This window comes from Mesocricetus auratus, unplaced genomic scaffold (genome assembly GCF_017639785.1).
Source record: "Mesocricetus auratus isolate SY011 unplaced genomic scaffold, BCM_Maur_2.0 Super-Scaffold_100676, whole genome shotgun sequence".
Classification (NCBI taxonomy): domain Eukaryota; kingdom Metazoa; phylum Chordata; class Mammalia; order Rodentia; family Cricetidae; genus Mesocricetus; species Mesocricetus auratus.
In genome coordinates, this window is record NW_024429266.1 from 132,299,204 (window position 1) to 132,370,684 (window position 71,481).

The window sequence follows — 71,481 nt, forward strand, 5'->3', positions numbered from 1 at the left end:
CTCTTCTGCATCAAAATCATGACTCTTGGATTCACCTGAGTGGGGTCTATGAAAAGAGCTTGTCAGGCAGGGGTCTGGGAAGAGCAGAGTGACAAAGAGGGCACAGCAAGTGAACCCATCAGTTGTGACATGCCAGGGACATTAAATGTGAGTTTCTGGGTAGGGGGTGTGACACGGTGCTTACCTAGCAAGTGCAAGGTCTGGGTTCAATCTCCCACAAGCCTCTGCCTCTCTCCACAATGCCTAATGTTGCTTCTGCAGCACTTCTGAGAGGCTGTAGGAAGTACCAAGTCCCTAATCACTCTCTAGCAAACTAACTTCCTACCCAGAGGGTTCCAGCTTCGGTAAGAGGTAGACAAACTGTTAGTGGGCGTGTGCTGGTCTCTACCTTTGTGTTGTTTTTGACTAAATCTCAACCATTCGATTTTTACCAGTAAAGACTCAGGAGCCGGATGCTGGGGTGAAAATCTGCCAGATCAGAGAGGCAGAAGAAGTACCCAGCTGCCCTTCCTCTTCAGCCATGGTCTCCTACACTGTCTCAAACAAGACTCCTCAAACAGCATGTCCCTCCCTTCTACTTCCTGTGCGTCCCTCTGTCCATCCTTCTGAGTCCCTCTTACTCTCTATGGCTTTTCCCCTGTGTTCACTTCCTGTCAGCTGCTGCTTGCTCTGCCTCTTGACCTGTAGCTGACTTTATTTAACCCTGTTTATAATATTCAAGCAGGAAGCTCTTAGATTAAAGGTGTGTGTTAAGGCTGAGCCACATCACAACTAGAAACAGGTTTTTTTCCAGTAAAAAAATGACATCTTGGGGGTTCACAGTGTAGTCAAGAACCCTGCAACACCTTTGCACAGGCCATCTCTGTCACATCCCATCACAAGATGAAAACTCTTAGCAAGCAGCTGCATAGTTTATTTGGTCACATCTGCACTCCCATTGCTTCTTAGAGCTTCTCGGACGGCATAGTGTTGAGATTCCCATTTTCTTAAAGACGAAACACAGCAGTAGGGGTGGCATTCGAACTCCTGCCTCCTTAATGACAATAGCAGTGTCTAAGAGTCTCTAAAGGGGAATTCTATGGTACTATTATTGTTCGATAAAGGCCATTACAAGATTCCTCCAAGAGATCTCTTCTAGGGAATGTAGGTTTTGACAGCCTGGGTTTCAGTTTTCCAGCTATGGGTCCACTAAGTCAACCAACTTCTCCAAAGTGAGGGTCACTATTGGAGGCTGTAACTATAAATCAAGGTAGCAACCATGGCTGCTTTATGTGGAGAGAAAGTGCTGGGGTGGTCTAACTTGGTAAATACAATGAATAGTATTTCATTAGTTCATAATGAAAAGGTGTTTATGGGCTGAGGATACAGTTCAGTGATAGAGTACTTGTCAAGCATATGCTAGGTCCTGGGGCTTGATCCTCAGCACTGAACTAACGCTAACTAACAACAGTTACCTTGTAGGAATAGGGTAGGGCAAATCACAGCACGACTCCAGGTAGTGAAAAGCCTGGGGATGACACTAGCCCACAGGTGCCAGCCAGAGTCTCCAGCTCCCCCTGGGCTGAGAATGGTTGACTCTCAGAGGAAACATGGATGATCGGAGGAGGAGTCCTCGTGATAGGCATCCCTGGGGGAACTTCAGCATTTCTTCTGAGGCTCCCCTCTGCCTATCCATGCACTTCCAGCCACCAAAGTGCCTCTCTTTGGGTCAAGTCTCACAGGATGAATGATACAAACTGTTAGAAATCCCTCTGCAGAGAAAGTCAGGTCAGCCTCTTGGGACCTTATACCTTTGGTCTTGTTCTAGTCATCAGCTAAGTCCAGGCCAATAAATAGCCCTCTAGGTATTTGCACACAAATGCTGGAGTCCAGCCAGAGAAATCTCATATTTGTTTGCAGTTCACGGCCCTGGCACCCATCACCACCACCCCCCACCTTAGACTATGCTGGCAGGATCTAAAAATTAAAGTTAATTAAATCATGAAGGGAATTTCATAACCCCAGTCATACTTAAATACCTAAGATGTAATACCAACCCCTATTCCCCTACCTGCATAGAATTTCACATTCTTCAACACGTTCTCTTGTTGTATAGTTCATGTGTTCTCCAAACACTCAGAGAAGTAGCCCACAAGGGACCATTATTCTCATGGTGCAGATGGGGAAACAGGCTGGAAAGGACAGATGACTTGTCCAAAGTCACCTGCAAGTGACCTGTTGGGCTTGTTAACTCAGGGACTCCTGAGTTTGCAGTCCATCTTCTTTCTCATTATCAGAATCAACACCAGGCTTTTCTCTTAAAAGAAAAAAATGGCAGGGGTCATCTGTTAAGAGTGTTTGCCTCGTATACACAAATCCCTGGGTTCAATTCCCAGTACCGCACAGTGACTCATGCCTGTAATCCCCAGCACTCAGTAAAGGCAGGAGGATCAGAAGTTCACGGTTATTCCCAACATAGCAAGTTAGAGGCTAGATTGTGCTACACAAGACACTGTCTTAAGCAAACAAACAAACAAATCCATTTATGAGATTGTATGCTGTGGAATATTTATAAAAGAATATATAACAGTTTTGTGCATAGGGCAAGTGTCACACCATTGCTTGTGCCTATATGGCTTGCCAATGGTTCCTTAGATTTGACAGTCCGTCAATGGAGAATTGGTTAAAATGATGGACCAGCACTAATAGGATTCTGCAGAGCTTTGAAAACAAGGTAGGTGGTTCCACGTGACCTCACAGGAGAAGTGTGCATGCTCTCTGGCTCATCCATGCAAAGTGGTGGAAGGATCTACTCCCTGGCTCCTGCGGTGGCTGGCAGCACTCTGTTCCTGGCAGGGTGTCAGACAAAGGGCTTTATTTTTTGGCTGTCTGTCCTCTCAAGCTGCGTTCAGTCTCTTGCCACCTGGGCCTCTTCCCAGGCCAGCTTGCAACACAGTGGCTGGCTTTGTCAATGCTGCAAAAAGACAATTATCAAAATAGAAATTGCAATCCTATATAAAGTAGTCACAAGAGTAAATATTGTTCACTGAATTCTACAGGTCAGAAATCACAGTTTTTTTGTTTTGCTTTGTTTTGTTTTTGGTTTCGGTTTTTTGAGACAGGGTTTCTCTGTATTGTTTTGCATTATATACACAGTGCTCTGCATGCCTGCATGCCTGCAGGCCAGAAGAGGGCACCAGATTTCATTACAGATGGTTGTGAGCTATCGAGTGGTTGCTGGGAATTGCACTCAGGACTTCTGTGAAAACAGCCAGTGCTCTTAACTGCTCAGCCATCTCTCCAGCTCCTAGGAATCACAGTTTTCCCCACTCAAGGATGGGGATGAATATCAGGGATCATGGTGGTCATCTTGAGTTTGTCCCTGGAGCTCAGTCAGCTTTTTCCATAAAAGACTAGAGATTACACAGTGGGGGCTTACAGATCCAATTGTGTTTGTTGGAATCATTCGGCTCTGCTTTTATAGTGCAAAAACAGCTGTGAACAGAATGTTAAAACTAACAAACAAATAAACAGTATGGTTCTGTGTAAACCATGGTGAGCCCTGGGGCAGGAAGGGTTAGGTAGATAACAACATTTGAAATTGGTTCTCTTCTACCATGTAAGCCTGGGCATCAAACTCAGGTCTCCAGGCTTGACTGCATGTGTCTTTATCCACGGATCCATTTCATTGGCCCTTGGTCTTTTTCTTTTCACTTTTAAACTAACCATTTAAAACCACAAGCATGATTTTTAGCTGGCAGGCCATACAGAAAAGCCATATAGAGCCAGCCATATCTGGGTCACAGCAAAAGTTTGCCAGCCCCTACTCAGTTTCAATTATTTTTGCATGTTGGGGGTTCTTAATTGTAGTTACTGCAAAATCAGAGGACTTGGGGAGCACTGCTCTCTATGGTCGTCTTCTGCTGGTTGTGATTGTCCAGTTGACAGACACCATGTCTGCATTAAAGGAGATAGATTTCCTTTGAGTTTGACAAGCCTCATGTCTCTCCTGGTGTTCAACATGGTGGGCAGAACATGAAGAAGGATGTGTCCTTAACTAACTTGTCCTGGGCTAAAAGGTGACTTCCGGGAGGCTGGGAAGTCAGTAAAGTGCTTGCCATGTAGGCACAGGGACCTGAGTGCAATCCCAGAACATGCCAAGAAAAAGAAGGAGGAGATGGAGGAGGAGCAGGAGGAAGAGGAGGAGGAGGAGGAGGAAGAGGAGGAGGAGGAGCAGGAGGAAGAGGAGGAGGAGGAGGAGGAAGAGGAGGAGGAGGAGGGAGAGGAGGAGGAGGAAGAGGAGGAGCAGGAGGAAGAGGAGGAGGAGGAGGAGGAAGAAGAAGAGGAGGAGGAGGAGAAGCAGAAGCAGGAAGAGTGGGTCATGCCTATAGTCATGGCACTGGGGAGCAGAGACAGGTCCAGCCAGGCTGACTGAATCAGAGTCCCAGGTCTGTCTCAAAAAACAAGGTGAGGCGAGTGAGATGGTTTAGTGAATAAAGGCATTTGTCTGCAAACATATAGCCTGAGGTCTATTCCGGGGACCCACATGGACGAAGGAGAGAACTAACTCCCAAGTTGCCACAAATATTGCTTAAAGTGCCCATAAATGGTTATTTCTGTTTTATAAAAAAACCCTCTCTTTTCCTTTGTTTTGTGTATGTGTGCATGTCTGTGGGTGTGGTGTTATATGTGTGGTGTATGCACATGTGTGTGTGCCTATGCACACATAGAGGCCAAAGGAGGACACCCAACTTTTCTCTGCTTTTTTTCCATTGAGACACAGTCTCTCACCAAACCTGCAGCTTGCCATATTTTAGCTAGGCCAGTAAACCCATGAGTTATCCTGTCTCCCTGTTCCTCAGAAACGGATTATAGGTACATGTGACCACACCTGCAGCATGATAAATAAAAGATCCAGATCCCGATATTGGGGTTCATGTTTCAAGTTGAAGATCAGAAAAGCAAAGCAGCCGGTCACTAGCTCTTACCTCTACCTCAGACTGAAAGGCAGTCCTGGCTCCTAAAACTGCAATCCCAGACTGTTATGCTCTCTTCAATGTGACTGGAGAATCCTGAGACTGAATGTCCTCCTATCCTCAATGTGGCTAGAGAAAGATTGCCAGCTCTGAGACCCTGTTCCTGTCTTAAATACCTCTCATAGGTCCGGGATTAAAAGGCATGAGTTCTTAGATTCAAAGATCCATATACCTCTTAATCCTGAGTCCTGGGATTAAAGCTGTATGCCTGACTTCTAGAGCTTGTGGCCGACTTTGCTTTCTGAAACGTTGGGCAAGCTTTAATAAATCCTAAATAATATATTACTACACACACCCTGCTTTTCACCTGGGTGTTAGGAATCCAAATTCAGGTCTGCATGCATTTATAGTGGCGCAGAGCATTGAGTGTTATGGGACACAGACGCTGGGCACTCATAGTCATCAAAAACTGACCCCATACAGAGGCTCCACTTCATTGTCTCATGACAAGGGGAATTAATGACAGACTCTTCTGGGAGTTTTCAAAGCAGAACAGGTTCCACTAAAAATTATAGAAGAGTGTGAAATCGTGGAAAAGTGTAAAATGAGGAAAGGTGAAACTCTCATGAGTGGGAGTGGTTTCCAAGGGCGGAAAAAAAAAAGCTGTTGAATTTCCCTTGTCTAGAGTTTTATAGGGCCAAGGTAGACACCGGACACAGGCTGACTCATCTCTGTTAATTCTCTGGCTGAGCCATTGCAGGACCCAAGCATTCTGTCCTATCCCCTCAGCCCAACCACACACATTGTTCAAGAGTTAGGGGGTGGTTGAAGGCCCCCTTTGCTCATCTCTGACTCTGGTTCGTTAGCTACTAGCTAGTGTTGTCACCTTCACCCTTGCAAGGGTCCCATGTGCTATTAGTTACATTAATCTCTTTTTGTTTTCACAGCTACCAAATATCCACAGGATAGTCTGGGGTTGCTTTCCTAAGACGAAGGCGGCTTGTTAGAAATCATCCTCACATACAACTTAGTCTATTATAATTAGCTACATTAGAGACAATACATCGCAAGCAAGAACATATAACAACCAGTAGTGCCTAGTACGTGTTTTCCTAAGGGTGAAAGCTGTCATGGAAGCTAGCTAGTCACCCTGCTGTCACTGTTGTCTCTTCTCCAGTCTGCTTGGCTATCTCATACCTGCTGGCTACCAGAGTCTTTGTTTACTATCCTTAGAGCTCCTGGCTTCCATGTTTGGATCGCACAATGTCCTTTTACGTTGCCATCCGTTCCCATTGTAGTGCACAGGGAAACATGTAGCTTTACCACGAGGTCTTTTCCCTTACTGCCCACCTAGGGCTGACTTATCTCCTGCCTCAACTGTAGCTCCTCGTGTCCACTAAACCTTCAACCTCTCCAGATCCCTTTTTTCTTTTCTGTTCTTTTCAGCAAGGTCTCATGTAGCTCAGGCTGGCATCCAATTCACTTTGTATCTGAGGATGACTTTTATGTACTATTAGGGAGTCAATCAGATCTTAGTGCACGCTAGGAAACACTCTACCTACTGAGCCCCAGCCCCAGCCCTGAATTAGTTTTCTTTTATAAAAGAATAATTGCGACCTAAGTGTCCCACAGTGAGTCAATGGAGAAATCAACTGTGCTGCCTCCACTCCGTCAACACTGCTCAACAGTGACAGGGTACACATTTTGATACACGGTGGCAGGAAATCTCAAAGAAATGAAGCTCAGTGGGAAACACACCCCAAAGCTTACACATTATGTGTCTATTTATGTAACGGTCTTGTTGCCAGGGGTCATGGATGGTGCCCTGGACCTTGACTGCTGCACAGCGACACATGTGTTCAAATTGCATGGTTCTATGTACACAGATGGGTGCTTGTCACACGTGAAAGCTGAGTGCACCCTGTGGGCTGTGTCAAAGTTCGTGCCTTTTTTAAAATTTATTTATTTTTATTTTATGTGCATTGGTGTTATGCTATGGGTGTCAGGTCCCCTGGAAATGTCATGTGTCCTGACTCCTCTGGGCTGCAGACTCTTGTGGCCATACCAAGGCTTTTTAACATTGGTGCTAGGATTTGAACTCGCTTGCACAAGGAAGCACTCTTACCCACTAAGCATCTCTCCATTCTGCCCCCCCTTTCTGTTTCATCATTTTTCATTAGGAGCCCAAAAGACTAAGAGAAAAGTTTTTATTAGTTTTTTGTGCCCTTTCTCTTTCCCTTTTTTGTTCTGATGCCTGGGTCCTACAATAAAGTATTAAGTAAAAACCCCTGAGGTTAGACATCATTGCCTTGTTCCATACAACCAAAGTACCAGAGTTTTTGATGTGGATTTTTTTCTTGCTTCTTTTCTTCCAAAGCTACTTCTAATATTACAGCTATTTTTAAAGGCAGTATTGTTGTTGCCACTGTGATGTAAAGCATATCCGGTTCATTTTAAAGCCCTGTTCAAAAACAACTGGACAGGGTATGGAGCACATTCTGATAACCCCGGCTCTGGGAGGCTGGTGCAGGGGAGTTCAATACTGAGACGGAGGGGACTGGGCTCAGAGTTAAAGAGTCCTTGCTGTTCTGGCAGAGGACCTAGGTTCAGTTCCCAGCACCCACATCAGGCGGCTCACTAACACCTGCAACCGCAGCTCCAGGGCGTCCAGACACCGTCTACAGGCCTCCAAGGAAAGCTACACTTGGTGCCCGTGGAGCAACACATACACACCCAGGCACACACGCGGGCATGCGCACACGTGCACACATACACACAAATAAGTAAACAAACAAACGAACATTTTTAAAAATTGAAAGATTGAGACTAGCCTATGTTACATAGCAAAATTCAGTGTCAAGAAACAGAACAATAAAAGCAAGCAAACAAGCAAAACTCCCTCGAGTAATGCAGTTTGCCTCTAATATCGATGAACTGTCCCTTAGTCTTATTTTGCAACAGATCTTTCTCCCTGAGTAGTCTCTGGCACGGACAGTGCTTTATAGATTATGCAGGTTGCCACAGGCATCTTTTCCTGGGAGACCAAGGCAGCGCTCAGCTTTGACGCGAGGTTAGCTTGGTAGAGCACGAATGGTTTCCTGGTTCCGAATCCCTCACCTTCTCCTTTTGCACCAATGCCACACGCTGGGGTCGTTGTTTAGAAATCCTAAATTAAGTTAAACGTACCTCCACGTTCAGATCTGAGTCCCTCACACATTCTCCTGGTGCTGGAGGACCCAGCCAGCCCTGAGACTAATTAGCACCGCTTTGAAAAAACTCAAGGTGGTCTAAGAGAGAAAAGAGGTTCTGTTGGTTGTTGCTCATTTGCGGATGTTTTTCCTGCGAAACCACATCAAAGCAGGGAAGCCCACCATGGACTTGGCTGGAAACCAAAGCTCGCTGGCCAATCTGAGCAGCAGCAAGTCCCATCAGGCAGGAAACTATGTTATCTTCTGGGCCCAGATTTCCCGTGAAACGCTGGTGGAGGGACAGCATCCTCCAAGCAGCATAGCTCTTCCTGAGAGGCCCCTCTCCCAACCCGGGCTGCTCAGGAGGGCTCACTCCAGGACTCACTTCCTCACTTCCGGGAGAGGCCTGGTTCCGGTGAAAGTGGAGACCCAGAGAGTCATTGAGACCCCGTAGGGGCGGGACATGGTGACGGTGACTTTAGGGGATTAACCCATCATATACAGTCCAGAAAACATTAAAATGTGTTCCCATCTTGTCAAAAGGTGTCCGTCCTGGTTTACTTCTCTGTTACTGTGAAGAAACACAGTAGAGGCCTTGGAGGAACACTGCTTACTGGCTTTCTCAGCTTGCTTTCTTATACCACCCAGGACCACCTGCCAAGGAGTGGTACTTACTACAGGAGGCAGTCCCCCTCCCCATCGTGTCAGTCATCGTGGGATTGTCTATAGCTCCAATGTGATGGAACTGTTTTCTCAATAGAGGTTCTCTCTTTCCCGATGACCCTGGCTTGTAGTGCCACCAAACGTGCTTTAAGAGAAATCAGAAGGGCATCCCATTTAGTGCACAGCAGGGCTCCAGAGCAGACAAAATGCTGGAGTCACCATGTCCCTTTCTTCCCTTGCAGTGTCTTAGGGGATTCCAACACTGGGTCACAGAAATAAATACCTGATTTCTCCCCATCCAGGGTTCTAAATTATGTTTAAACGAAACATAAGACACAGGCAAGGAAGTGGGGAGGGGGTTGCCGAGCAAAGGGGAGCTCTTCAACAAGAGGGACCACAAACACCCAGCTACACCTGTTGACTCTAGATGTAATTGTGGTCATGGCTATCATACCCAGAGTCCCATGGAGGTAAGGCCCATGGCTTCTTTCTTTCTTTCTTTCTTTCTTTCTTTCTTTCTTTCTTTCTCTCTTTCTTTCTTCCTGTCTTCTTTCCTTCCTTTCTAAAAAAGATTTATTTATTTATTATGCACACAGTATTCTGCCTGTATGTATGCTTGCATGCCAGAAGAGGGCACTAGATCTCATTATAGATGGTTGTGAATGAGTTACCATGTGGTTGCTGGGAATTGAACTCAGGGCCTCTGGAAGAGCAGCCAATGCTCTTAACCTCTGAGCCATCCCTCCATCCCCAGGGTTGTTTCTTTATGACCTCAGTGCCCGGCTCTTAACCTGGCATGTAATAGACAACAACACACTTAGCGTGAGTGAACAAATGAATAATTGGGATGACGGCTTGTTCTGATGGTAATGGAGACTTCTTGGTGACTTCTGAACTATGGAGGTGGCATAATATTATATCCTGTAGAAATGCCATCTTGGCTACTTTGAGTAAATCTCTGTAGCAGGATGTGTCTGGGGTTTCTTTCAGCTGTGCCTTCTAAATCTCAAAGGTAAGGTAAGACCTGCCAATCCTTCCCCACACCCCAAACAGACCCCAGTCCTGTAAGTACAGAACCCACTTATTACGGAGTGAGGGCCTTGTTTCTCACACCACTACACCCAATTTTATGTGATGCCAAGGATCAAACCTTGGTCTTTGTGCTAGGAAATCACTGTACCAACTGAGTTACATCCTCAGTCCCCGTTCTGGATGTAAATTTTAAAAATTACTTTCATGTATTTATGCTATATGCATGCACATGCACGCCACAGGTCTTGTGTGGGAGTCATAGGATAATTTGGAGGAGTCAGCTCTCATTTTTCCCTGGATCCCAGTGACCAAACTCAGGACATCAGATTTGGCAACACCCGTGCCTTCACCAGCTAAGCCATCTCGATGGCCCCCGATGGACTTTAATGAGTCACCGATTACACCACTCTGCACCTCAGCCATGAATTTCCTATAGGGCAAGAGACATCCAGGCAAGAAATGGATGAGAAAGGAAGAAGCTAGTGGCACCCAAGCCGGCACTCTGTAGGTCCCAGGACTCCTTCCTCTAGTACGGGATTTGAGTATGACACTGCCTTTCTCAGTCCATGCATGACTAGGGTCCCAAGGGTGCCAGGTATTCAACTGTCACCAAAGGTCAGTCTGAGACAGTGGCTTCAAGCTCAATGTCTCACATAGATGAAACCTAGAGGTGCAGACCTCCCTAGGAGTGTGCAAAGCAGAACTAATCACGCTTCAGTGAAAAAGGGTTACAGTGAAGGAAAAGTGAGAGAAACTCCCAAGAGTGGGAGGGATTTCCAAGACAGGAAGAAGCTGTGGAACTCTTTGGTCTGCAGTTTTGTCTGCAGAAAAGGGACAAAGGCTGAGACAATTTCTGTAGCGATTGGTTAATTCTCTGGGCTGCCATGGGCCAAGCCAGTGGAGTCCCATCCCCACTCTCTGCATGCATTTCTGATCCCACCAGCCCAACCATGGCAAACATGGCCTGCAAGGCCTTGCCCTTCTCCTCCATTCCCTCTACCTTGCTGAAAACCATCAGCTTGCATTTCTAAAGCTAGGCACCGAGTCTATTCCCTTATTTGCCCACTTCTTCCTCCTGAGGCAGATTACCAAGGCCCAGCTATCAAAGTATTGAAGTCCAGCAATCAAAAACCCCTTTTGTGTTACCTAACTAACATGCACAATTAAAATTAAACACCTGATCCCAACATGGGTTTCCCCTTTACCTTTATAAAGCACTACTTTCTTATGGGTCATGTCTATGTCCTCTCAATCTAGAGGCAGTCCTTTGTCCCTCTTCTGGACAAACATCCCTACTGCCTCTTCCTGGTTCCCTTCCCCTTCTCCCTTGTCCTCCATCTCTCTTATTCCCTGTCCTTTGCCACCCTGGGGCAAATAAATCTCCTTTGTGCTGAGAACTTGGTCTTGGGGTTCCTGAGCCAACACCAGGCCTTCCACCGTTCATGTGCTGACTACCCAGTTAGGGGTGGTCAAAGCTCACTCTGTCCAGCTCTCTCTCTCTCGCTCTGACTTTGTTACTTACAGTCCCTGTGTCTGCAGCTGTCAATCATTTGGCTAGTGCTGCTTTCCCCTGCCCTCTCAAGTGTCTCAAGTGCTCTGAATTACACTAAGCTATCTTCTTTCTCACACTTCTACGACAACTTGTAGCTTTACCATGGCAGTATTTTAACTATTACAGCCATCAAGACATAGCTGCCATCTTCCTTGGTTACCTTGTCCGTGGGGCTGTCTGAGAAAGAAGCTTCCTGTGTGAAGCCATCCTTACTTACAATTTAATCTGCTACAATTAGCCGCATTCCAAGTACGACTATAAGGAAGGACAGCAATGCCTTTTGTTCGTCCTGCAGGAGCTTTGTGTGTGTGTGTGTGGTGGAGGCAGGGAGGTGGTTGGTTAGAGTCCTGTCGCTCCTGCTCTATGTCTAGCCTGGTTATTTCATATACAATTGCCCTCTTATTCATCTTCCCTAGTGTTCCAGACCTTGTTGTGTTAACCGTAACCTCCTTTTAACACCGGCCTGTTTTAACCACGTGAGCAACTTGCAGTTTTTATCTCCGGCCTTTCCCCCTTACTACTTAGAGTGAGCTAGCTCTGTATCTGTAGGTCAGAGTAGCCACAGCTTTGCCCAACCCTGAGACATGCCTCCTTAAAGGAGAAGCAGAGGCAGAGCCTTTGACTGAAGCACATGCCTTGATTCAGATTTCTGGCTCCCGAGAATGCTAGAGAATAGTGGGGAGCCTATGCTCTTCCCCTTTGCCGGTTTTCTCTGACGATCTCATCCGCTCTTTGGGGGCAGTTTCAGCTAAGATAAGAGGTTAAAAGTCGTAACTCAGAAGCTAGAAATAGGAACTGCAGAATCTGACAAGCCAGGTCCGTTTTGGTTTGAAAATCCACTAAGCTGTGTGACTTTGGCACCTGACACAGAGTGAAATCAGTTCACAGCAGCCGCTAGTGTTGCCTACAGCCAGAAGACTGCGTGGGAAATAGAGATTGGAAAAGAGTAGTGGGGACAGGCTCACTTGAGAGGCGCCTCTTGCCTGCTGAGCTGGCCAGATATGGTGAAGGGACTCAGTTTAACTCACAGGGCCCTTGGGGGCAGAGGAACACGCAATGGAAGCTTGAAGGTAACACGTTTGGCCTCATCTGAGACTTTCGAATAATAATCTGAAGGCATGCCAGGGTTGCTCAGCAGAGAATAAATCACCCATAAAGGAGGTTATAAGCCAAGGCTGGAGAAATGCATGGTGAACTGTTAGAGGCAGGGTTAGACAGATTTAAATGTAAACAGCGAAGCCTCCTCTTCATATGAAATACTGTCAACTCCCTGCCAGTGTCGAGATGCCCCAAAGGCATGCTACACACATGCTCAGAAAACCAGCAAAACGAAGAGCAAGAGAGTACACGGTAATAACTGCCTGGAGGGAAAGAGAACACACCATGAATAAATAAATGCCTGGGACAGTTTTCCATCCTAAACCTGGAAAGTCATTTAACAGAACTCAAGCATTTAAGAGAACTCAAGCACAAAGTGAAGAAGACAGCCAGCAGACAAAAATGATGAAGGGTTTTATCACATACAGATATGAGGGCGCAGTGCCCTCCCCAAGCAAAGAAAGGGCAAGGAATTTATTAGGGAGGCCTAGACATATTATCTGTAGGAGGCACTTTGGGATGGGTACGTTCCTACGCATGCTCAGTTTAGATGCATCCTTTTGATGCTCAGTTAGGGTCATGTTGTGGTTTGAGTGAGAACTGCCCTAATAGACTCATATTTTAAATGTTTAACTCCAAGTTGGTGGACTGATTAGTCATCCATCTTGGTACCTACTAGCCATTTCCCTGGAACTCTGACCCAGTGACCCCCACCCAGAAATGTACAGCTGTGACAATCTACTTGTTACTATATGACTAACTGCTTTTTGGGCTATGTAACTTGCTTAAGCAGATACCCAATGACTGTTTTGAGTTGGCTTCACCACTGAACTTAGCAGAAAAGATCCATTTTTGCTTGCTTGCATAGAAGCTCTTCTTGTGCTTTTCACCTTTAAAAGACCTTCCCTGTACCTCCCTTCCCAACATGCCTGAGATTTGGCTTTAAAGCTGTCATCCTGCTAACAGCTAATCAATAAATCTTTTAATGTAATTGGATCCAGTCTATGGTCTTTTTCCAGGGGTCACAAACAGGAGAGCATGGGGTGAATAGGAAGAGGGCTCAGGATATAAAACATCAACACCTGTCTCCCACTGACCCATAGCTTCTGGGTAGGCCTCATCTCTGAGGGGCTTCACAACATCCCCAAACAGCAGCACTATCTAGAGACCAAGTGTTCAAATACGTCCACATTCTCATCCAAGCTGCAACACCTGTGCAATTTAGACACTAGCTATATGTGCACATTTGCCCTCCTTGTGCTGTGCAATGGCACAGGATAGAACAGCCTTGTGTTAGAGATGGAAGCCATGCATGGTCCCAACAGCTAGCACTCCACCATGCTGCACCATATTTTCCTTAAACAACGATGCGATCTAAGTCTGATGTAAGCATCTGGAACCAAATACTAATCGGCAGAGAATACAAAGAAGAAAGGAGGAAAAAAAACCACCTTAAATTATCCTAGAAGAAGCCATTCGTGATTGCACGCTCCTGTAGTCCCATGACTGGAGGATCAAGAGTTCGTGGTGACAGCAGTGGTGGTGTCACGTGCCTTTACTCCCAGCACTCAGGAGGCAGACCTGGTCTTTTTGAGTTCTCATGTGAGTTTCATTATGTAAGCATGTGCATCTTGAATGGTCCTTGAAGGCCCATGTGGTGAAGGTTTGGTCTCCAGTCTGTGACACTTTGGGGGAGGTAACAAACCCTTCTGGATGTGGCTCTTAACATAAGAAGGTACCTTATGTTAAAGGCTGTGGGGACACACTCTTGCAGGGGTTATTGGGACTTCGGCCCCCATTCTTCCTCCACTGTTGCTTCCTGGCCACCATGAGATGAGCAGCTGGCCCGTGACATGTTCCCGCCACGACACGCTGCCCTACCACAGGCCCAAGGACAATGGAGCCAAGCGCCTATGGATTGAGACTTTCAGCTAAAATTAACCTATCTCCCATGTAAGCTGATCTGCTCAGGTAGTCATTATAGTATCAGCCGACTAAATATGTCTATGAGATGGGTGTGTTACCTGCTGCACAATGAGACACCTCAGCGTTATCAGTCATATCATAGGTCATTGGCGATCAACCCAACCTTCAGTCCCTCTCCTTCTCTCAGACTTTGGAGAGGAGGAGAGGACTGAAAATCATCTATCTAGTGACCAACCCTCACTCTGAAGCCACTGGAGCTGGAGAGATGACTCAGTCAATAAAGTCTGTGCTGTGCAACCATGAGGACCTGGTCACCAGAGCACATGTAAAAACACTGGGCCTTGTGGCACACACTCGTAATCTCAGTGCTGGAGTGACAGTGACAGGAGGAGCCCTGGGGCTTGCTGGGCAGCCGGCTGAGCCTCCTTGGTGAGTCTCAAGCAAGTGAGAGCCCCTGTTTAAAGCTAAGGTGGATGGCACAAAAGAGGGTTCCCCGGGTGGTTCTCTGACCTCCACACGCACGTATCTGTGCACCACTCTCCACACAAACTTGCCAAAGACAACATCGTGGAAAAGGAACAGAAATAACTTAAGAGCCAGAGGCTGGGAAGGAGAACCTTGAGTTGCTGCCATTGAGGTATGAGATGCCCATTGCAGTGATGATGAACACACAGCAGCCATGGACACCTGCCAAGACTGAGCCTCCAACATTCCTTCATGAGCAGAAGAGACTCTCAGGAGGCCTCTTCCTTCCGGGGGGCTATATTAACTGTTAAGGGTTTCAGGAAGAGGTGGTGTCAGTTTTTAAAAACTGCTGTAGCTGTTGGGAGACTAATTGGGAAGGACAAAAGGCTCAGAGGAAAGGAAGGGGGAAAACAGAGCAATGAGGTAAATATAATCACAATATTGAATATATGTATATGATGAGGTAAGGATAACCACACTATTATGCATATGCATATCTATGAAATTTTAAAAAGACAGTTTATTACTCCATATTTTGAAAGTTTTAGGAGTTTGTATGCTAGCTATGAAGGACAGAGAACCACTATATCCCCATATGACACAGGTGTCCCCTGGGAGATACCCTCACTGCTGCCCTCCAAGGCCAACCTCAGAGGCCATAGGGAGGCTGCAACCCATTTTAATCTCGCATCTATCAGCTGACAGATCCACACTCTAAGATCAGACTCCATTGTCTCTACATCCACAGATCGTACACAGCACTTCCTCTTCGTAAAGAGACCCTCATGTGACCTGGGAAAGCTTCTGAGTGAGTGATCAGCCTGACTTCCACCACCCCCAACCCACTAAACCCCAGATCCTAATGTGCCACCTTCATATTTATAACAGAGGCCTATCCCTGCTCCCCACACTTGTGGCAGATCTAGCAGGACCCAGTGCCGTGAGGCCCAGAGCATAGTAACACATCCAAATCCAGCTTTGGACCAATGGCTGTACTTCTTTGTGGGCAAGTGTATAACCTGCTGTGACTCTTGCATGGGACTCTCCAGAAACTTGATGGCAGCCTTCTACACAGTTATGCCTGATGGCACGTGATCTAGGCTGTTGGCTGAACCTGATGCAGGACCTGGTTTTGTTCTGGGTCCTGCTGATTGCCAGCAGCCTTCCCTACCATATGGATGAGTTCTAAAACTCCATTCCAAAGCTTAAAGATGACCCAGTATAACGTTTCCTAGGCCTTATAAGGTTTTGGGTTTTTGTCTGTTCTTTTGGATACAGTTTCTTATGTGGCCAAGGCTGACTTCAAACTCCTTATGTAGCTGAGCATGATCATGAACTCCTGACCTTCCTGCTGCCATCTCCATGCGCTGGGATTACAGGCGTGAGCTACCATGCCTGTTTCATGCTGCGCCAGGGGTCAAACCCGGGGCTTCCTGCATGCTAGGCAAGCACTTCTATCAACTGAACTATGTCTCCATCCCCATGGTTTTAAGGTAAAGTTATTTTTCAGATATTGTATACATGTCCCCAAAGCAGTAGACCAGTGATTGACAACCTTCCAAATGCCTTAATACAGTTCTTCATGTTGTGGTGACCCCCCAACCATAAAATTATTCATTGCTACTTCATAACTGTAATTTTGCTAATGCTATGAATCATAATGTAAATATCTGATAAATGACTCCAAGGGGGTTGTGACCCACATGTTGAGAACCATTGCAGGAGATCCTTAAAACTTATCACTGTAGCATGTATAAGCGTTTCGGGATGGGTGGGGACAGGATGGAACAGGAGTGGGTCGGGTATTCTGGCACTCGGGAGTCACAGAATACTGAGTGTTACACAGCTCAGGTGGAAAGGTATCCTGGAACTCGGGAGCCAAGGACCACCACAGGTTGCAGTAAGCTTGGCAGCTTACAGTCTTGCCTCAGAGAAAGGCTTCTCCTGTGTATCAGCTCCACTCCGGCAGGACAGGGTCTTCCAGCTGGGGATGTTCGCCTAGTGTAGCCATTTTGCCTGGCAGGAGGTTTCTTAGGAGAAGTTGCTACAGTTCAGCTCTGCTCCTGGAGAGTGGTGAGCGGGGAGCAGAGTGTAACAGAGGAAGGTTTCAGGGGCAAGTGTTACAGCCCTGCTCCCTCTGCTCGCTCTGCTCTGCCCAGGGTCGCCTCTGCTTTGTCCCCGCAGCAAAAGAAGATCTTCACCCAAAGCTCATCCAAAGGGGTTTATTGGAAGGCAACTGGACCAGCCAAGCTGAACGTACACAGGGTTTATATAGGGATTCTTGGGGGCGGGGAAGTTTTTCCAGAGTAAGGATTGGTCCGATTTCAGTGCTGAGCTCAGATTGGCTAGAGCTCTGCTCCGGGATTGGTAACGTTTTTACACAGGATTAGGGTCAGATTTGGCTCTGGTTTCAGGGCCAAAGTGTGTTTCTTTCTCTGGTCCTTTTTAGCCTTTTGGCTCCAATTTTAGGGCCAGGGTACATTTCTTTCACTAACTCTGATTCCAGGGACAAAGTGTGTTCCTTTGGCACTGGTTTTAGGGTCAGGGTACATTTCTTTGGTTCTGGTTGCAGGGCCAAAGTGTGTTTCTTTGGCTCTGCTCAGGGTATGTTTCTTTGACTGGTCCCTTTTCCCTACAGCATGTCCTTGAATGACTTATGGGTTTTCCTCCTGGTCTCTAAATGGTATATTTTTGTTTTTCAGACTCATTTTATTTTGAAGTATGTACATGAGAGGTATGTGTATGATCGTGTATGTGCCCAAAGAGGCAAGAAGCATCAGATTCCCCCCTGAGTTAGAGGTACAGGCAGCTGTGAGTTACCTGACACAGGTACTGAGAATGAAATTGGGTTCTCTGCAAGAGTAGTAGGTGCTCTTAACCGCTGAGCTATCACTCCAGCCTTTTGATTTTTAAGCAAGGTATCCAAATTTTTTGCTACATTTCTGCATGTCAGGTCAAATTGTAATTCTACCAGTTTATCCTGAAGGCTAAATGTAAGCTCCTCAAGGAATGGGAGTGGCCAGGCGCTGTCCCTGAGACCCTCCAACCACCAGGCTCTGCCCATAAAACACAATAAGGGCCAAGCTCTGCCCTACAGAGTAAAAAGCCCTAGCCGAGTTCTAGGGTTTGAAATCCCACCAATCCCTACCCACTGGAAACCCCCACCCCAGAAAGCGCCATCCCAAAGAAACCCTATATAAAGCCTAGCTCCAGCTCAATTATCTGCCACTTCTCTCCTGGGCGGAGGCAGCCACCTTTTTGTGTCTTTCCCAATAAAACTCTTGTGTGAGTTTTGTTGTGTAGTGTGACGTTGTGATATTCCTTGGCTCCTGACTACCAGAATACTTTCCACCTCAGAGGTGTGAAACTTACACTAAGGTGGTTCTATAGTGTGATAATAACCCTCCCCATCTCTTGGCTATATTAGACAAACTTCCAATCTTAAATTATCTTACTAAAATTTTTGGCGTGTACAGATCAGGGGTCAACTTGTTGAGTTGTTTCCTTCCATGCAGAGCTTGCCCAGCATATGTGAAGCCCTGGGTTCAGTTTCCAAAGTCACATAAATAAGGAATGGTGGTGAATGCCTGTAAACCACATTCGGTAAGTGGAGGCAAAGGATGAGAAATTTAAAGTGACCCTCAGCTACATTGGGGCTTGATGCTGGCTTGAGTGTTGTGTGACAAAACTTTCCCCAGGGAGATGCAATACTTGTCTACTCTCCCCAGATAAGAATCCCACAATAGACCCAAGAATGGATACCACCAAAGTTCAACCTGGTGAACCAATGTTTTATTGTGGTTATTGACTCAAACACAGCTGCATTACAAAGGCCCACTGCACGCAGGAAGCTCAGTATGTTGGAGAGTGTCCTTTCCAAGTGACTCTGGTCTAAACCTCTTGCAGGCTGGTTTCTGTTCTCCCAGGCATCTAGTCGTCTCAGAGTTGTCTTTGCATCTTAGCTGATCTGGGAGTATTCTCAGCAGCTTCACTTCTTCTGAGAGAGACTCTCAGCTTTTATTGTTTACTCTCAGAGGGAGGGGCCTAGTGAATCTGGTCGGTTTCAGGGACTTCCTGAAGATATTTTGAGTTGTTTGCCTTATGGAGTTCCCCTACTGAATGGATGTTTCAATATTTGATGAAACTGATACACAACACTGGATACATAAGATTCTATCTCAAAACAAAACAGTGGGAAGAAGGGGTTAGGAATGTAGGCTGTGGTAGAAGGCTCACCTGGAAAGTTCAAGTCTTTGTCTGGCTCCAGTACCAATAAATATATTCAGAGAAAGGAAGGAAAGAAAGAAGGAAGGAAGAAAGGGAGAAAGAAAGCAAGGAAGGAAGGAAGGAAGGGAGAGAGAAAGAAAGAAAGAAAGAAAGAAAGGAAGGAAGGAAGGAAGGGAGAGAGAAAGAAAGAAAGAAAGAAAGAAAGAAAGAAAGAAAGAAAGAAAGAAAGAAAGAAAGACTAACTGCCCATGGTGAAATAAGCACAAATGCTGCAAAACAGTGGCTGCTCTTCCTTTGCTACAGTGTATCAGAGACAGAAATACAATATAAAAATAGACTTGATGTTGAACCTGACAACAAAGATTAAACCTTCATCCTATTAGACAAAGAGATAGACTTAAAATAGTGTTGAAATAATTACTTCTAAGAACTGGGGAGATGACTTAGTCAATATAGCACTTACCCCCCACAAAGATGAGGGCTGGAGTTCAAGTCGCAGCATCCATGTCAAAAAGTCAGGTGTTGGCAGCAGGTGCCTGTAATACCAGAGCAGAGCAGAGAAAGTGGAGAAAGGGGATTTTCTGGAACTGATGGCCAGTTGATCTTGCTGAATTGGCAAATGATAGGTCAAAGACTATCTCAGAAAAGAATGTGTACAGGGTTTCAACCCTAGACAGAGAACTATTGGGAGTGAGGGATTTCTGAGAACAGAAGAAATTATCTTTCCCTGGGAAGAGCTCCCCAGCACCAAATGATTGGCCATGGCATCATATGTATACAGGCAACACTATATAAACTGAACAGATTGTATTTATATATCTATAATACATGTATACACATATAGATACATGTATATGTAATAACAAATTAAAGAAAAAGAGGCCATAAATTTGAAGGAGAGCAAGGGCAAGGGCTAGAAGAGGAAAGGGAAGGGGAGGTATGATGTAATTATATTACAATTTCAAAAAACAAAATTATTATTAAAATATGGTATAGGTATGCATGAGATTAAAAAGTTCACACCATGAAAACATAACGTAGAGGGGATAAGGAGATGGCTCAGTGGTTAAGAGTACTGACTTCTCATACAGAGGAACCAGGTTTGATTCCCAGAACCGACATGGCAGCTCAGAATCATCTGTAACTCCAGTTCTAGGGGGTCCAACACCTTTTCTGGCCTCTTCACGCACAAGACACACATATACACAGACATACATGCAGGGAAAATATTCAAGCACATAAAACAAAATAAAAATTAAAAATGGTAATATAGGGAACCACTGAAGAAGAGACCTAATGCTGACCTCCACTTGCAGGAACACACGCATATGTACACACACACACACACACACATACACACACACACACAAAACCCCAAAATATAAAAATTAAATTTTAATGAAAACGATTTATTGTTGGCAGGAAGCATATGTAGAGGTCGGAAGACTAAATTAATTTTTTTTCAAAATTACTTCAAGTTGAGCACATCCCTGTAATCCCAACACTAAGGAGGCTAAAGCAGTTTGGTTTTTGAGGCTAATATGGGGTGCACAGCAAGAGTTTGTCTTTATATAATGACTTTCCTTATGATTTGAGTGTGGAGTGGCTCTCTGTGTTCTATGGTTAGAGCACAGATCCCCAAGTATTGGACATTTTAGGTTGTAGAGTCTAGTTAGGGGACATGGGTCACTGGGGCTGGTCCTTGGCCATATCATCCCCTGGTCCATTCTAATCTTGATTTTCTATGTTCTTGGTCGACACTATAAACTGCTCTTGTGCAGAGACAAAATGCACAACAAAATAAAATCCGTCCTTCTTCCAGATGTTATTTCATGCATTGGACCACAGCAACAGAACAGGTAGCTGATACAACAGCGGTACAGGCCCGTTATGCCATTTCTCAGCAGTCTGAGGCAGGAGATAGCAGGTTCGAGGCAGTATGGGAGACATGTGAGTTCAAAGACAGCCTGAGTGACTCAAATCAAAGAGTAAAAAGAGGGCTGGGGGTTTAAGGAAAATGGATCAGTATGTGATGATTTGAAAATGGTCCCCAGACATCCATAGGGAGTGGTACTATTAGGAGGTGTTGCCTTGTGGAAATAGGTGTCAGTGCATCACTGAGGATGTGTGTGTGGGGGGCTTTGCAGTTTCAGAAGATCAAGCCAGGCCTCACTGTCTCTTCCTGCTGCCTGTGGATCAGGTGTGGAACTCTCAGCTACTTCTTCAGCACCATGCATGCTGCCATGATAATAAACCTCTGAACTGTAAGCCAGTCCCAGTTAAACGCTTTCCTTTATAAGAGATGCCATGGTCATAGTGTCTATTTACAGAAATAAAACCCTAACTAAGACACAATATTTACCTTGCTTGAGGCCCTAGGTTCAATTCCCAGTACTACACATGCTCGCTCAGGACTAAGGCCACAGACCCTTCTCACTCATCCCTTCTTGAAAATTGCCTCGCTGAACACTATCAGCTCACCAGGGTCCCTTGGCTGGGGTCAGCAAGCATCCCCAAAATAATGACCTCCTTCTTCCCACTCCTTCCAGTGGGCCCAGGTATAGTCAGTCTCCCTTTCCGGCCCACCCGGACACGCGCGCACACACACACACACACCCCAGGAGTCTTCCTCTGAGCACCTCCTTCAGGCCACTCTTCAGCAACACTGCATCGCTACTCAGATCTTTGTGTTTTGTTTTGTTCTCCCCCAACTGTGGTAAAAGAAGAGGCTCCCTGAAGAGAGAAGGGAAAGTTGAGAGGGGTGAAAATAATAAAACTGAGTGGGTGCATGTATGCATGAGTGCGTGTGTGTGTGTGTGTGTGTGTGTGTGTGTGTGTGTGTGTGCATGCGTGCATAGCCCTATCCAGCTTGCAAAGAGATTTTAGCCACACAACCCAGGAAAGAGGCAGAGATCCTTCTACCATCAACCCCCAAACCACAAGCGATCTTTGTTTTCTTGTTATTTTGCTGTTGTGTGTTTTCAGAATTTAATTTTTAAAACTGGTGTGTGTGTGTGTGTGTGTGAGCACATACATGCACTTGACTGCACACGCATGGAGGTCAGAGGACAGCTCACAGACAATTGCTGTTTCTCACTACCTCATGGGTTCCAAGGATAGAACTCAAGCCATCGGGTTTGGTGGCAAGCACCTTGCCCACTGAGTCGTCTCACTGGCCTGTGCATATGTTGGGTTGTCTTCTTTGTTTATTTACATTTATTTATCCCGCACATATGCATTTTTAGGACGTTGAAGTTTAAATAGTTCATTGCAAAAATACAAATAATGAGCAGGAAAGATAAAGTTATTTTTAAAAAGGAAGTGAGCCCCCAGGGCCAGAGAGCTCACCTGTGTTCCTAACCTGCATAGTCTCCCACCCTTCAATCAGGAGTGCCACCCCCAGGCCCAGCAGCCAGGTCCCAGGGTAGCTGTAGGCAGAGGAAGTGAAGCTGGGGAGCTCTAAGGGAGCTCAAAGCCGGGATTTCTGGCCAAACAGATCCTCCCATTCTTTTCTTCCAGCCCCAAATCCCACGCTTACTCACTTCACAGCCCCTACTTTTAACCTGCCGAATGCCGCTAAATCTGCAAATTAAACCTCTGATTGCAGAATTCCTTTTGATGTTTAAAAAAAAAGTGGGGATTTTTAAAACGTAATTATTCATACACTAAGATTTTAATTGTACTGCTTTCTCCCTCTCTCACCTAGTTCTTTTCAGGGCAAGGTGATTCCCCTCTGCAGGGCTTGCCCAGGCAGCGCTGGCCCTGGCTGCAGGAAGGAGCCTGCAGGAGTCTGCTGCTACAGGTCTAGATGCTGCATCCTGGGAGGAGGCAAGGGTCTGGACAGACGCTGGCGGCCTGCAGCTCTCCCAGCAACAAGTGACTGGGTACAAGACCATGGAGCTGTGCTGGCAGACAGAGATCTTTGATGTGGGCCAGCCAGATGTAACAGAACAGCTGGAAACACAGCCCAGCTGCCTACTCTGCCAGTCCACTCCTCCCAAGGCACACCGAGACTGGGACTTTTGGTTTTTAAGTTGTGGTAAGATATACATAATATAAGATGTGGGGCTGGGGATATGGCTGAGTTGATGGAGTGCATCTTAGTCACTGTCCTATTGCTGTGAAGAGACACCATGACCCTGGTAACTCTTATAAAGGGAAGTATTTAACTGGGGCTTTGCTTACAGTTTCAGAGGCTTAGTCCATTATCGTGGCAGCGAGCACGACTGCAGACACAGTGCTGGAGAAGAAGTTGAGAGCTACATCCTGATCTGACTTGCAAGAAGGGGGGGAGGGAGAGAGGGAGGGAGGGAGGGAGGGAGGGAGGGAGGGAGGGAGGGAGGGAGGGAAGGAGAGAGACTGGGCCTACTATGGACTTTTGAAATTCTAAAGCCCACTCCAGTGACACATTTCCTCCAACCAGGCCACACCTCCTAATCCTAATCCTATCAAAGAGTTCCATTCCTTGGGAACTAGGCATTCCAATATTAACTTATGGAGGAGCCATTCTTATTCAAATCACCATAGAGTATTTGGTAGAGAGAAGGCCCTGGGTTCCATCCCAGCCCTGAACAAAACTGAGTGAGATGGAACATGACTGTAACCCTCATAGACCTGATTGTCTTAAATGAGTACATAAAAAGTGGTGCTGTCTATGTTATTGTTTGAGACAAGGTCTCTCATTGTATATTTCTGCTGACCAGGATCTCTATATGTAGCCTCGAACTCATCATTGTGCTGAGATTACACTCATGTACCATCACACTCAGATAAAATGTACTTTCGTATTTTTTTTAAAGATATGGTTGCATAGTCCAGACTATACTCAACTCCCTATGTAGCAGATAATGACCTTGAACTCTCTTTTAAATTTTTCTTCTTTTGACTTTTTGAGACAGGGTTTCTTTGTGTAGCCCTAGCTGTCCTGGAACTATCTCTGCCTCGAGCCACAGAGAGCGGAATGGCCTCGAACTCGCAGAAATCCTCCTGCCTCTGCCTTCTGAGTGCCGGGATTACAGGTCTGTGCCACTGTCCCGGATTTCTGTGGAGTTTCTCCACCAGGGAGGGAAGCAGAGAGCACGGGGTCTCCCCGCCATTTCAGACAAGTGCACCGCAGTGCTGAGAGGGGGTGGGGTGTGCAGGAAAGTGCCCAGAGAGATGGAGATAGAATCGGGAGTGGGAATGGGGCTTCCTGACCTTCAGAACATGCCCGCCGTAGGTCCCATCTGTATCCTCAGAATAGGCCTCTATTTCTAGAGTTTTCTGCCAGTGCCCAGACTGAAGACAGCACAGACCGAAGAGCCACAGAACAGCAAGCTTTCATTCTTTGTTTCTTTTTAGAAAAGATCTGCTTGCCGGGTGGTGGTGGCACACGCCTTTAATCCCAGCACTCAGGAGGCAGAGGCAAACAGATCTCTGTGAGTTCGAGGCCAGGCTGGACCGACAGTCTCAAAAACAATACAGAGAAACCCTGTCTCGTAAAACCAAAAAAAAAAATCTGCTTATTTATTTTATGCATATGTATGCATGCCTGAGTGTATACCTGTGTACCATGTGTGCAGGTACCTAAAGAGGCCAAAAGAGGGTGCTGGGTCCCCTGGAACTAGAATTACAGGTGGTTGTGAGCCACCTAATGTAGGTGCTAAGAACTGCATCTGGGTCTTCCGCTAGAGCAACAAGTGCTCTTAACTACTTTTCTCCACCCCAGAAAGCTTTCTGTATCTTGGGGGAAAAATAGGGTTATGCTTTAAATTTTTTATTATTGCATTTATTTTTTTGCACCAGGGAGGGGTGTGGGCGTATATGTCTGTAATTACAAATGATCATACAGGAGCTGTAGCTCCCATGAGGAAGGAAGTCAGAGTACAACTTTGTAGAGTTGATTTCCTCCTTTCCTTCTACCTTGTGGATGTTGGGACTTGAACTCTGGTCACCAGTCTTGGTAGTGAGCACCTTTACTGGCTAAGCCACCTCGCTGACCTCCAAAAATTGTTTTTTTGGGGAACAAGTTCAAGAGATCTACAGTACAGTATGAGGACCATAATTAAGAACCATGCACCCAGTACTTGAAAACTGCCAAGAGTACCATTTAAACCATAGAAGGGTTACCAGCTGGAAAAAGCGGCAGAGACGGAGAGAGCAGATTCCTGGTTCTAGAATGATCCCAAGAAGACTGCGGTTCTCCTTAGAGATGACAAGGACCAAGCTGAGCAGTGCAGCATTAGCGTGTTTCCTGTTAAACCTGTGACATTGGATCTGCTTGAAGGGGGCTCCTGGAAGTTTTACAGTAAGTGTGCAAGTTTGTCATTCTTAGCCACTAGCTGAACCCACCTAAGGCAACAATATGTTCACTTACCCTGTGTCCTGGTTTGCTTCCTTTTGCTACGACCAACACCATGACCAAAAGCAACCTGGAGAGGAAAGGGGTTATTTCGCCCTATAGCTCACAGTTCATCACTAGGGGAAGCAAAGGCCGTGGAGGAACATGTTACTAGCTTGCTTCCCACAGCCTGCTCGGCTTGCTTTTTTATACAAACCAGGACCCGCCAACCAAGGGGTGGCCACTCCCACATCAATCCTTAATCAAGAGAATGCCTCCACAGACATGTCCACAGGCCAATCCGACGGGGGCAATTCCTCAGTAGAGGCTCCCTCTCCCCAGCTGACTCTCTCTCACGTCATTTTGTGTCTTTGCCACCTTGTACCACCCCATCCTCCAAGCTGCTTGAAAGCAGTCTTTCTAGAGTCTAAAGCACAGCTTTCTAGTCTCTTCACCCATCAGTTGATCCCCTGCCCCACCCACCTAGGCTCATGGGTCTAACCCCAAGCTTAGAATGACCTCAGTGTCTTTTCTGATATGACCCCACCCTCCTCTTCTAGATGAATCTGTCTGTCTGTCTGTCTGCCTGCCTGTCTATCTGTGTGTGTGTGTGTGTGTGTGTGTGTGTGTGTGTGTGTGTAGGTCAGAGAACAACTTGCAGGGGTTGGTTCTCTCCTTCCATCATGTGGGTACCAAGGATTGAACTCAGGCCGCCAGGGTCATCGGCTGCATCTTTCCACACTTAGCTTGCTCATCGCCACTCCCCCCTGTTATCGCCACTCCCCCCTTGCCTCTGTCTCCAAATGCAACTAGACCGGGCTTAAATATATAAGAAGTCTTGTTATCTTCTTTGACAAGAATTCTAGCAACCGGCTCGGCTCAGGGGACAAAGGTGCCATCTCCTCTGCTCCACCTTCCTCCTGGGGACAAGGTATTCTGCATGTTTCTCCATCTCTTGCCCCTGTGTTATGAGGCAGAGTCAGTTAGAGTGGACTTCTCTGGGAGCACGATGGCAGAGCCAGGTGGCAAGAGCTTTGGGGAACTGCCATAGGAGTGGAGGGTCATGGAGTTCCGACGGCCACACTTCAGGTTTTCTCCTCCTATGCCAGGGGCTGGGCGCAGCAGCATTCTCTCATTTCCCCAGATTTGGAAGATGGTGGCTGGACACCTCCAGGGAAGTCCCCACACTGACTGCCAGGCTCCTTTGCCAGGGCCAGCTCTATTCTGACTGACTGAGGGTATTACCAGGAGAGATGGCTGTGCAAAGCGGGACTTCTCAATTGCCGTGCCCTGATGATCTGTGTACCAGGGTCAAGGCAGGGATCTTGGCTGAGCCTCAGTTAGCTCACCTATAAGGAACAAGGATTGGGAGAGAGAGATTTCTCAAAAGGAAATCCAGGGCTTGCTGGCCAACTAGCTTAGAGAGCTCCAGGCCAAGGAAAGACTGCATTAAAAAGAAAAAAAAAAAAAAGAAAAGAAAACCTGAGGTTGTCCTCTGCCACCCCCACGCATACACACACACACACACAAATACACAGGCGCGCACATACACACACACACACACACACACACACACACACAATTCTCCAGCAGCAGTGTCCTTTTTTTTTTTTCTGAAACAGGGTTTCTCTGTAGCTTTGGAAGCTGTCCTGGAACTCGCTCTGTAGACCAGGCTGGCCTCGAACTCACAGAAAACTGTCTGCCTCTGCCTCCCAAGTGCCGGGATTACAGGTGTGTGCCACCGCCGCTCAGCCATCAGCAGTATACTTTTCTGTGTGTGATTCTGTCTTAACACCATTTTTCAAATAATTTTCTAGACCATCCATCTGAATGACTTAAAATTAAGTCATTGCACAATTTCAGCGTCAGCATCTGCATCTGAATCCACAATCACCGGTGACAAACAATGTCACAGTAACAGGAGGCAGCTAGGGTTAGCTGGCTCTAAGAAAAGGGTATGTGACCTCCTAGCTGCTGTGACCAGGGTATTTGTGCCCTTAAAATTGGAAAAGCTTGGAAGGGCAAAGTTCCTGCAGCACAAATGGGAGAAAAACATGTCAACAACAGCAGCAATGATCGTGTTCCAGGAAGACAGAGCTGGAGTCTCCTTGCACACAGGTACAAGGTTATTTTGAGTTCCTTCATTCTGCACACACAAAAACATTAACCTGAATGCTTATCTCTGCTTTTCCTAGGTGAAGCAGTGTACGTGTTTGTCGGTATAAGGAGCTCGTAGGAAGGTTTACACGTATACATGTTTAAAGCAGTTTTATCACAAAACTAAAAACTGTTTAAGGCACTATGGAGTGGCTGAGAAGATAGCTCATTGGGGAAGAGCTCTTACTGCCCAGGCACGAGGATCTGAGTTGGAATCCCCAATATCCACATGAAAAGCTCCATGCAGCTGTGCGGGAACATCTGAAAACGCAAGTCTGTGAGGGGGCAGACAGAGGATGGCTGTGGCTTGCTGCTGCCAGCCTCCGTCCAGGTTCAGTGAGAGACGCTGCCTCAAGGGAATAGGGTGGAGAGGGATAGGGCAGGCCACCTGACTCCTCCCCCGTCTGGCCTTTGCACACGTATGAGTTTGCATACAGACCTTCCCACGAAATCAACACTACTACCTACACCCTAAAACATGAACACACACACACACACACACACACACACACACACACGCACGCACGCACACACGCACGCACGCACGTGAGCTTTTTAAAAGCAGGGAGGCACCAATCATAATTTAAGATGTAATACATTTAAAATTTCTTTTTAAAAATCATCTTTGATGGGATCCAGGACTTGTTGACCAACCAGCTTAGCTCCAGGACAATGAAAGGCCCTAAAAGAAAAAGGGAAAAAAGGGGCAGCACCCGAGGACCAACACCCGAGGGTGTCCGCTGGGCCAAGCCTGAGGTGTCACTCAGTAGCCAAGCACCTGCCTAGCATGCGCAAGGTCCTTGGTTAGTCCTCCAACCTCCAGGGCTCTGACTTCTCAGACAGGTGGCTTGCCTGTGTTGGGAGGAGCGAGGTTTGAATTGGCCTGGCCCACCTTTGGAGGGAGGACTTTGGGTGTATTCTGCTGCCCTCTGCTGGCTGTGAGAATTAGTGGCAGGACTTTTACGAAAGTGAAGGGCCTGTAATAGCTCACCTTAGCTTGCAGGAGCCCACCCCATCTGAACCCTCAATACCCAAACAGAGTCAGTTTTATTAGTAAACATGATCCCTGATGAGGGGAGAGCCTTGGATCAGAGACAGTAGCAAGATAGGAGACAAGGGGAGAGGTGACCCTTCATAAGTGTCCTTAGTAGTCAAGCCAAGGAGGGGCTCCTGCAGTTTCTCCTTGATCAGAAGGACCCGAGTCCCACCTTAACTCTTGACACTGCACCTGTTACAGGGCTTCGGCCTGGCTTACCTAGCAGCCAGCAGCCACTCAGAGGGCAGGTGGCACACACTCTTCGGTCTGTAATAGTAGCCCCTGCTGCCACCTGCTGGAGTTTTCATTTGTAACAAGGTCACTGCAACGACCAAGTCACCGAGGAGAAGAAAACAGATGTGAAGCCAGGAGGGTCTCCTTGGTACGGTATCCCGGAAGACACAGCTCAGCCTTCAGCACACATACCTGGTCCCCTGCCACCTCCCCTGATTCTGCAGTTCTTCCCAACCAGAGTGGCTGCAGTCACCGTTCTCAGAGAAGGCCATGTTTGGGGCCAGGTCCTCGTCTTGCTGTGTTTTCTATAGTGGCCTTTGAAAAATGCTTACGGAGTGGAAAGCAGGCCCCTGAACCAACCACTGCAGCATCTGGCAGTGGTAGAGTAAGGGGAAACAAGGGTGGCTGCTTGGGCATCTCTACCGGATAACCATTACTGACAGCCTTGGGCAACTCCTGGACCAGGACTGATACAGCGCTTATGCTGCTGCATAAGTTGTGGATGGGATGTAGTTCTGTTGGTAGAGTTGATAGATTGCTTTCCTTGAGTGCACAGAAGCCCATTTGATCCCCAGCACTGCAAAAACCAGGCTGTAATCCTTAAGAGATGGTGGCAAAAAGAATTAGGAGCTCAAAGTCATCCTTGGTCACATATCAAGTTCAAGAACATCCTGAGCTACACGAGATTCACACACACACACACACACACACACACACACACACACACACACACACACACACTCCACATACACACAGAGCCAAATCGTTTCCTGCTTCCCCTAGGTACTCAGAACTGCCTGTTATATGATAAGAAGCCATCCCTCTGCCCCTGACCATTGGCTGAGCCCTGTGAGGATGCAGGCTATAGAATGGAAAACTGATGGGCAGAGCCCGAAAGACAGGTCTGGGAGGAAGGAAGAGACTTTATGGGTAGGAGCAGCAAGCTCTAGGCACAGGGATTAGGCTCGGTCCTCTTTCCAGGAGGCAAGCAGCCCCATGCTCCCTGGGTTGCTCACCCCATGTTTATTTTAGCTAGGAAAATTCCACAAAGGTTCACTCATCTCTCTTTTAAACCAACAACTAGTCTTCCTGGTGGGGTCCACCAGGTGAACCTCCCTCCTTGACCCTAAAAATCTCACAGAATCATTGTCACCCCCTTCTCTTAGCAACACCCATTTCATGGGGCACACACCCACTCCCAGTCATCTCCACCACAGGAGACCAGCTCAACATGGAGCCGAGTCAGGAGACAGGACTCATTTTTAAAGTCTTTGCTCTACGGTCCCTTCCCAGAGCAGCTGTCCATTTGATAATGGCAAGACCTCTCCTCCCATCCTCAGATGCCAGAATCTCCCCCTCGGATCTTCAGGTCACCACACCTGCTGATTTGAAGGGGACCCAAAGATCCCTTCTCTCTCTTAAGTTCACAGGACTTCCTCACATCCCCACCTTTGTACAAGTTATCTAAGCCCCCTAAGCTTCATCTTTCCTGCTCTAAAATGAACTTCCTGGGCTTTTGAGACAGTTCAGTGGGTAAAGGGACTTGCTACCAAGCCTAAATACCTTACTTCCATCCCGTCTTAGCCAGTGATCTGTCGCTGTGACCAGACACCATGACTACAGCAATTCTTATAAAGGAAAGCATTTAATTGGGGCTGGCTTAGAGTTTCAGAGGTTTATTCTGTTGTCAGGCAGGGAACTTGGTGGCATGCAAACAGACGCAGTGCTGGAGAAGCAGCTGAGAGCTCTGCATCCATATCCACAGGCAGCAGGAAGAGAGAGAGCCACTGGGCCTGGCTTGGGTCATACTTCTTTCAACAAGGCCACACCTCCTAATCCTTTTAAAGTAGTGCCACTCTCTGAAGACCAAGTTCTCAAATCTACAAGCCTATGGGGATCAGTCTCATTCAAACCACCACACATTCCCTGGACCCACAGTGTGGAAGGAGAAAACCAACTCCCACAAGTCATCCTTTGACCTTCACGGGTACACCATGGCTTGCACTTCCTCACATACACAGACACAATAATAAGTAAATAAACGCAATGTTACAAAATGAGGTTCCTAAGAGCACCTGTTCATATATTCCCTTTAATGACCAGAGAAATCATGCCTGGTACTTCTATGAAAGACTCAGCTCATCACTGCAAACTAACGGGGTTTAGTGGGCTCTCAATACCACCACTGAATCTGTGTGATTCAGCTCCCAAACTACCTGAGCAGATTCAATGAGTAGGCACATCAGCCGGGTCAATCACCTTCTAACCTTGGCCGGAGCTGTACCAGCACTGGGCTAGAGCAGAGCCTCAGGAGACTTTATCCTCAGGGACAGAAATCTCTCAGACAAGACCAATTCACACAGCAATTAGTAAAAAAAAATCACGAGATAACTTAAAAGTACTGAATTGCTGGGTGTAGGGTATCTGTGTGTTAATAGGAAGACAGGTTGGTATGGCACTGGGAATTTAGGTGGCACTCAGGAAGAAATCTGTTATTTCACAGAATCCCCCAAAGCAAATCTGCACGACAGTATTCTGACCAGCAAGCAGAAGAGGAAACTGAGGCCCACACAGATGAAATGGTTGCTTCATGCTCCTGATACCAGCAGACACATGACTTAGAAAGATTTCAACCTCCTCCTAACTTCATTTGAAACAGACTGCTAGTGGTACATGTGTACACGAGCTGTGGTGTGTGCGTGTGTGTGTGAATGTGTGTGTGTGTGTGTGTGTGTGTGTGAATGTGTCATTGTGGCACATGAGGAGTGCTGGGACTAAAGGTGTGTGTGACCACACTCAGCCTGAACTACCATTTCAAAGACCTCATCTTCAGTTACAGTGATATTCAAAGGCATTGTGGCTTACAGTATCTGCAGATTAATTGGAAGAGGACACAACTCAGCCCAATGGTGTTAGACAAGGGTCAGTGCGCCTTAACTTATCTCTCAGCCTCTCTTCCCCGTCCTGTCCCCAGGGCTCCTCGTGGCCATTTCCATCCCAGCTAGTCTCTCATCTAGTGTTGCTGTGTCTTTATTCTAGGCTCCCTCACAGCTGTGGTGGCTTCTCCACCCTAGATAGGTCTCCAGGAAACCAGGGCTGCAGCGGCCCCCTGGTGGGCCTTTTGGGAAAACACAGCCAGGTTCCTACATAAAGCAAAGAACGAGGGAGGGGACCAGGAACCAGAGTGGGGGAGGGGGTCCAAGGAGGGAAAATAGCAAGAGAACCCCACAGGAATGCAACTGGCTCCCCAGAGAAGCTGTGATGAACATTTCACGCCAAACTCAAAGCCATACTGAAGTGAGGCCCATCTCCACAGCATGTTACCTTACCTCCCAGAACCCCAGGCAGCCCCTTCTTAAATTGGGAATATGAAGAGCACACACTTGCCACATTGTCGTCAGGATGCCAGGTTTTTGTAAAGCCGTAGCACATTGTAGGTGCTGTCAGGGACACATTATGACTTTTTTCAATTTATTTATTTGTGTCTATTATTATTGTGTGAATACGACGTGAGTAGATTCTCCCCTTCTACCTTTTTGTGGGTTCTGAGGACCAAACTCAGGCCACCAGGCTCACACAGCAAGGGCTTTGCCTCCTGAACCATCTCACTGGCCCCTCAAGGAACTCTTGCTCTACAAAATTATTTGAAAACTACTCAACAATTAATTGTTCAGTAACCCAAGCTGGACAGTGTTGAGGACTGGACTGATCCAAAGCTATCTCAGAGACCCCGATGAAAGGACCAAAGGAGCCTAGTTTTGTGTCCTTGCTCTGGAGTGGACTTGGCAAGGCCAGTCTGGGGCTGAGATCTGAGCCTCAAATGAGTTAGTTTCAGTTCATGGGAACTTGGCTTCACCCCTGAAAAGACTTAGAGTTATCGGTTCCAAGACTGCTGTGTGCTCAGCCTGCAGTGCTCCTGAGATGCCTTGTATTGTCCTTGTCCAACATTGCTTGATTAGTTGCAGGCTGATTTTATCCCACTACTGACTCTGTCCCATTGCTCCCCTGGAAACGGTATATAAGATGCTGTACTTCAAGCTTACTTGGCTTAAGACACAGCTTGTGCAAGCCGTCCTGATCACAAACTTCATTGTCTGCTCTCTCTTCTGTCTTCTGATCTCCTGGTCCTCTCTCTAGGACCCTGTCACTGAAGAGTGACCTGCTGGTCCGGGTCAAGACCGTGTTGTTTTCTTTTGCTTTTACAAAAGTTAAAGGATGAAGAGACGGCTCGGCAGGGAAATTACTTGCTGTGCAAGTCTGAGGACCCAAATTTCGATTCTCAGATCCCACATAAAAGTCAGATGAGGCAGCATGAAGGGAAACAGAGACAAGGGAACCCGGAAGTCTGCAGACTAGATAGTCTGCCAGGCGCAGCAGTGAACAACACCACATGCATAAATGCAAAATGAAACTTAAAACATGGTCATAGATCTCAAGCAGTATGGGGACCTCTGAGCATTATTAAGTCTGTCATACCCAATAGGTTAAGTGGCCCTAGAAGTTTCATGTGTCTGATACTGTGTGTGGCGGTTTGAATAAGAATGACCCCCGTAGACTCCTATGTTTGAATGCTTGCCCCATAGGGAGTAGTGTAAGGTGTATGAATTAGAGTTATGAAGGTCAAACATGTTCTAGATTTCTCTCTTTCTCATTATGCTACTGTTCATAGTCTTAGCATTAATCAATAAAGTTCTGAGAAGCTACTAATCCAACTCTGACAGAGTATTTAACAATGTATTATACCATTATAGGATAACTACAAAGTCAAAATTAAAATGCTTTTCATTGTCCTAAAGATATCTGTCAGTTTTAAAAAATGTTAATGCTTTCAGTCAAGTTGCTTCTAACATAAATATGCTGCTAATGTGTCTAATACTTATGTTTTTACAAACTCAAAGGATTTTTGTAAGTTCCAGGGAGCCAAATTAGACCCACCCAAACAGGTCAGATTCACTCCAGATATTATTCAATCTTTCCCTGGTCATGGGACTCCCTTCCCTCATCTTGGGACCTCCTGGGGAACCCCTCCCTCATCTTACAATCCTCCTCTCAAGTACCAAGACCTAAGAAAAAAAATGTTTTTCCTAAACTTAACTTTGTCCTCTGCTGTGCCAACATCTTGCCAGGTCTAAGAGGTGCCAGAGAGTTCCATACAGCCTGGACTGCGATGAAACAACCAGCTACCCCATGACATGGCAGCATCCCAACTTTCTCAGGTCCCCAAAGATGGTCAACACCCCCCAACTCAGTAGGAAGTAGTCTTGAGAACGACATCCTTATTCCCTAACCTGCCATGCCTAACTCCTCACCTTTTTAATAAGTAAAGGTGAGAATGTAAGGATTCAGGCATTATGCTGGCCTGCCCCTGTCACCTGGCAGAATGCACTCAGGCAGTACTCTGGTCAGTCCAGGGTTCCATGAGTACTAGTCTGCACGCAGGTGCAAAGGACCCCTTTAAAAGACAGACCCTGCCCACTTACGCTCTCTTGCCCTCTCTCTCTTCTCTTACTCTCTCTCTTGCTCTCTCGTCCTTCACCTCCCCATTCTTCCCCACCTCTCTCTTCTCCCCATCCCCCCCTTAATAAACTCTGTCTCCAATGGGAATCAAGATTCACTAGACCCAGTACAGGTTAAAAGGTTTATTCAGAGAGACAATACTTCCATAAGAGGTGGATGACTGCCCCAGGTTTCAGCTCCAAGAATCCTTCCAGGCTGTCCTCCATGCCCGGCCAGCAGCCAGAGAGCGCCCCTCCTAGAGCCAACCTAAATCCTCCCCTCCTGTAAGCACCTGTGACCACGCCCAAACGGGTGTGGTCAGCGCCACAAGTGCATAGTTAGATCTCTCACTACAAAACTCCATGGTTAATGTATCTCGTGTTCGTGTCCATTGCAATCGCACCTCCAGTAATTTAAGTAAAAGAACAAGTGGCACTATTAGGAGGTGTGGCTTTGTTGGAGGAAGTGTGTCACTGTGGAGGTCAAGCTCAAGCTGGGCCTAGTGTGGCAGTCTTTGCTTCTGTTGCCTGCTGATCCAGATCCAGACGCAGAACTCTGAGCTCCTTCTCCAGCACCAAGTCTGCCTGCACACCGTCATGTCCCACCATGATGATAATGGACTAAACTTCTGAAACTGTAAGCCATCCCCAATTAAATGTTTTCCTTTATAAGAGTTGCCATGGCCTGGTGTCTCTTCACAGCAATAAAACCCTAACTAAGACACTGTGGGTGGTGGTGTCCCAGAAACTGTTTGAGTGCTGTAGCCTGTAAGGGGTCACTGTCATTCCTTTAGAGTAACCCTACCATCCCCGCCCCTAGTAGGTTCAGCATCCCTACTGAATGCTGGTTCTCAATGGCTACCTTTCCAGTAGTGGGCTTCCAGCTACAGAGATGCGAATCTGGCATGTTCTGATGGGACAAACCAACCAGACTGGTTCTGGATAGTTCTTATTCTCAGTCCTGGGTGGGGAAGTTCCTGAGGCCCAAGCAGATGAGGGCAGAGCAGCCAGAAGGGGAGGGTAGTATCATCCTCTATGCCAACGTTTTCCTCTGCTCACCACTATCTCTGCTTTCTAAAGGGGAGTCCACCATCCAAGGCATGAGGACTGCCACTGCTACCCAGTAACATAAATAACTGGGAGGAGATGACTTGGTTGGTACACTGATGCCACCATGGCTTTCTGTCCCACACGACCTTCGGTTTTTTCATCAACTTCTTTCCATCCCACCAGCTCAGGCTTCCCTGCCTCCTGCCTGCTCTGCTGAGCTAACCAGGTGCAGCAGGTGGGTGTGGCACCCTCCACAGCATCACCTCTCGGGCCAGTGGGGCTGCCCGCAACCCTGCGGGTCTGCTCTGCCCAACAGCCATCAGAGCGCCAGCCAACTAACAGAGCTTTTATTCCAGGGTTTCCCAATGCTTCTGGCAAGGTTTGGTAGCTGAATAAAAAGAGAGCTAGACCCAGGCCAAAATGTAGGTGAGTAGCTTCACATCACAGGTCGGGATCCTGACCTCTTCCAGCTGAAGCTGACCTTAAGTACAAGGCTTATCATGTGCAGTCCCTAAAATGTGCATATCAAGCAATGATACCGCTGAGCCTCTCAACAGCTGCCACCCTCTACCCCAGTTGCTCACTCTTCCCCCACAGAATAAAGGTGAGCCAGCCGATTCCCAGGAAACACCTGCAAGAGCTTTCCCCAGAAGCAGGGGCACACGCTGCTGAAGGGCAGAGCTCCTTGGGACAAGAATACATACATATATACATACATACATACATACATACATACATACATACATACATAGTTAAGACACACACTTACCATGTATATCTGGCTGCCCTGGAACTTTCTATGTAGACCAGGCTGATCTAGAACTCAGAGACTTGCCAGTCTCTTCCTCCTAAAGGCAAGTACTACCATGCTCAGCTGGGACAAGAACTTAAAAAAGAGATTTATTTTTATTATTTTAAATTATACGTAGGTGCATGTGTCTGTATGTGTATTGTGCACATGAGTGCATTGCCCACAGAGGCCAGAGGTGTCAGAACCCCTACAGTTGGAGTCACACATGTGAGCGCCTGACTTGGGTGCTGGGAGCTAATCTTGAGTCTTCTAGAAGAGCAGTAAAAGTTATTAATTACTGAGCCATCTTGTCCCAGTCAGTCCCAGGACAAGACTTCAAACCAATTCCAGCTTGGCTATTCTGAGGTGTTCACAGCACAACCTTCCCACCGCTGGGACAGGCCCTCAATGGTGTCCCTCAGCATCTGTGTCCAGTCATCTCCTCTGCGCATAGGGATGCAGCGGGTCTCCTTGTGCTCCAGGCCTAGGATCTCTGCAGGAGTCTGGGGAGCCAGCCCAGCAGCCTGGACTGCTTCTGGGAATTTGGCTGCAGAGGCAGGGGCCAGGCAGCACCGAGAGATGCTACTGAAGATGGGGCAGGACAAGAGAGAACAGGCAGAAGGATGAAGAAGGAGAAAATGGAGGAAGGAAGACCAGGGGAAAGATTAGAGGCAGGATGGGGCAGAGCACAGAGACAGACAAAGACATGATTACTACTTTGAACTTACCGATACAATAAGCCTGCAAAGCTTCCCAATGAAGACCCAGCTCAGCCATCACCTCCCCTTACGACCTGGGATATATGCCACACCTCTTCTAAGGACAGTTGTAGTTCTTGGCACAGAACCCACCATGCTCACCAACACCACTGTCCTTAGTCTTGCATGCCCTGCTTGGAGAAGAGCTAGGCCTCCAGTGCCCCAGACCTCACTGCTTGTACCTGGACTGCCCACTGTCAGTCTGCTGGTAATGGTAGTTCACCGCTGTGGCTGAGTGGGGGCACAGCAGGTACTGGTTCTCCTCCCAGCAGCGGCCCATGGTCTGGGTGATGGCCTCGTCAGACACCGACTCGGATGTCACTGCCTCTGAAAGCTGAAGGGTCAGGGGATAGGGGTGAATGTTGGGATTGGTGAATCATAGAAGGAGGACTAGAGCCCTGATATACACAGCCACATCAACACCAGGAACTCAGACTGAATACTTAGTAGAAGGTTCATAGAAGTTTTGGGTACATCTCAATGTATTTAGATCATGAACCAAATTAGCACACAGTCATGTTCTACAGCCAGACATAACACAAGTCATGGGTGTTCAAACTACCTGTGGTGTGAAAACTACCCCATCAGTTCCCACCCCATTTAGGAGCACCTCTCTTGGGAAACCTTCTAGAACTCACAGGCAGTGGAAGACTCCCTTCTCAGTGCTCCCTGAGCATTTGGTATACCAGATGATTTACTGAAGGCGTTCTACTTGCTCACAACATAGCAAACACCCTATGTGTACTCAATGGCCTCAGAGTCCAAGAGTTCATAGATTGCTTATATAGATATTTCCTGGCTAGGGTTTTTTCCCTCCTTCTCTTCCTCCTCATCTTCCTCCTTTCCCAGTTCTGAGGATTGAGTACTGGGCCTCATGATTATTAAGCATATGCTCTACCACTTAGATGCATCACTCAGTATGATAGTTACATTTGTATTTCCAGCACCTAACCAAGTTCTTGAACCATAGCAGATAGATAATATGGATGGATGGATGGATGGATGGATGGATGGATGGATGGATGGATAGATGGATGGATGGATGGATGCCCTTCCAGAAAATAGAGCATCCTTTGGGTATAGTCAGGGAGAAAATGAAGAAACAGAGGATATGATGTCCAGTTTTAATGGAGGATTTTATTTACATAAGGAGAAGGATTACTGATATCTGCACAAACTCTAGGCCAAACAAACTAATGTTTGGCTGCCAAAGGCAGCATAGGGCTGGAGAGATGGCTTAGCTATTTAGAGCATTGGCTGCTCGTGCAGAGGACCTAGATTTTGTTCTCAGCACCCACATGATGGCTCACAGCCATCTGTAACTCCCATTCCAGGGGATATGATGCCCTTTTCTGGCCTCCATAGGCGCTGCATGTATGAGGCACACATACAATACTCACCAGTAAACATTCAAATACATTAAATAAAAACTTTTTAAAAGCAGTATAGATTCTAAAAGAGGGAAGTCCCACTTTGGTCTTCAAGGGTGTAACTCAGCCCAGATAACTCTGTCCAGGTTTGAGACGAGCCATTCAGGAGGGACACTAACCATGGGCAATTATGTCACATAAGGGACTAAGTTAAAGGAATTGGGAAGGCCATATCGGTAAATAAGAATTCTCTTCAAGTGGAGGACACTGAGGTAAAATCAGACTGTGCAATCTAGAAGGAACACATTCTAGAACTTTGGGATAATCAGAGCTGTAGTAAGGTAGCTGTTCCAGTCACCCAGTAGGGGGATGCAGAGCCAGCATGACCATCGGGTGGGAATGAGCTACAGAAGTTTAGAATATTTTGTAAAAGAAGAACCTATCACCATCCGGGTAGAGGTGGTGCACGCCTTTAATCCCAGCACTCGGGAGGCAGAGGCAGGTGGATCTTTGTGAGTTCTAGGCCAGCCTGGTCTACAGAGTGAGTTCCAGGACAGCCTCCAAAACATTACAGAGAAACCCTGTCTCCAAAAACCAAAAACCAAAAAAAAAAAAAAAAAAAAAAAAAAAGAACCTATCACCAAGCTGTGTTCAAATAAAAGCAATGCTTTCTAACTAGCTTCCTAAAATAAATCAAACTTATTTATTAACTAAATAAAGTCTCTCTTCCTACAACAGAGGGACAGAGACAAGAACAAAGGAGGGAGATAGGGTCAGCAAGAGCTATAGTCTCTGTCCATACCGGAAGGACAGAATGACTTTGCCCTTGTTGTACAGTTGTTGTCATTATTGGAAATTAATAACAATAATAAATAAAAGTATAAATAGTGGCTGCTATATATTTCCAGCAGTATGTAAACCAGCTCCCATGTATCTTTTGTCCCAAATCTCACAGCAACCGTATGAGACAGGCTTTCTTGTTATCCCAGCTCTGCAGATGAGGAAACTGAGGCACTGCTTTTATAAAACTAGCTCAGTGTTTCACAGCTCTCCTCATTCAATCAGTGTTAACTGTGAAAGTTCCTGGCTCACAGAAGACACTCAGAAACCAGCCCCTTGCTCAGACTTCCAACCCCCAGTCTGTCCTGTGGCTGTATTCCTTTCTTCCTCCCTGGGACGCTGTAGGAGGCATGGAGGTCTTTGTGCTCACCGATAAGCACTAGGGGAACCTAGAATGTTAAGCATGCAGGGTTGTTCCTTTAAGGGAAGGAATGTAATCACTGCTATCCACCTAGAAGGCTGGATGTGGAAGTGTTGACTAGCCTGGTGACCTTTGCTCTGTGTGCTAGAGACTTTCCCAGCACAGATCCTCCCCCAGACCCTTATCAGTAAATCCACAGAACCAATCTTTATGGACTTTACAAAGAGTTTCAGTGTAGTCACGCCTGATCTGTATTTAGCTTACTTTGTTACTCAAGGAGACTTAAGTATGTTTTGTTGTGCACACAGGATTGAGTTAATCATCACAAGAATAGTGCTCACCACATTGTACTGTGCTTAAGATGCCTAAAATAAAGGTCAGACTTTAGACATCTGAACCAACACTGTCTACTGAGTCCTGGCAAACTGAACCACCTTCTTGCCTCCCTTAGATCGTTACTCTGCTTGCTACGGAGGCTGCAGAGACACCCCCCCCCCCAGGCTATGACCAGTGACCTACCTTGCTATGTAGTTCCTTGGGTAGGTGCAGACTTTGGGATCTTTCAAACTGCTCCATGAGGGCTCTTGTTGCCTGGCTGTCAGAGCCAGACAGCAGCCAGAAGATCCTCTCCATGTTGTAGGGCACCTGAGTGGAAAGGCAGTGTCACCCTGATTCCAACCCTTGCCCAGCCCCGCCCCACCAACAGTTGGCCTGACCGGCTCTTCTCCGCACAGGCCCACCTGAATGTCCATAGCGGATGCCAGGGTTGGCTTGACAACCTCACGCAGAGAGAAGTCTCCCTTCTGGACAGTCCTGTGGATGATGTCATTGCGGTTCACTGCCGTAACTAGGCAGATGGGCAGGCCCATCTTCTGAGCAATGCACCCAGCTTGGGACAAGACAGAAAGACAACAGGATTTTAGGACCAAGTCAAAGGATTCTTTTTTTTTTATGAGCTTAAATGAAAACAGACCAACTCTGGCGCTGTTTGGAAGCGAGACTAGAGAGAGATGGAAAGAGACATAGGAGGGGGATGAGGGAGACAAGGAGGAGGGCTACTGTGTCCTGCCTGGCAGGGACTAACACCCTTACAAAGTTTGTGAGTCAACCCACTGCAGAAGAGGAATTGAAGGCACCAGAAGCCAGATGTCTTGCCTGAATCCTACCAAGCTGCAGAGTCCAGGTATTCACATTCTGCCTCGCTAACTTAGGGAGGGCGCCTAACTGTTCACTGCTGACATACCAGGCGAGTGACACAGCTTCTAGGGTCTCTCTCCTGTCTCTGTTATCTTGCTTGGGAACATGGAGATTGTAGATGTGTGCGACAACATGCAGTTTCATGTCTAAAGTCCAAACTCAGACTCGTGTGGTAAATACTTCACCTTCTGAGTTCTCCTTCCAGGCCTTTTTGGATGGGGAAATGTTCACAAATATCACCTTAATTTTGTAAAGCCCATTCACACTCTGTGTCCCGTGACCCTCATGGAAACCTCAGTGTCCTTCAGTGATGAGATGAAATGGAAGCTCAGGAGGACCCAAAGACTGAAGGTCAAATGGGCCCTTAGGAAAACTGCCAGACGGCAATGTCCTCTGCGGGTATTGCCAGTGTCTTATTTTGTGCCGGGTGCTATGGAGGGCACAGCTATAGGTGGCATCATTAGCTTGAAGGTGGCATGAAAGGAAAGCACACTGGGTGTCACCCCCTGAGTAGCAGGGAAAACAGCCTTCCTTGCCTAACTGTCAGCTCTCTGTCACTTGTCTTCCTGCAAGAAGTCAAGGAGTCTCCTAACCACTTAGGGAAGCAATGTCAGAAACAGAGCTACCAGAGATGCTAACACCATTGCCTCCTCAAGAGACGGCAAGGATGTGGTCTCCAGCCTACCTGAACTGTCGACTTGGCTCCACTACCAACCAGCTGTGTAAACAGGGGAAGTTAGCTTTTCTGTGTCTGGTTCCTCAGTCTAAAATGGTAAGAATAGTACAGGTAGACCCGGGACACAGGGCTCCCACATCTGCAAACTCAACTGACCAAGAATCAAAACTATCCAAAATAGGGTGTGGTGGTACACCCTATAATCCCAGCGTCTGAGAAGCTGAGGTAGGTGGATAGAGACCAGGCTATACTGAGTTACAGAGTGAGAAACTATCTCAAGACAAAAAATTGCACCTTTATTAAACACGTTCAGACTCTTTCTTGCAAATACTCCTTAGAGCACAATAGCCATTTAGATAACATTTGCATATCGTTTGTGGTTCTACATTATCTGGAGGTTATTTAAAGTATTCAGGTGTATGTACATTGGTCATATGCAAACACCATGCCATGTTACATAAGGGACTTGAACATCTGCAGATTTTGGTATCCGTAGAGGTCCTAGGACCAATTGACCATGCACATTAGGAGACAGCCACATTGTCCGGTGAAATTATTAATCCACGAAAAGCACTTAGAACAGCACCTAGTGCATAGTTAATGCTTGAGAATGTTTGTTAGTATTCGGTGCCGGGTACTTTCCCTGTACAAAGCCCGTGTGCACCCCAGCAGTCAAGCTTGCTCCTCACAGGCCACTCTGAGCACGTGATCAGTCAGTTGCCTTTTACAGCTGAGGAGCTGAGTCTGAGGAACGCTCTAACAGCCGTTCAGCTAGTAAAGGGCAGAGCCAAGGCCAGACTCCTGATGCCAGAGTCCTTTCCATTTCACATGGCCCCAGGGGAGTGAGAACACAGTGCACTGTGGCACACAGTGGTGTCCTTCAGCAGGCAGTGGGCGGAGCTGGGAGTAAGGTGCGAACTTCGAGAAAGGACACTGAGCTAGCTTGGTGGCTGGGCCTTGACTCATGTCTAGTAGCAGCTGTGCAAGCAAGTACAGGCTAGGCTGCTGAAATTCCCAGGCCGAGTCCTCAGTCTCCCCCTGCAGGAGCCCGGAACGTTCTGTCCCCAGCCTCTGTGAGTTAGAAGAAATCTAGGACATCCCATGTGGTTTTTGTCCTCTTGAGGGTAAAACACCACATTCTTTTACTCCATGTTTGTAGGCAAAAGACAGCTTGAAAGACTGGGTGCTTCCCGGAAAGCCCATTTGCATCCCAGGGTCTCCTTACCTGCAAGGTTACCCCCAGCCCCTGTTGGCACAACCACCTCCACAGGGGGCAGCGGGTGAATGTTCAAGGAGGGCACACACTGGAAATAAGCGAAGAAGTGGTGTGCCATCTGCACCAGGACCCGGGACCAGTTGATGGAGTTCAAGCTCATCAGGTTGTGCCTCTGAACAAAAGCCACATCAGCAAACACGGCCTTGATGGGCTCATCAAGTTCATCGCTGTTCCCTTCCACTGCCAGGGAGAGAGAGGAGGGCAGCTTTCAGGGGCAGCAGAAACCCTGACAGTCACTCTAGGCTCCACCATGGCCCTCCCAGGCTGGGCCCATCCTCTCCCATCTGGTCCAGCCTTTGCTTCCTTCACTTTCACAAGGCTTGGCCTGACTTTCTGGGCTCTGTATAAGCTCTTTGAGGGATAGAATCCAGGTCGCTTGTTCTGTGACCCTGAGTATTTGTCCTTACTTAGGAGAAAAGAAGATATGGTCAGAACCATTTCCAATTGTCTTGTATTCTATAAAGCAAGATATAAAATGTCAGCATTCTGGGATATTGGGAAAAGAATTCCCCTGTATTCCAAGCCTTCACTGTTCCACAAAGACTATGTCCTTCACTCTGCTGAAAGGAAGGAGGGTATGTTTACCCAACATGTGGTCCTTATTGGGGCTGAGGGAATGGTCACTTCTCCCCTGTGGTGAAGTGTGGGTATCCTGATCCCTGCTCCTATGTGCTAGGCAAGCTTGCTTGGGCAGAACTTCTCCCTGAAGCTGAGTGTGTACACTGGTTTAATTATGGGGTGAATTATTGGGTAAATTATCCACCAGTCTAACATATCAACACCCCAACCAGCTGCCTCAGTAATTGCACCAGTATTAACCCTTCCCTGACATCTGCGTCTAATTCTCCTGTTGTATCTAATACCTCAAGGTGGAGCTGTGTGTAAGGGCTACTGGGAGGAAGTACCAGGATAGCCGTTTAGGCTGTAAACCCTCCTCTCCTCATTTATAGCAGCAATGAAGATGGGGGGCATTCTGTAGGTCCATGTGTAGACCCCAAGCAGCTCGATCCAGTAGTGGCAGCATCATGTCTTTGCTAAGGCCAGGCCATCTGTGACTGGCATGCCCACGGGGTTCCAAGATGGACATGTGACAGGTCAGGTCACTGAGGCTCAGAAGGACATTTGCTGGGGTGCTAGAGAAATGACCCCTGCTTTTAAGGAAGAGCCACAGGGGAAGGGAGACTTGGTTACCTCAAGTCTCCATATTGTGACCTCAAGAGGAAGGAGCCTGGGACTGGGGAGGGCAAAGCAGAGACTGGGGAGTACGTGGGTTCCTGGTGGTAATGTTTAATATGAGAATCAACCAAGTGAGAGCCTCTTCATGTCTGGACATCCCAGTTACAGAAGCTGAAAACTGTTCTTTCAGATAGTCTGAGTTGGGTTTTCTGTTACTTCCAATAAAAAAAAAACCCATATACTGCAATCAATGAACATCTAGTATCTACTTGGTGCTTAGGAATCACACAATGTACATGGGAGTTATCACCTTTATAAACCCAGTGGCTGGGCCAGACACTTGCCTGGTGCCTTTGTTACATTTCTATTGCTGTTATAAGACACTATGACCAAAGCAACTTGTAGAAGAAAGAGATTTGGGGGACTTACAGTTTCAGAGGGTTAGAGTCCATGACCGTATGGCTATAGCAATGGAGGCAGACATAGCGCTAGAGCAGTATTGAGAGTTTACATCCTTGTCCACAAGCATGAGGGAGAGAGAGAGAGAGAGAGAGAGAGAGAGAGAGAGAGAGAGAGAGAGAGAGAGAGAGAGAGAGAGAGAGAGAGAGTACTAACTGACTAACTGGGAATGGTTGTGGGCTTTTGAAACCTCAAAGCCCACTCCAGGGACACAACTCTATCAAGGCCACACCTGATCCTTCTCAAGAAGTTCCACCAACTGGGGACCAGGCACTCAAATACGTGAGCCTGTGGGGACCACTCTCATTCAAACCACCACACTCTACTCCCTGGACCCCATGGGCTGCAGCCACATCACAATGCAAAATGCATTTAGTCCAACTCCAAAAGTCCCCACAATCTATCAGTCTCAAGACTTGAAAAATCCAGAGCCCAACTCTCTTCTAAGACTCAAGGACTCTTAACTGTAACACTTTGTAAACTCAAAAGAATTTATGTATTTCCAAAACACAGTGGCACAGAATATACACCATATAAGCATGACAGCCCGACTTTGGTCTCTGGTGACCATTTAAAGGAAGAAGAAAAGAAATGACTCCACAGGCTGTCTTCTGACCGTCATGACAGCCCGACTACATTTAAAGGTAGAAGAAAAGAAATGACTCACAAGGCTGTCTTCTGACCGTCATGTGGTCACTGTCGTGTGCATCCTTTTCCTCATCACACACACCATGATGACGACGAATTAATAAAGTTTAAACTCAGTGTTCATGTGGTCCATCCCTACTCCTTGAGCTCACAAAGGGAAAACACATCTTTCCTATTAGCCCCTGAATCTACACACATCTCCGTAACAGTCAAACCAAAAGCCTCGAAGAAGGAAAAGAACATGAACAGCATTGCTTATAAAGAAACCTGATGTCTTCAAAGCCTGAGGAACTTTTCCCTTGATGTACAGAACAGAAACACCTTAGCTCTAGTGATATCTATGACATGATACATTTATTATCAACCACACAGTTGCCACTTTTTCACAGGTGGGCAATGCTCTCCAGCCCCCAGGTGAACATTCCATTCATGCCCTTCAACAAAAGTCCTCCAGTATATCCTTATAAGGCAGGAGAAGGACTATAGTAAAAAAAAAAAAAGTAATTCTCTGCTTTACTGCTAGGAAGAGACAGCCCTAGACCCATAACTAGCAAGCTTGGCATGTGAGAAACATAGGGGCCTTCAGGAGCCCAAACACTGTTTATTAAAGTCTCACAATGACCATTGGAAAATGTAGCCAGATATGGGCAATTACCAAGGCTGATGTGTAGGAGTTTGCCAACAATGGATTAGCCAAACCATGGACTTTACACTGGAATGAACACATGCTTGCCAAAGAGCAGAGGGCCCTTTTCTCTGCACTTGTGCAAATAGACAAAGGGTACACATGCTGCTCTCATGGTGAGACTTCTTCCCAGTGTCTGAGCTCCTTGTCAACGATGGTATATTAGCATCAAGTCATCCTCTATGGGGCTTGTCTTACTTACTGTTCTACTGCTGTGAAGAGACTCCATGGCTAAGGCAATTTACAAAAGGAAGCATTTAATTGGGGGCTTGCTTACACTTTCAGAGGGTTAGTCCTAGATCATCATGACAGGAAGCATGGCAGCAAGCAAGCAGGTGTAGCAGTGGCTGAGAGTTTACATCTGATCCACAGGCAGAAGGAGAGAGAGAGAGAGAGAGAGAGAGAGGGAGGGAGGGAGGGAGGGAGGGAGGGAGGGAGGGAGGGAGAGGGGGGGGAGATTGGCTTGGCCTGAGCTTCTGAAACCTTAAAACCTATTTCTAGTAATACACCTCCTCCAACAAGGCTACCCCACCTCCAGCAAAGCCACACCTCCTAATCCTTCCCAAACAGGTCCACCAACTGGGGACCAAGAATTCAAACATATGAGCCTATTGGGGCCACAGGATTATACCAGGAGCCAGGTAAGTTGTAGAAGGAATCTTATTTTATTTTTATTTACCTATTTTTAAATTTATCATACGTGCATGAGTGTTTTGCCTACATGTATGCCTGCATTCCATGTGCATACAGTGCCCATGCAGGCCAGAAGCGGGCATCAGACCCCACTGGAACTGCTCTTACAGACGGTGGCTAACTGCTATGTGGGTGGTGGGAATTGAACACTGTCCTCTAGACAGGTAGCTAGTGCTCTTAATCCCTGAGCCATCTCTCTAGTCCATTTATGTATTTATGTATTTATTTATTTATTGCCAGACCATTTCCTATGTATCAAGTGAATGATCAAAAAACCATGTCAGGCTCATGACCAAAGTGTGTAAAACCCCAACCAAGACTCCTAAAGCTACGGCTGCCATGATAAAGTCAAGGTCTTCATTATACAACTAGCTGTAATGGAATTGGTAGCAGGCAACACCAGGAAGCTTCCTATTTTGATACTTGCCCTGTTTGCATGCAGGGCCTAGCAGTCTGTCCTCTAAGGAAGGACATGGACTGCCAACACACACTGACAAATTCTCTCAACTGTGAAACACATTTGTGCTCACAACACTTCAGTGCCCTGGCACTGAACAAGTTGCTTGACTTTATTTACAGTTCTGCATAGCTGCCTACATGTGATATTGGCAAACGGGTAGTGGGACCCGCATGGAGGCAGCACCGATAGACACCTGAACCAGCTGTAGTAGCTCAACACAGTGAGTGCAGGTCTATAGCATATGCCAGCTAGTGTGGAAAACTATGAAGCTGGGAACTTGCCCAGAGCCAACTAAGCCAAGGCACCTCCGTTCATGGCTAATCCCACCTACAAAAACAGTCAAGCCAGGACCTCGCGGCCCCTGCACCTACCTCCAAACACATGGACGTTCTCCTTCAGCACCGTTGTCATCTGGAGCTCCTGAATCTTTGTGCAACGGCCTTTGGGCAACAAAACAATGATGTCTATATTCTTCAATCCTTGAACACTCTCAATGGCAGCACTTCCTGTGTCCCCAGAAGTTCCTAGGAAGAGACAGACCCTCCCTTTAGGACAAGGGGCATGGATAAAGAATGAAATTGACCTCAAAGTATCAGTGCCCAAGGCAGCAACAAAGACTTTCAAATGCTTGAAAGACAGGTGCTTAGTACTTAGCCCCGGGTCCTTAGATACACTGATAAAATTCAGGACATCATCGAGTATTCTGTACATCTAAAAATATCATTCTGAGAAGGAGCCATAGTCTTCATCAGACTGACAAAGGGTCTATGATGGTTAATCTTGTCAACTCAACTTGATGGTTTTTAGAACCACCATGGAAACCACCTCTGGACCTGTTATAAGGGCATCTCCGGAACGGTTTGACTGAAAAGAGAAGACCAACCCTGAATGTAGGTGGCATCACTCTGAGCTGTGGTCCTGGACAAAATAAAACCAAGAGAGCAAGCTGAGCAGCGGCATCCATGCTACCTGGTTCCTGACTGTTGAGACAATGTGACCAGATGCCTCAAGCTCCTGACACCATGCCTTCCCTGGTGTGAACTGTACTCTCAAACTGAACTGTGAGCACCTAACTTTCCTTCCCTAAGTTGCGTGTGTTAGGTATTTTGTCACAACAAAGAGAAAATTAACTAATACAGAACCCATGGCATAAAAAGGTTAGAAACCCTGTAAAAACTGGCTCTCAACCTTCCTAATGCTATGACCCTTTAAATACATTTCCTCATGTTGTGGTGACCCACAACCACAAAATTATTTCGTTGCTACTTCATAATTGTTATTTTGTTACTGTTATGAATTGCAACGCAAATCTCTGTGTTTTCTGATGGTCCTAGGTGACCCCTGTGAGAGGGTCATTCAACCCCCAAAGGAGTCATGGCCACACAGACTGAGAATTGCTGATCTAGAAGAACTGGTAGCACGAGCCTTGAAAGATTCAATTAAGGGCTTCTTGTGCATGGACACCCTCCAGCTGGGGTGCTAAAGGACCCTGTCCCTTCCCAACACCCACCTACAACAATGGTGACATGCTTCTTCCTCTTCTGCAGGAAGTACTGCAGGAACTGAGCTGTGCAGGACAGGGACAAGTCCTTAAAAGCATATGTGACCCCATGCCACAGCTCCAATACGTTCAGCTCATTCTTCAGCCTGCGCAGATGGACCACATCTCTGTGGCGGAATCTGCTGAAGGCTTGATCAATCAGATCTGTGAGGGTAGAGATTGGACAGCAGGTGAAGGTATTAGCTCTTCAAGTTCTCTTTCTGTGTCTTTAAAGCATTTATCTTCCAGTGCCAGCTAAAAAGCCCAGAAAAATATGGCTTAAATTACATATTTAGAGATAGAATTGTAAAGATCTAGAAAAATCTGGGGGACATGTATTAAACTGCTTATAAACTCCTCTTTAGAACTCCCCAGAGACTAGAACTGGCTCTAGAAAATGTCTAGTTTTCAGTTTGTGTGCTTCTTATTAAGTCTTTTTATTTTATTTTTATTTATCTTATGTGAATGGGAGTTTTGCCTGCATGTGTGTATATGTACCACGTGTGTGCAGTGACTGAAGAGACCAGAAGAGGGAGTCAGATCCCCTGGAGCTAGCGTTATAGGCGGTTATGAGCCACCATGTGCCTTATGGGAACTGAATCCAGGTTCTCTGGAAGAGCAGCCAGTGCTCTTAACTATTGAGCCACCTCTCCAGATCACTTGAGCCTTTTCATAAGCATGTATTTTATGTTAATCATTTATTTTGGTTTTTCGAATCAGGGTTTCTCTGTAAGTTTGGAGACTGCCCTGGAACTTTCCTTGAAGACCCAGCTGGCCTCAAACTCACAGAGACCCACCTGCCTCTGCCTCCCGAATGCTGGGATTAAAGGTGTGCGCTACCACTGCCCGACAAGAATGTATTTTAATAGAAGATCAAATCAGAATAAGTCAGTTTCAGCCTCCTAACATTCTTCCCTAAAGGTGGAGTCTTTGCTAGTTTGTTCTTTGTAATGCTAAATCTCACATTTGTGGTGCCGGGACCCGAGCATGGTTGATATACAGAGTAAGCCACAGTTTAGCATTGAGCTTCTTGAACTTCTGTTGTGGATCACACCTGAGATCTTATTCAAATGTGGAGTTTGGGCCAACAGGTCTGATCTGACTTTGAAATGTCTAACCCCTGCCCAGGTGACACCATCACTGCTGGTCACAGTAGTCCTTCCTCTTCCCCAACTACACAACCTGCCATTACTTTTGTTGACCTGACACAAACCTAGACATATCTGGGAAAAGAGAATAGCAACTGCGGTATTGCCTCCATCAGACTGGCTTGTAGGAAAGTCTGAGGGAATTTCCTTGTTTAATGACTGATATGGGAGGTGCCCAGCTCACTGGACAGGTGGTTTAGAGCTGTATAAGAAGGAAGGATAAACAAGCCATGGGGGGAAAGCCAGTAAGCAATGTCTCCATGTCTTCTGCTTCTGTTCCTGCCTCCAGGTTCCTGCCCCTGACTTCCCTCAGTAATAGAGCATGACCTGAGAGTTGTAAGCTGAAACCTTTTCCTCCTAAAATTGCTTTGGTCATGGTGTTTTATCATAGCAACAGAAATCCTGACTAAAAATATTACCCTACAGATTTTCTTCTTGCCACTCAAAGTGTCACCTGAGATCCAACAGCTATAGTCTCATATAGGCACTTAGTAGAAGGGCAGGATCCTCACACCCACCCTGTGGTTTTCAAATGGTAGTGGATCCATAGACTCACATATGCTTGAATGCTTGTTCCTCAATTGGTGGAGCTGTTTGGGAAGGATTAGGAGGTGTGGCCTTGGTGGAGAAGGTGTGCCACTGGTGTGGACTGGGTGGACTTTGAGGTTTCAAAAGTCGGTACCATTCCCAGTTAGCTCCCTCTGCTCCATGCTTGCAGATCAAGATGCAAGCTCTCAGCTACTGCTTCAGTGCCATGCCTGAAGCCACGCTCCCTACAGTGATGGTCACGGACTCTAACCATCCGAAACTCTAAGTCCCAAATAAATTCTTTTTTCTCTAAGATGCTTTGATTATAGTGACTTACTACAGCATAGAAAAATAACCAAGACACACACACACACACATCACACACACACATCTATTGAATTAGAGTCTGCTTTTAAAATTGAGATCCTTGAGGGAAATTAATTGCACATTACAGCTTGAGATAGCCTGTCCCAGGACACTCAACAAGACAAAATAGTAATCTAGGTGTCCAGATGAATGAGAAAGACATTAATCAACACTCAAGAATTTGGGACAACTTAAAGATTCTTAATCTTGATGTAATTTTGTAAAAACAATAATTTTCAGCGAATCATTTGTCATTCATCTCACTGGAGACAGAACAGAAGAATGAAGAGTTCTGGATAGTGTAATTCTGAAATTCTAGAATCAGGAAAAATTTGCAAGATTTGAGAAAGGCAATCAGGGATTTTCTGATGTGGATAATGCTCTTGCACACTGTAAAGATTTGTCACTTATATTGGTTTAATAAAATGCTGACTGGCCAGTAGCCAGGAAGGAGGTACAGGTGGGGCTACCAAACTAGGAGAATTCTGGGAAGAAGAAGGCATAGAGTGAGTCACCAGACAGACACAGAGGAAGCAAGATGAGAATGCCTTACTGAGAAAAGGTACCAAGCCACATGGCTAAACACAGATAAGATTTATGGGTTAATTCAAGGTGTAAGAGTTTGTTAGTAATAAACCTGAGCAATAGGTCAAACAGTTTATAATTAATGTAAGTCTCTGTGTGTTTATTTGGGACTGAATGGCTGCAGGACCGGGTGGAAGAGAAACTTCTGTCAACCATTTTCAATGGTTAGGTGATGAATTTACAACTCGGGGAGTTGTGGTGCTGAGCTGGGACAGGGATGTTGCAGGAGGGCTCCTCACCATTTAGGTCTTGTCTTGGAATGAGCTCCAGGCCAATGAAGAGGGCACACAGCTCCTTCACCAGGCCACGATAGGAAAGTGTGCTCCAGCGACACAGGGTCTCTCTGTCCAGCTGTGGGAGCTCCTCCGGCACATAGAGGCCCCCATCTGGTGCATAGCCAGAGAAGAGGGCCCCCTCAAAGTTGACCCGTGGGGCCATTCCCCGAGTGCTGGTGTACCACATGATCCTGGAAGCCTGCAGAGGGAGAGTCCCAGAGGCAGCTGGTCTTCAAGCATCCAGCACCTCACAGGATGAAACTTAGTACCACAGTCCTCTGACCTAACATCTGAGCCACCACTCACTGAGACAGGTATCTCAGACACAGCTATGGCAGCCCTCATTTGCATCTCGCCTCAGCTTAAGTCTTGTGTAAATTACGATCCTTCTGACCAAAGCAGGCAATTCCACTGAGCTGACTCCCTTGAGGTAGAGGTATTGGAGCAGGCCAGGAAGAGAACCACAAGCCTTACCAGTGGTCAAGAAAACCTTGGAATGGAGAAAGATCATAGCAATAGCAGGTAGCTGCTGTTTTTGACAGGCTTCTTTCTTAGTAGGGAAAAGGCCAGAACATCTGACTGGCATATATTGGTGTGGATGTGGGGAAAAGGGGGGCACTTACACACTGTTGGTGGGAGTGCAAACCTGTGTAGCACTATAGAAATTGGTGTGACGATTCCTCAAAAAGCTAGAAATGGATCTACCATATGATCCCGATATACCACTCCTGGGCACATTCCCAAAGGACTCTATATCCTATTACAAAGACGTTTGCTTATACATGGTGATAGTTGTTCTATTAACAATAGTCAGGAAATAGAAACAGCCTAGATGCATGGATAATTGGGAGTCTGTTTTCTTCAAGGATGCAGGCTCTGAGATACTACCCATGCTTCAGCAGATAGTCCCACACCCATGTACTAAGTGGACTCAGTTGGAGGGGGGTTGCTTGTCTGTTTTTAAAGAGAAGGAGCACATGAAGCTGGGAGAGGAAAGTGCTGGGGAGGAACAGAGGGGAAGGAATGGGGACAGATATTTGATCAAAACATAAGCACGTACGAATACTAAATAAAATGCATATTTTTTATAACTGCAAGCCCATGTCCCAGGAAACCGTCAATCCCAGGCAAATCAGGATGGTGAGGCATTACCATCAACAACCTGTGGCCTACCTTGGAGCCTAATTGTAGAAGGCCAGCAGTAGAGCTTACGTATTGCCTTTGAAACTCTCTAGCCATGGTTAGCTAACTTTGGCTCCTGGCATAGATTCAGGTCCTTAGAATGAGACAAAGATCATGGCAGAATTTAATGCTCCAATGTTAAAGCCCCATAGTAACTGGGGGGGGGTGTCAATTTGACTATGGCATTTCTATAACCCTACCCATAAGAAAGGGAACTCTGACATTGACCTGGAAGAATTCTGTTTTCCTTTTCCTTCCCTTTGGCCTCTACCTGGCCCTGGAGAGGGACCCCAGGTTTTCTACAATTGCTCTGCCACTGACCTTCACTCCTGTAGCCCTGAAGTCATGGCTTCCTGCTCCAGGGTCTGACACCTGTGGGTCCCCCATGAGTTGTACATGAGCTGCCTACCAGTGCAGGTGTATTCAGTTTAGAGATGGGGTGTGCTAAATTACCTACCAGGCAAGTTCGACCTTTTGACATTGCAACATGGCTTTGCTATCTACAAAGTTCAAGGCTCAGAACAGTGCCATCAAGTTACAAGAGTGAGTCAATGAAATCACAGAATGTTTTAAGATAGCTTCACAATTTCATTTTGGGCCTCATTCACAGCTATCCTCAGTCGTGTGCATTAGACCGCCTGAAACCAAGAATATTATTAAATAGAAGTGGGGTGGATACTGTCATGCTGGGACAATGGTTATAAACAGAAATGACTTTAGAAATCTGGGATATACGTCACCCCTCACAGGACTCCATGACAAGGAACAACATCAAGGCAACCCCCCAAAGCCCAACGCAGTGGATAAGCAATGCAGGCCCATCATCTCAGGAGGCAGAAGCAGGGTCAGGAGGTCCGAGGCTAAGCAGTGCCGTCAGTAACCACAGGGGATTCTGGAATGCTGTGGACAGTGTTAGCCCCTATGCAAACTGGCCTGAAATCCTCGCTGCATAACTTTACCGGGCCAGACTAAAGGAAATGCTTCAACCCCCCCTGGGACCAGGCAGATGCAGGCAGGGCTAAAAGGAACAGCTTAAAGGATCATTTCCCCAAAGCCCGGTTCTCAGTGGAATGGATCACATGGTACCTGGGCTCTGAGACCAGGCTTCAGATTCTGCAACCCAAGAAAGACATGAACAGGGAACATTGCAAGGGCCTGGCTTGAACCAGTTCCCGCTGGTGAGTTCTGTATGAGCAATAAGAATCTGACCTGGTTAAGGCACAGAGGCCCAAGCTCCTTACAGGGGTAATAAGGGCTGTGTTGGTTCTGACCAGTCACTTCAAGGGACAGCGTTCCCAGCCTAACAATTACAAAAAAACTACGCCTGATGTTAATTTTTTAGCAAAGCTCAAAAAAGCAATCAGTTAGACTGCTGTGAGGGCTCTGGACTCAGACCTCCACAGTATATTATTGTGGTAATTACTTCTTGGGACTTCCCTGGATTTTATTCCAGAATGAAGCCAGGGCAATAAACACGATAAATAATAACAGTAATTATTCGCCTTTGGGCGGGTTTGGACACTCAGCCTCAAGCTGCAGATGGCTACCCTCGGGGTTGGAGTTTAAGGCAGGGCCTGGGCCTGGGAGTAGGGTCTAGAACCGCAGGCAGAGGCCGAAGGCTCCACCCACAGCCTCTGAACACAGCGCACTGTCCTGGGTTTCCGGGTTCTCCCCGCACCGCCGAACCCCGGCTGCAGGTGGAAAACACGCGAAATCGTCCACCCGCGCGCGTGGACTGCAGCCATCCCAAAGCCCCGGCTGGCGTTAAGACGCTGGCAGGGAAACCAAGCAGAGCTGCCGAGGCCGGAACAGCAGCCAGGAGGGACACGTCACCGCGGAGAGCGCGGGGGACACAGCGGGACCGGTGCGACGTTACCGTGGGGGCGTGGAGCTGCCTGGTTACCCGAGGCCAGTGGGCGACGCGCAAAGCTCTGCTGTCCCGGAGCCCCGAGGATCTGAGGGAGTTTAATCCCAAGGCTGGGGAGGAGCTCTTGCGAGGGCGGAGGAAGGGCGTGGAGGAGGGACCTGGAGGAGGGGTTGAAGAAGGGGGCGTGGCAGAGAGGGGAGAGAGGCTAGCCTCCCTGTGCAGCGAGTGCCTCTCTGGCCCTGGATTTTCTTTTACCCTTTATCTTCGCTGCAACTCTGCAGAAAAAGAAAAAAAAAAGCTGATAAAGTTATGCTTTGTTTTATTTTATTATTTATTTGTTCATTTGAGACAGGGTCTCTCTATATAGCTCTGTCCTCCTAGAACTTTCTATGTCCGTCCGTCCCCCTCCGGGCTGGGATTAAAAACTTTGTTTTGGTTTTAGATGAAAACACAGAGGGCAATGCGGGAAGAAGGAAGGCCTTCTGTCCTTTGGCTTTCATGGCTCTGGCCTATGCTAAAATCCACCAGATGGGTGCATCGACTTAGCTCCAAAAATTCTTCATAGGATAATACTTTTTATCAAAACGCAAGTGCAGCCTAGGGTAAAATCTAACTCACTGTCTCCCTCTCCCCTCCCTTTTCTCTACCTGCGCTGCACCCCCCCCCCCCCCCCTTCTTCATGGAACTTGATTACCTCGAAGTCCTGATCTTTGGACTCCATTTCCTGAACGCTGAGGTCGCAGACCTGCAGCGGAGCACCTACCCCTTGTGCAGGGAACTGAACCAGAACCTTGTGTGTGCTGGGTGAGCACTTTACCAGCGGAGCTGTGTTCCCAGCCTCCAATTTATCTTTCAGGGTGGACAAAAACAAGAACTTGGGGGCAATTTTCTCCAAATATGCCCCATGTAAGCAACGGTTTGAAGATGGAGCAGTCAGGTGCAGGCTAAGATTTGCTCTCGGCCCTGGGGTGGGCCTGGTGCTTGCCCAGCTGGGTCTCAGGGAGATTCTGGGGCTTGTAAGCAGGTCTCCCGTGCTGCCTATCTTGTTCTTCATCCTGTGGTCTCTGCTTTCTCAAGTTGCCCGCTGTCTAAGCTTCCAGCACCCATGCCATCCACGTGTCATCAGAAGGTCTCACCCAGCTGCCGCTGACTAGTCTGAGTGGGTCTCAGATTCTCCTGAGTAAGAGACACTAAGAGACTCTCCCTGCTCAGGGTATGGGATAGGTCTTCCAAACACAAGATGGGGCCAGAGGCTTGCCATGGAGTTGACACCAGGGTCAGAGGGGCCAACCCACCGAGGAGACACAGGTCAGTCAGGAGCCTCCTCCGAAGTGTTCCTGTGCTTTCTGTGAGGTACATTTAATCACACAGAGGCCAGGGAAACTGGGACTCACCAAATGTCAAGAACGTCAGCAGTGTTTGCTACAGTGTTCCCAAGAAGTCCTCATAAGCTCCAAGGACAGCTTCGCCATCCACAGGCCTCTTCCACCAGGCTCTCTGCCTGGCTTATCAGGCCTACAGGACAGCATCACCCCAGGGCCAGGGAGCAGCCCTGTGAAGCTCACTTTGACTGCTCACAGAGGGGAGGACATAAGGCTGGAGGAACAACTGAGTTAATCATTAGGGGATGCTGCATGGGTCATTCACCCCAGGGGCTATGGAAGGCCCAGGAAGAAGGCTGACTCTGAGGGTAGCCAGCACAGTAGAACTGTGGAGTTCATACTCTAGTTTGGATCCCCATAAGAGCTTCTTCCATTTTCTCAACAGTCTTCTATTGCAATATATATGTAGATTTAAAACTACACAGTATTTACTTCTTTCAAATAATCAGACTGGAGCTGGAGAGATGAGTCAGCTGTTCAAAGCATTGGCTGCTCATCTGGAGTTCAGTTCCCAGCACCTGCATGGCAGCTCACAGCCATCTGTAATTCTAGATGGGGGAGGGATAGCCTGACCTCCACTGGTCCAGGCATGCAAGTCCTGCACAGGAAAAACACTCACACACATAAAATAATAAAAGTTAAAGATAAAGTAAACAGACCAAGGCAGTCTTATTGCCAGTCTTGCCCCCAGACACATCAGGTAGAATTAGACGTAGCACTTCTCAGGCCTATAGCGTTTCTGAGGCTATGCATGTAATTTAAAAAATATATTAATTGCATCAAGATGACAAAAGAGAGCTGAAAGAAACCACAGGATTCAGAATAATCAACAGTGTATTTTGCTCCCATTCCCAACGTGAACAGCAAATCTGTGCAGATCCTAGAGCTGCTTTGATGTGGTGGGGTGGACATCTAAGTGGGGACAGGAAGCTGCTGTGACCAGCTGGAGCTTTGACCAGGACTCACTGCTTCTCTGTCTCCCCTTCCTTGGACTCTGGTTTCAATTTAACAACAACCATGATGACCTTGATTGTGTCGTCTACCAGAAGAGCTTCTTGGTGATATCTGTGGTTTTGAAGGTCACGGCTACCTCCACCATCTTCCCCTCCACATATTGGGTGGCTGGAAGCCACTGCGGAACTGAAGGCCAAAGTTTTAAACACAAGCAGCTGCCACCTTCTGGTCATCCACTGGAATCTGTAACTTTTTTTTTTTAAAGATTTATTTATTTATTACAAACACAACACCCTGCCTCCATCTACACACCAGAAGAGGGCACCAGATCCACCAGATCTCATTACAGATGGTTGTGAGCCACCATGTGGTTGCTGGGAATTGAACTCATGACCTCTGGAAGAGCAGTCAGTGCTCTTAACCTCTGAGCCATCTCTCCAGCCCCTGGAATCTGTAACTTAATAACATCACAAGGTTCCCCACCACCAATGGAATTCAAACCCCAAGTTTCTGCGATTCTCCTAAGGAGCCACACCTTCTGATAGAGCCAGGCTAGACCCGACAGCTCCGGGGAGGGCAGCACAGACCCCAAAGCAGCCCCAGGGCAGACTCCACCAGCCTCAGAAGATCTCACTCAGGCTGGCCACCAACTCAGGGAAGATGACTCCGAGTCTCTAGTCCTCCTGCCCCCACCTCACACATGTTAATTAATGAGTCTAGTGTTTCTTTGGGGGGAAACTTCTGGAGTCAAACAGTCATAGTGGTTGCACACATTTGTAAATCTATAAAGGACGATAAGGTTGTGTGTGGTAAGGAAGTGAAGCTTATGCTATAGAAATATAGAAATTATTAAAGTTACAAGGTGTGTGTGTGTGTGTGTGTGTGTGTGTGTGTGTGTGTGTGTGTGTTTCTCAGGTGGGAAAAGTGTCCAGGGCCCCAAGTGATAGGCTGAGTTCCAGGAAAAGTGTTGTTATTATAACCAGAATCCCAGGATTTAGTGTTATCTGCTACTTTCAGCTGAATCTTAAAACTACCCTTTATTCAGAAAGCTGGCAATCTGCAAAGATAGTGGGTTAATTAAGCTGGATGATTATTTAACATCCTCAAAGGATGAAAATAACATCCTCAAAAATCTGTCTTCAACTTAATTTCTGGCTGTAGGTCTCAACGCAACTAACCCTTCACTTTAGACAGCCACATGGATACTATTGCATGTGCTTATACACACAGGTATGAAATCTTGTTGCAGCTCCCCCCCAATACCTGAAGGTAGCGTGGCCTCCACGAGGGAGAAACCCATCACGTGGTGGAGATCACTATGACCGGGAAGTCCATAAAGTGATAGAGAAAGAGAAGGCTATGGTGTTGGTAGCTTCCATGAACAAGACCTACACTTGCCTGTTTAAACCTTTCTCTCTTCCTGAATGTCAGGCAAAATCCTAAATACCACATTTTTTTGTCACTGTGGTTGTTGTTTTTTTTTGTTTTAATCTTTATTGCATTCACTTGTGTGTGTGTGTGTGTGTGTGTGTGTGTGTGTGTGTGTGTGTATACACACGTGTAAGCACAGCACATTTGTACGGGTCAGAAGACAACACTGGGAAGTCCATTCTTTTCTTCTCCCACACAATCACAGGGATCCAACATCAGGCAAGTGTGTCTACCCTCAGAACAATATTGCTGGTCCTAACTACTAAATTTCTGTTCCTTGGAAACCAACAGGCCAGATGAAAGAGAAGGAAAAATGAGAAGCATATGAGAAAGGACAATCACTCTAAAAGTGGACTCTGAGAGGTGATGCCACGCCAACACAAAATGTTCTGCACAATCCTCCCTGGAACGCCACTGCCCTTGGCACCATTGCTCAAGTCCCTGGGTAAGCATTCTTGAGTCTACCCTTATCACTCAAGCTCAACCCACCAATCCATTCAGCACCCCCAGTTTTGCCCACAAGTGCATGGTCCACTTTCCACAACTCCAGCTCCCCCACCTCCTCCTCACTTCCTCTTTGTCCTGCCCACCCCATTTCCCTTATCCCCTCAGTAGGGCCGACCCCAGCACTCAGTGACCAAAGGCTTCACAATAATATTCATTGCTGTTAGCATTTGTTTCTGAGCCCATGTGGCCCCGAGTGTTTTCTCCAGTCTCTTTGAAGCACCCTAGAGTCCTTACTTTGTCACCCTGTGCTATGTGACACTGAGACTAGAAGACACAAACAAATGTTTTTTGTTTTAGTTTTTATTACATTTATTTATTCGTGTGTTTGCGTACAAGTATACACACATGTGTGCCTAGCATACAGGGATAGCTCAGAAGACAACACTTAGAGGTATATTCTCCCCTTCTACCAACTGGGTCCCAGGGGTCACCATTGTCAGGGACCTCGGGACATCCCATCAGGTCAACACCCCAGGCATCTTCCACCTTCTCTTCTTCCATCATTTTATGGCTTTCCCTGTTCTGGTGGCCTCCACTGCTCAAAGGCTTTCTCCCTCGTGGTGGTCACTCTATATTCAGGCATCGGGCAGGTGGTGGAGGTAGAGGGTGGGCATGGTGGTAGTGGTGGGGTAATCTGCAGCAAGATTTCATCACTGAGCCAGTCCGCCAGCCCCTAACCACTTCATTCCTGTTCACTGGAAACTGACAAGCACAATGAAAGAACAGAGAAAATGAGAAGAGTCTGGGTGGGACAGACAACCACACTCACACCTGACCGGGGTTGTTTAGACTTACACTCGTGTGGTACTCACGGTTATATAGATGGCAGTATGTGGTCAAAGTGCTTGGTACTGGTGCTATGGACTGCTCATTTTGGTTTTGGTGTGTATTCCAGCATGGGATGGGATCCTTAGACGACGGAGATAGAATTTTTACATTAAAAGAAAATTTAATTAATCTTCTGGAAGGACTTAAAAATCAAGGGAATCCTAGCATTTTCCAAGAAGCAGAAAGAGAATTGGCAACGGGAATTTTCCCATGAGAACTCTCTCCTTTCTAGTCTCCCCAGTCAAGTACCAGCTGTGCACTCACGTCAGTCACAACACACTTCATGTTTTTCTTGATCCCAAGTGCAGTGCCTTTTATCCCTTTTCCTCATGTCTCCACTTTCTGTTGCTAGGTGGTGATTGTAAAGGAGCAACAGTGTTTGCAGTGTGTTATCACCTTGTTAGTTAAATCAAACACACTAATAGTAGGAGACTTTAACACCCCACTCTTACCACTTGACAGGACTACCAGATAGAAACTTAGCAGAGAAATAAGGGAGCTAACAGATGTTATGACTCAAATGGACTTAACAGGTATTTATAGAATATTTCACCCAAAGACAAAGTCACTAGTGTGAGATTTCTCCAGGTTCTTAATGTAGGCACTTAGTGTTATGAACTTTCCTCTTAACACTTCTTTCATAGTGTCCCATAAGTTTGGGTATATTATTCATTCATTATCATTGAATTCTAGGACGTCTTTAATTTCTTTATTTTTTCCTTGACCCAGTGGTGATTCAGTTGAGTGAGCATTATTCAATTTCCATGAGTTTGTGGGCTTTCTGCAATTAGTGTTGTTGTTCAAGTCTAACTTTAAGCCATGGTGATCCAAAATTCTACCAGGGAACTACTTCAGCTGATAAACACCTTCAGTAATGTGGCAGGATACAAGATTAACTAAAAAAAATCAGTAGCCCTCCTGTGTACAAATGATAAAAGGGCTGAGGAAGAAATGAGAGAAACATCACCCTTTACAATGGCCACAAAAAACATAAAATATCTTGGGGTAACTCTAACAAAACAAGTGAAAGACCTGTATGACAAGAACTTTAAGTCTTTGAAGAAAGAAACTGAAGAAGATATCAGAAATTGGAAAGATCTCCCATGCTCTTGAATAGGCAGAATCAACATAGTAAAAATGGCAATCTTATCAAAAGCAATCTACAGATTCAATGCAATCCCCATCAAAATCCCAATACAATTCTTCACAAACCTCAAAAGAACAATACTTAACTTCACATGAAAAAACAAAAAACCCAGGATAGCCAAAGCAACCCTATACAATAAAGGAACTTCGAGAGGCATCACCATCCCTGACTTCAAGTTCTACTATAGAACTATAGTAATGAAAACAGCTTGGTATTAACATAAAAACAGGTGGATCAATGGAATTGAATTGAATTGAAGACTCTGATATTAATCCACACACCTATGAACACCTGATTTTTGACAAAGAAGCCAATGACTCTGAGATACCATTTTACACCTATCAGAATGGTTAAGATAAAAAACATTGCTGGTGGAAATGCAAACTTATACAGTCAGTTTGGAAATCAGTATGGTGGTTTCTCAGAAAAAATGGGAATCAACCTACCTCAAGACACAGCAATATCACTCTTGGGCATATACCCAAAGGAAGCACATTCATACCACAGGGCATTTGTTCAACTGTGTTCATAGCAGCATTAGTCATATTATCCAGAACTTGGAAACAACCAAGATGCCCCTCAACTGAGGAATGGATAAAGAAAATGTGGTATATTTACACGTTTACTCAGTGGTTAAAAAAATAAGATCTTGAAATTCACAGGCAAATAGAAAAAAGCCATCCTGAGTGAGGTAACCTAGACCCAGAAAGACAAACACAGTATAGTTTTGCAAAGAATAACCAGGTTACAATCCACAAACCCAGAGAAGCTAGGTAAAAAGGAGGGCATGCAAGGAAGGCCTCAGGATGGGGAAATAGTTAAGATCTCCTAAGTAAAGTGGGAGAGGGTAGGAGGGAGGGGATGGGGGCATGAGGGATCAAGATGGCCAAGATGGGGGAGGGACTGAGAGGGAGAGCAGTGAAACAGGAAGCCATTATGGGGTTAGGGAGAAACCTGGTGCTAGGGAAACTCCTAGGAATCCACAAGGACGACCCCAGCTAAGATTCCTGGTAATAGTGGAAAGGATGCCTGAGATGGCCTTCCCCTATAATCAGATTAGTGACCACCCTAACTCCCGTTATAGAGTCTACATCCAGTAACTGATGGAAGCAGATGCAGTGACCCATGGCCAAGCACTGACTGAACTCCTGGAGTTCAGTTGAAGAGAGAAAGGAGAGACCATATGACCAAAGTGGGGGGGTCAAGATCACGATGGGGAAAACCACAGAGACAGCTGACCCCAGCTCACGGACTCTGAAATGACACCCGGGGAACCTGCATGTGACTGAATGAGGCCATCTGAATGTGGGTGATGGTTATGTGGCTTGATCTGTTTGTGGGGCCCCTGGCAGCGAGACCAGGACTTATCCCTGGTGCGTGAACTGGATTTCTGAAACCCATTACCTATGGCGGGATACCTTGCCCAGCCTGATTCATGGGGGAGGGGCTTTATCCTGCTTCAACTCAGGAGACCTTGGTGACTCCCCAAGTGAAGCTTGGGGATGAGGCATGGACGAGGTGGGGAGGCGATAGAAGGAGGGGGGACTGGGGTTGAAACATAAAGTGAAAAAATGTTTCTAATTACGCTAAAAAAGAAAAGAAAAAAGAAAAAGAGTAGCAGTGCAGGCTGCCCAAGATGGAAAGAAAACCCTGATGTGTAATCTGGAAGAGCAGTGGGAGGATCTAGAAACAGGGTTTTAGGAGCTAGGAAGGTATAGCGGAGTTTATTCAAGGAGGACAGATTTGTTCCTGGTGGAGCAGGAGAGCAGGAGCTTCTGTGGGAAGAACCCAGACCACACTGGGAATGAGAGGCAGGGAGACAGACAAGCAGAACAGGGAAGGGCCAGGGGCACAATGCCAAAAATCCTGGGTAAAGGGGCACAATTCATCTTATGATGGGAGACAGTTCCAATCTGAATAGATTTTGCAGTGAGTAGGGAACAAATTTAGAGTCCACACTGCTCAATTGTAAACATGTGCCAGAGACCAAAGGCTAAAGCATAGTGATGGGGGGGGCCCTTCTGTTTGCTGTGAATATTTCTCTTATTGGTTGATGAATAAACTGTTTTGGCCAATGGACAGGCAGGATTTAGCCGGGTGGGAAATCTAAACAGGGATAGAGAAAGGTAGTAGGCAGAGTCAGGGAGATGCCATGTAGCTACCAGGAAGATTGCATTCTTCAGTAAGCAAAGACGACATGGAGATACACAGATTAATAGAAATGGGTTAATAATTAAGAGAGAGTTATCCAATAAAAAGCCTGAGCAACAGATCAAACAGTTTATAATTAATATTTGTGACTAAACTGTTGTGGAACTACTCGAGACAGAAACTTCTGTCTATATGTAGTGGCCAAATGTTTGGCAAAATTTCCACATAAAATCTGCCAAAAGCTTAAAAAGGGATTCTGAACCCAAAAGAACAAAATCAAACATGGCTTTTTTGGTAGCAACAATTTTTCAGGTAGACTCTGCTAGAGGCAAGCAGAGTCATGGCTCCTTTAAGAGAGGCCTCCTGACTCAGCATTAGAGGTAAAGACCACAAATCCCCTTTAAGAGACCTTGCTACCAAACAATTAAATGGTGTTTATGAGCAGCCAGCGGCATGCTCCTTGGTGGTGACATGTACCTAGAAACTCCAAAGAGTTGTGGCAATAAATATGGCTCCCACCAGTATCCACCATGAGGCTAAACGCTCAGGAAGCCAAGAAATGGGGCGGAGCCAGCCACTGCTTTAATCCTAGCCATGCTGTTTAGCAGATTAAAGACTCATGTGGTCAGAAAAGATAGAGGTATACAGTAAAGACTGAGTCAAAATCTCTAAATGGTTTAAAGTATGTTTAAAAATACATGTAGACTTGGGAGAGAAAACAAAAAAGATAAAGTCCTTAAATAAGAAATAGGATACTTTCCTGTAGAGGCACATGCCTTTAATTCCAGCACTTGGGAGGCAGAGGCAGGCAGATCTCTGATTTAAAGGCCAGCCTGGTCTACAGAATGGGTTCCAGGACAGCCAAAAATACACAGAAAAACAGTCTCAAAAAAACCCCAAACAATAAACGATAAAAACAAAAGAAATAGAGTAATAAAATCCACATAAAGATGGAAAATATACAGAGAATCTGGATACCGTGTATTATTGTGTTGATTTTGAAGAGTTTGATTGCTGAGGAAGGAACAAAAGCTGCTAAAAGATATTCAACTATAAATGCTGCTGGATTAATGCAACCTGTATATTTTGAAAATGCCTTGACTTCAAAATTTAAGTCTAAGGACATGTTACTTTGGAAAAGAGGTTCTGATTTTGTTTCCACTGGCAATAAAAAGCTGTGGATTCCTTCCAGACTAACATGGTTTGATCAAGCAAGACCACCTGAAGCAGTGGACCAGGTGATCCAACATCCAAAACTGCTGAGATATTGGAGCCTCACAGACCACTATAGCCAGGATTTGTCCATGGTTCTGGGTTTTCTCAGGATCCCCTTGGGATTGACAATGTCCCCAAACAGCAGGAAGCAGTTTGGAGAGAACTATGACCAAATTCCCAAATATTGTTTATAAATGTTTTCATTTAAATGGGGTTGATTATAAATGGTTGATGATCACAGTCAATTTCTTTCCAAAGAAAAAAAGGGAATATGATACAGAAATGAATACTTTGTATTGGTATGGATTTTGGTTTATTGATATAAATTTAAGGTCAATTTTGTTGTATGTATATTTCTACTCTTGTTTAGGTATTGTGTTTATACAGCTCTTTTAAATATGTAATGTATAATTAAATACAGATTATAGATAGTTACCTGTAATAGTCAAAACTTAGTTTCTCTAGATATACAGAGATATATATATCAAATGGACAAGTATTCTTCAAAACCTTTCAAAGACCTACAGAATATGGTGTATAAAATGGTTTGTTAGCTTAGGACTTTTCATGACAATGAGACACATCTCTTGGCAGTACCAATTACATTATACAGGAAAATGGGCATCCAAGAAACTCACTATGGAGTTTGCCTTCAACATGGCAGGCATAACTATTTGAACAAAAACTGTTCTTGCCTGGACTGCTTGACAGCACACTGTCCAAAGTGGGCTAGCAAGTCACAAAGAAAAGTGACTGCTGACCTTGCCAAGGAACAGGATGGTCCTCCGAGGTTCCAGCTTCATCAAAAAGTCTGACAGACATTCTAGGCCTATTGGCTAAAGATGGATGCCCCAACGTTACAGAGGAACTTTGGGTGACTGTCCAGGTAGCAAGATGTTTCTGTCAATTCTTGAGTTTGTATTATATTCTCTGGAGTCTTTGATGGAGTTGAAGACAGATAGTTATAGTTACGGTTTTCCTTAGTTATGATAAAGGATAAGTTACATATAAAACATTAGACTCACAAAGATAGAATATATGATAAAATATTTTCTTTAAATTTTGCCAAATGTTAATGGACTAAATATTGTAACTATAATTCTTGCTTGATAACTGTTTTGTTATATATAATTTTACTATGTTAAAACTAAAAGCTTCCAGCCGGGTGGTGGCGGCTCATGCCTTTAATCCCAGCACTCAGGAGGCAAAGGCAGGCGAATCTCTGTGAGTTAGAGGTTAGCCTGGTCTACAGAGCGAGTTCCAGGACAGGCGCCAAAACAATACAGAGAAACCCTATCTCAAAAAACTAAAAGCTTCCTTTTTATTTAGACAGAAAAGAGAAGATGTGGGATATGTCCTTGTGTATGTCGTGAACATATGTTTCTCTTATTGGTTGATGAATAAAGCTGCTTTGGCCAATGGACAGGTAGGATTTAGCCAGGTGGGAAATCCAAACAGGGATAGAGAAAGGTAGTAGGTGGAGCCAAGGAGATGCCATGTAGCTACTGGGAAGGTACGATACCCAGACATTCTTTGATAAGCCAAGACTATGTAGAGATACACAGATTAATAGAAATGGGTTAATAATTAAGAGCGCTAACCAATAAGAAGCCTGAGCATTAGGCCAAACAGTTTATAATTAATATAAGCCTCTGTGTATTTATTTGGGACTAAGTGGCTGAGGGACTGGGTGGGACAGGAACTTCTGTCTACAGCATAGGGAGCCCCTGTGAGAACCTGGGTTAAAAAAAAAAAGGGTGTGTGTGTGTGTGTGTGTGTGTGTGTGTGTGTGTGTGTGTGTGTGTGTGTGTGTGTGTGATGTGCCCTTGAGCAGAACATCTTCTGCAGAACGGTTCTTCCCACAGAACAAAGGTAGTCTTTGTTCCTACCCTAGAGGCAGTGGCTTGGAATGCGCATCTTACTGGGCCAAAAGCTAATCCAGTCTGCCAGAGAGCAAGTATAAGGAGAGGAGTGGATTTCCCACATGGCCAGGGACCAACAGGGAAAAAAACTCAGCTCCTCCTCCGCCAATGCACCAGACCAAAGGTTTCTGGACCCTGATACTGGGTTTCTCCTCCAGTGTAATACACGAGATCAGGCTGCATTAAAAGTTCAGGTTTAATGAACAAAGCACTCCTGGATGATTCTCAGGGGGAGAAAGCAGGGGAGAAATAATGTGGCAAATCTATGGGCTGGGTCTTAAGTACCCTATAGGCGTGGTCTCGAGCATCTGAGGGGGAGGAGCTGCCTCTTGGCGGGCTTTCTCAGAGGCGGGGTCTGGAGAGAGAGAGAGATAGGACCAAAGCAGAACTCCCACCTACACACCTTTCACCTTTGGAATGTGTTTGTGCTCCTCAAACACGGAAGTCGTTCGCTAAACACGCAAGTCCTGGCTCTGAGTCACTGTCTCTATTCCTGTGCTGAGCCCAGATATCTGAATGTCTAAGCTCAGACAACAGCTGAGTGGGTTGTGTTGGACAATTCCCTAGAAGCCAGTGAAGTAGAGAGAGGCATGGCAGAGCTCAAGTTTTCCTCCAGCTCCACTTATTCCCAGCTGTGTGACCTTGAATGAATCCCTACTTCTCTGTTTCTCTATCAGTTAGCAAAGAAATGCTTTAGGTACAGGCTTACCGAATTTGAGGAGATTCAGAACTCATAACATGGTTGAAAACATTAGGGAAGTGTAATCTGAGGATTTTCATACAGTCCAGGTATTTCTGGACTCTTTAGTTCTGTAGACTCGTGGTGACAATCTCTTAGGATAAGTGTCCTTAGAGACTTGTGCTCTGGTGAGATGGAGCGTGTCCTCTGTCAGGTAGCAGTTTCAGAACCGGGAAAGGCATGTTTGGTGCTGGGCATAGAGAGGCAGGTGGGAGAGGGGAGAGGGCACAAGGGCTCACAGATAAGCAATGTGAGTCACGCAGGGCTGTCTCCTCACTGAGGAAATGAAGGCCTGTTTTCCATCCAGAAGGCTGGGAGTGGATGTTGTTAATGGCCTGGGGACTTCACTATATGTGGAGCCAGACCTCACCCAGAATGCTTATCCCAGATTTTCCCCCTCTAGACCTTTATCTTTAGTTTTGTTTCTCAGCCAGTAGAGCCTATCCTTAGGGGAGATGTCACCTGTACTTTACAGCCAGCGGACCAGTGCCCACCAGGATTGTTGCTCTGCTGGCCATGACACCTGCAGGGACTCCCACAGGGGAGTGTTTGAAAGTAAGTACTCAGAGTTCAGTAGTGAAAGTAAAATTCTGTGAGGGACCAGGGGCAGCAGTACCCACTAAGCAGGTGCATGTCTGAGGCAGATACACCCAATGGCGAAGGGCAAGCGTCTTGACTCAAAGGAAAGGCTGGGAAACATAAGGAAGCTCAGTGAATCAGGAGGCCTTGGCCTTCATCCTGAGGAGAAGTTATCAGTCTGGCCAAAGGGAAACTGCACTGAGAGAAGAAGGAAACTCACATGAAAAGCAAAGAGGTGTGGAAGCCAGCCCCAGTGACTAAGGCAGAGACACTTGAAGCCAAGGTGGGGCAGAGGGAGCCGGGCTAGCACTGGGGTTTCCGGTCATGTCACGAGGGCTTTGAGACTCTTTCACTTTCACAACGAAGGTCCCTTCCTTTCTGAGTAAATTACAAGGAAGTCTTTGAATCGCTGCGGGAATGACGGGGTTATCAGAAGTGTATAGCCGAGGAGGAACAGACCTCGGTGTCTGCACTGGGACGTACTGTGTAGACACGGTGTAGGCAGGTCAGGAGTGTGGAAGCGTCAAGCGAAGAGACTGATAGCAAAGTTCATACAGAGGAGAGAAATAGGGGTGAAGGCCTGCTTGCTGAAAGCTGCTTCAGAGGCAAGAGGTGATGTTTGACGGGGTACCACCACCTCTGCCCTCTACCATAAACAAGAACATCCAAGGCACTATGAGACCTCCAGAGATCCACAAGGATGACACCAGCTGGCAAACCAAGCAGTAGTGGAGAGATTACCTTAAATGCCCCTCCCTGATAATGATTTTGACGGCTATCTTATATACTATCCTAGAACCTCCATCCAGTGACAGACGGAAGCAGAGGCAGACACCCACAACTAAACACTGAACTGAACTCCTGGAACCCAGTGACAGAGAGGGAGGAGTGATGAGCAAAGGGGTCAAGACTGGGCTGGTGAAACCCAGAGAAACAGCTGACCTGAACAAGGGGGAGATCTTGGACCCCAGGCTGATGGCTGAGAGGCCAGCATGGAACTGATCCAGACGCCCTGAACGTGGTGTCAGTTAGGAGACCTAGGCAATCTATGGGGCTTTGGGTAGTAGATGGTGTTTGTCCCTGGCACACAGATGGACTTTGGGTGCTCATCCCACAATGAGGGATGTTTTCTTAATCTGGATACTTTGGGGAGGGCCTGGGCCCTACCAGGAACGAAATGACAGACTCTGAAGATCCCTCATGGAGTGCCTTACCGTCCCTAGGGAATGGAGTGGGGATTGGGTGGGGGGCTGGGGAGCTTGGGGGGTGTAGACGTGGAGGGGAGAGAGAGAGAGAACTGGGACTGACATGGGAAGCAAGCTTGTTCCTAATTTAAATATATAATAATAAAGTGTTTTAAAAAAAAAGAACATCCGAGATTTTTGGAAGCACCCCTATGCCATCTCCTAGGCCAAATTGCCAATGTCATCCCTGTCTCCTGTTCTCTACTTGGAGGAAGGGATGGGAAAGTCAATAGACATTGCCTTCCTTCTTCCACTGCTGTGTTTCTGTGATACTGAATCAGTATCAGTTTACATAGCACCGCAATAAAGGGCTTACACCTGCTGACAGGGATGCCCTCTCGGCACCCCAGAAGGGAGACTTGACTGGACTGTGGAACTGCCATAATCACTGAGGAAGAATTCTCAGAAAAAACAGTGCTGAGGACTGATGACAAGTAATTTTACATGATAATGTAAATGCAGTATGTGTCATGGCCATAAACACCGCAGCTAGCAGCTGTGGTGGCGTAATCTTTTTGCACACTGAGAAGGTGTGACTTTGCCAAGGGGCCTTTTGATTAGTTTAACAAAGTGCTGAATGGCTAACAGTTAGGCAGGAGAGGCTAGGTGGGATTCTTGGGGAGAGAGAGGAAGAGGAGTTAGCATCTAGGTGCGTGGGAGACGCCAGTGAAACACTAAAGAGGTCGGACATATGGCACAGAGGAGATGTAACAGCCATGAGACAGAATGCAGCTTCATAGAAACAGGTTAATTTAAGTTATAAAAGCTAGTTGGGGAAAAGCCTAACCTAAAGCCAAGCTTTTATATTTTTAGTAAGTCTTCCTGTCCACAAGAAGCCCTTTGATGAGGAAAGAGTTTATTTCAAGTAAATATCCTGATCACAGGGCATCACTGAGGGAAGCCAGGTAGGAACTCAAGCAGGCTCTGGGGCAGGAGTCAGAGCAGGGACCACAGAGGCTTATTGACTCTCTCTGTTTTCTGCATGGCCCGGAACCACCTGCTCAGGAGTGGCACCATCCACAGTGGGCTGGACCCTTCCATGTCAATCACTAATCCAGAAAATTCACACACAGGCTCACCTACCGGGCCAATCTGATGGGGGCACTGTCTCAGTTGGGATTCCCTCCTCTCAGATGACTCTAGTTTGTGTCAAGTTGGCAAAAGAACTAACGACATGGTGTGCAATAATAAAAAGTAGGGAAACAAAGCTAAGGTTATGTGAAAATGGTTTTGAGTCCCCAGGCATTTCTCCCTGTGTTACACTTTTGTCTAAGAGTATGTATGTTTGCCAACTTTTTATTATTACACACATACACATAAGTACATATACACATATTGGTACTTGTTAAAATACGTATGCATTCTAGTGATACTACATGCATGTATATGTATGTACAAATGTACAAACACATGTGTGTCCATTGTTATGTGTGGCCATTATACATATGCACAAACATTTTGGGGCACACTCTTTTTTCATGAGGGTGGTAAGTGACCATAAAGACAGTAGTGCATAGGGCTTTCTTGATTGGCTCTCACTAATGTTTGCCCACTTAAAGCAAACCTCTGCCTTGCCCATTCCATGTTTTATCATTAGTCATTGCTCATAGGAGTTAATGTTTATACCTGATAATAAAGAAATCAACAAGTACTGGTGTGTGGTCAGCATCTGTGAGTGAGTAGTCATCTATAAAACAGCAAACAGTGGATGACTTGGCAGGCAGAACTGTGGTGGTTAGCTGTGCAAAAGGAACCTCGCTACCTTCATAAGTGCCTGCAAGATGAGCCAAACGGAGCATATTAGAATAAGCAAGATTACAACAATAACAGGTAAGTGCTAGACTGGGCGCCGAGGTGTAGGTCGTAGGAGTGAAGGTCTGGCCCTGCTGTTGGCCGATGTTCAAGATCAAATGTTGAGGTGGGAGGAGAGGCTCAGCCTGTTCCAAACTGGGTAGAGTAGACGTTATTGGCTGTTGGGTCTCTTGCCACTTGTGCTATTACTGACCAGATGAAGCTATTCCAGAAGCAGAGCAAACAGCACTACTTAGTGTGTGAGCTAACGGGATCTCATACCTGCTGCTGTTTCATTGCATGACTTAGTGCAAGTTTTTTAAAGATTTTATTTTAAAGTGTGTGTGTGTGTGTGTGCACATGCGCGTGCATGCAGTGCCTGAGGAAGCCAGAAAAGAGTGTTGGATCCCCTTGTGAGTGGTTGTGAGCCACTTGACCCAAATGCTGGAAACCAGACTTTGGTCCTCTGCAAGAGCAGTACCTGTGCTTAACTGCTGAGCTATCCCTCCAGTCCCATGTTCACATTTTTATTCATTCATTCATTCGTTCGTTCACTCAGAAAAAACTGGCTCAGGAACAATGCTTGACATATAGACCAGGGAGACAGATTCTGGTGAGCCATAACCTTAAAACCACGGTTTAAAGACAGGAGCATCCTCTAACATGTACGACTCCGTAGCTGGCACTGTCATACTTTGGTACCTCTTTGAATCATCATGATAACACTCTGAGTTGATCACGTTATTTTTCCATGTTATAACTGAAGTAACTGAAGCCAAGAAAGGGGAAATATGAGCCAGGTCACACTGTGGGGAGTGTTTGCATTTGAGTTAGAAGTAGGTGCTGGATCCTGGGGACCCCATTTTAACTTCCTACACCTCCCAGGGTAGAGAAGGCTGTGGAAGACTCAGTGGCTATCAAGGCTGAGCCCGGGACCCAGGCAGTCCCAGGCAGAGGGTGGTGATGTGTTCAAGAAAGAGGGATCCCTATGAGCAGAGGTGCAATGTGACAAGGGAGTGTGCCAAGAGGGAAAAGAATGGAAACTGCAAGGACAGGGAAAGGAGGACTCCCAGGGCCGTCCCAGCACTCAGCCTCTTCTGTAGGCAGTTACGTCACTTACTGCTCCAGCATCTCGGCTGTGAAAGGATCCTTGATCCTGCTGTCAACCTGATTGCTCTCCACAAACCTCCATTCCCATCAAAGCACAGGTGTGCTCTGAAGGCTGCAAAGCCCTAGGGTAGGGAGGGGGGTTTTCAGCAATATCTTCCTGAGAGCCTAGACCCAGAGATCACAGGATGCTTGGGTGAGCTCAGC

At 46.5% G+C, this 71,481-nt stretch overlaps 2 protein-coding genes across 4 annotated transcripts in view; one reads left to right on the forward strand and one right to left on the reverse strand.

Moving 5' to 3' along the window:
* Positions 1–36,284: 36,284 nt before the first annotated feature.
* Thnsl2 (threonine synthase like 2) lies at positions 36,285–54,437 on the reverse strand. Of its 3 annotated transcripts, XM_040738295.1 has the most exons (10): positions 54,287–54,384; positions 52,402–52,504; positions 51,193–51,427; positions 48,297–48,491; positions 47,158–47,310; positions 42,615–42,845; positions 40,257–40,405; positions 40,036–40,161; positions 37,128–37,279; positions 36,285–36,772 (listed from the first exon to the last, which is right to left on the reverse strand). In XM_040738295.1, the coding sequence occupies exons 2-10, from the start codon at positions 52,465–52,467 to the stop codon at positions 36,544–36,546; spliced, it is 1,536 nt and encodes a 511-aa protein (XP_040594229.1). In that variant the 5' UTR covers positions 52,468–52,504; positions 54,287–54,384; the 3' UTR covers positions 36,285–36,543. The 3 variants fall into 3 exon arrangements, with proteins under 3 accessions (XP_040594229.1, XP_040594231.1, XP_040594230.1); XM_040738297.1 differs by lacking the exon at positions 52,402–52,504 and having other exon boundaries at positions 54,287–54,437; XM_040738296.1 differs by lacking the exons at positions 52,402–52,504; positions 54,287–54,384 and having other exon boundaries at positions 36,285–36,769.
* A 15,610-nt stretch (positions 54,438–70,047) lies between these two features.
* The window catches only part of LOC106021603 (histone H1-I), a 4,497-nt gene continuing 3,063 nt past the window's right edge, over positions 70,048–71,481 (forward strand). Inside the window, exon 1 of the mRNA XM_013117741.3 lies at positions 70,048–70,206. Within this exon, the coding sequence (XP_012973195.2) occupies positions 70,158–70,206 (49 nt within the window). The 5' untranslated portion in view covers positions 70,048–70,157. The remainder of the gene's footprint in view (positions 70,207–71,481) is intronic.

Excerpts from the sequence above, each read along its gene's own strand:
- Thnsl2 (XM_040738295.1), bottom strand. The coding sequence starts at position 52,467 with ATGGCTAGAGAGTTTCAAAGGCAATACGTAAGCTCTACTGCTGGCCTT. Across the intron at positions 40,406-42,614 it reads GGCTGGGGGTAACCTTGCAG|CTGGGTGCATTGCTCAGAAG; the intron begins GTAAGGAGACCC and ends TCTTGTCCCAAG. Across the intron at positions 36,773-37,127 it reads ACTGACAGTGGGCAGTCCAG|TAGCATCTCTCGGTGCTGCC; the intron begins GTACAAGCAGTG and ends CCCCATCTTCAG.